Source organism: Brassica rapa, chromosome A07 (genome assembly GCF_000309985.2).
Source record: "Brassica rapa cultivar Chiifu-401-42 chromosome A07, CAAS_Brap_v3.01, whole genome shotgun sequence".
Taxonomy (NCBI): Eukaryota; Viridiplantae; Streptophyta; class Magnoliopsida; order Brassicales; family Brassicaceae; genus Brassica; species Brassica rapa.
The window spans coordinates 1,502,018-1,574,106 of NC_024801.2; the positions used below are offsets into that span (position 1 = coordinate 1,502,018).

The 72,089-nt window shown below is 31.5% G+C and overlaps 4 protein-coding genes and 1 non-coding gene across 10 annotated transcripts; 3 read left to right on the forward strand and 2 right to left on the reverse strand.

Moving 5' to 3' along the window:
- The first annotated feature begins 19,332 nt into the window (after positions 1–19,332).
- LOC103839979 (EG45-like domain containing protein 2) lies at positions 19,333–20,244 on the forward strand. 2 transcript variants are annotated; one of them, XM_009116459.3, is made up of 3 exons: positions 19,333–19,542; positions 19,643–19,913; positions 20,067–20,244. In XM_009116459.3, exons 1-3 carry the CDS (start codon positions 19,428–19,430, stop codon positions 20,071–20,073), a joined length of 393 nt encoding a protein of 130 aa, XP_009114707.1. In that variant the 5' UTR covers positions 19,333–19,427; the 3' UTR covers positions 20,074–20,244. The 2 variants fall into 2 exon arrangements, with proteins under 2 accessions (XP_009114707.1, XP_009114708.1); XM_009116460.3 differs by lacking the exon at positions 20,067–20,244 and having other exon boundaries at positions 19,643–19,917.
- A 356-nt stretch (positions 20,245–20,600) lies between these two features.
- Positions 20,601–29,771, reverse strand: LOC103839978 (tryptophan--tRNA ligase, cytoplasmic-like). 2 transcript variants are annotated; one of them, XM_009116458.3, is made up of 11 exons: positions 22,925–29,771; positions 22,721–22,840; positions 22,448–22,633; positions 22,232–22,283; positions 22,079–22,144; positions 21,914–22,003; positions 21,717–21,809; positions 21,531–21,611; positions 21,378–21,446; positions 21,014–21,082; positions 20,601–20,923 (listed from the first exon to the last, which is right to left on the reverse strand). In XM_009116458.3, the coding sequence occupies exons 1-11, from the start codon at positions 23,260–23,262 to the stop codon at positions 20,762–20,764; spliced, it is 1,326 nt and encodes a 441-aa protein (XP_009114706.1). In that variant the 5' UTR covers positions 23,263–29,771; the 3' UTR covers positions 20,601–20,761. The 2 variants fall into 2 exon arrangements, with proteins under 2 accessions (XP_009114706.1, XP_033130901.1); XM_033275010.1 differs by having other exon boundaries at positions 20,601–21,082.
- Positions 29,772–33,930: 4,159 nt separating this feature from the next.
- LOC103839976 (putative RING-H2 finger protein ATL49) lies at positions 33,931–39,806 on the forward strand. The gene is made up of 2 exons (XM_009116456.3): positions 33,931–36,808; positions 37,979–39,806. Exon 2 carries the CDS (start codon positions 38,358–38,360, stop codon positions 39,582–39,584), a length of 1,227 nt encoding a protein of 408 aa, XP_009114704.1. The 5' UTR covers positions 33,931–36,808; positions 37,979–38,357; the 3' UTR covers positions 39,585–39,806.
- Positions 39,807–56,518: 16,712 nt separating this feature from the next.
- Positions 56,519–56,591, forward strand: TRNAM-CAU. The gene has a single exon. It is a non-coding gene; the product is annotated as a tRNA-Met (tRNA).
- An 11,481-nt stretch (positions 56,592–68,072) lies between these two features.
- Positions 68,073–70,286, reverse strand: LOC103839975 (UPF0496 protein At2g18630). Of its 4 annotated transcripts, none has more exons than XM_009116455.3 (3): positions 69,979–70,286; positions 68,598–69,779; positions 68,073–68,331 (listed from the first exon to the last, which is right to left on the reverse strand). In XM_009116455.3, coding segments are annotated over exons 2-3 (1,176 nt in total). In that variant the 5' UTR covers positions 69,773–69,779; positions 69,979–70,286; the 3' UTR covers positions 68,073–68,330. The 4 variants fall into 4 exon arrangements, with proteins under 4 accessions (XP_009114703.1, XP_009114702.1, XP_018510510.1 ...); XM_009116454.3 differs by having other exon boundaries at positions 68,098–68,336; positions 68,598–69,775; positions 69,979–70,285; XM_018654994.2 differs by having other exon boundaries at positions 68,098–68,336; positions 68,598–69,788; positions 69,979–70,285.
- Between the last annotated feature and the right edge of the window lie 1,803 nt (positions 70,287–72,089).

Genomic DNA, 72,089 nt, shown 5'->3' on the forward strand with positions numbered 1-72,089 from the left:
TCATGTTCTCCCTTTATGCTTTGCATCAGTGTACGTATATGTTTCTTCATATGTTATCAATTGCCTTCTTTTCGATTAATTTGGAAAAATTCGAGCCTGTGGAAAGGCTTACACTAATTTTAAGGAGAGGTAAATCCCATATATGGATTCTCTCTCCAGGTAAACCTAAAGCATGATCTCATATCTACATAATCACAAGATGAAGTGTAATGTGTAAGAATATTTTATATTCTAAGTGACCTATGTATCTATTGGTTTAATATAAAGTTCAAGTTCATATTAATGTTTTAGATTCTAATATAAAAGGCGATACCGTGATGGATCGGTTTCTATTAAAGAGTTAGAATCCGGGTGTATTGATAACCCTCCTACTTTACCTTATATCTATAAATATCCTTAATCTCATGATCATATATGTAAAAGGTAATAATAATGGAATATATTACCATAAGGTCAAATATATATGATGATATATTATAATGCACTTGTGCGGTTAATATCAAAGTGTTGTGTGGAAGAGGTGTGTTGGTTAAGACACACCCTTTGATTAATATAAAAGTGACTCGTACATCATGTGTTGTACGTACTTATTCTTACGAGTCTCTCTAAAACACAGCACAACAATTATATTTATCAAAAGGAGAGATTAAGGAAGGTTTGGGATTTCTTGTCCATCAAGGAAATCACCAAAGGAGAAGGTTAAAGAGGAGAACATCAATTGGTGGGATTGCATCCAAGCATGGATCAAGGTTAGTGTTTCTACCTTCTTTAGAAATGTGTTAGGGTTGAATTAAATCAAATCTAGATCAGTTCTTGCTGTTGAAATAAATTAACATGTGGTATCAGAGCCATTCTAGATTTAATTAATTCACCAATTAAGCGTTTGGAAAAGTAATGAACATATATGGTTTAATCCATTTTAAAGAGTGTTCATGATCCATGTAAAAGTTAACATAAGTTCTCGTAAACTGGACGGCGTAGATTGTAAACGTACTTACCGTTAAAGTGCATTTGATCAAGTCTGAGAACAAGTGTAAATTACGGTTATGAATCGAACTGCAAGTTATGCGCGGATCTGGTAGTCGTTGACGTAACCTTATTTGCATGAATAAATAATATGTTCCGTTAAAAGACAAGAAGGATTCACATCTCTGCATAAATTTTAATTGTTTAAAAGTGTCAACGTGAAATCTGGGTTTCACGATAAAGGCACATGCATGATTAAGGGGTTTTGTGTAGTGCGCCGTTACAAAAAGATTGGTTAGAAATTAATTATTTTACTCAATTAAGTTACAGCAACATAAATTGCTGTTTTCGTTGATTCATGAATGCGTTTGAATTCATAATTATGAGTGAAATAATTAATTCATTATGGTTAAAATTCTGGACGTGTTAACGGTTACTACACACATGTATGAAAAGCCAGCAATGAGAAGTTGTGTCATGGAACAAACGTGTGCATGCATATTTTTTTTTTACGGTTAAATGCTTCCGCTGCATTTTATTAATAGGTAACTTGTGTTATGAAATATTAAAAAAAAAAAAATATATATATATATATATATAACATAATATTAGGATAAATTTACCTATTAATATTTTAATGTTTGTATAGTTTATAACATGTTAGTCACCAAAGTGATCTTGTTATTTACTTACAAATATTAAAATCTATAGAATTTATAATTGATCTTGATCAAGGATGCTAAATGACATAAAAGTTTGATTAATCAATTAAATTATTATTTATATTTTAGGAGATCACCCAAAGGTGGATCATTAAGTATAATTAATAATAAGAAAATAATTAATCATTTTTTCTACTATAGTGAATAATATGTATATCCAAAGATAACATATTTATTTGACTAATGTTGATTTGATTAATATTAAAGTATATATAATTAGCATCAGTGAAAGTACTTATATTTAAATATTGCCCAAAGGTTATTTAAAATATAAGTGTTAAAGTTTCTATTAGTCTGAATATATATTAAAGTCTCAAAGCACTAACGGGTAAACATGTATGAATGCTTGCAGCTTCATCAAATGTGTTTGCATCTGCTAACTCTGTGGTAAAGTTTAATGGCCTCAACTATGGTGAGTGGTTCGAGCAAATCCGGTTTACACTGGGTGTAATGGCTTTGGACTCCGCCATACTAACTGATGAGGAACCCTCAGCTATTACAGTAGATAGCTCTGAATCTGAAAAGTCTCGTTATGAGAGATGGGAGCGATCTAACAGGCTGAGCTTGAACCTTATGAGGTTGACGATGGCAGAAAGTATTAAGCCATCGATGCCTAAGACAGAGAAAGCAAGGGAATTCATAGAGAAAATTAAGGAGTGTTCACAATCGGAATTGGCTGACAAGTCGATTGTAGGAAGTCTCATGAATGAGCTAACTACAAAGAAGTTTGACTGGTCTCAGCCAATCCATGATCATTTGACGCACATGTCTAATCTGGCAGCAAAGTTAACGACCTTAGGAATGGAGGTACATGAGCAATTCTTGGTCCAATTCATCATGAACTCTCTACCTCTTGAATTTAGCCAGTTCCAGGTGAATTACAACACCATTAAGGATAAATGGAACTTTAAAGAATTAAAGGCTATGCTAATTCAAGAGGAGGGGAGACTAAGGAAGATGAAAGATCAAGTTGCTAACCTCGTAGGTCTTGGAAGTGTCAGTAGCAGCAAAAGAACATCAAGTAAGAAGGACAAAAGGAATGTTAAAAACTTCGTGAAAGGACCTCAAAGTCAAATCCAGAAGGAAAAGAAGTGTTTCTTTTGTAAGCAAGTAGGACACTTCAAGAAGGATTGTCCTAAAAGGAAGGACTGGTTCGACAAGAAAGGTAAACATTACAGCTTTGTTTGCTATGAAATGAATCTTGTTGAAGTTCCTAATAATACTTGGTGGTTAGATTCTGGTGCTACTACTCATGTGTCTCATATTAAACAGGGATTCAGTTCGATCCAGCCCATAAGAGGACCTGAACAGTACTTGTTCATGGGAAACAGGATGAAGGCACAAATAGAAGGAATTGGGACGTATAGATTGATCTTGGACACTGGAAGTCATGTGGATCTTGAAGGGTGTCTCTATGTACCTGAGTGTGCTAGAAATCTTGTTTCTGTTAGTAGGTTGGACAATTTAGGATTTAGTATTAAGGTTGCACATGGTGTTTTCACATTGTACCGAAATGATTACTTTTATGGTAGTGGTATTTTATTTGATTCACTTTATAAATTTAACCTTGATGCAAAGTTTTCTGAATCCCTATTTAATGTTGAAAATCGAGGCATTAAGCGTAGCGCAATTAATGAAAGTTCTGCTTTCTTGTGGCATCAACGACTAGGTCATATTTCCAAAGAAAGAATTAAGAGGTTAATAAAGAATGAAATTCTGCCTCAGTTGGATTTCAGTGACTTAGATGTATGCATAGACTGCATTAAGGGAAAGCAGACGAAACATACTTTAAAGAAACCAGCCACAAGAAGCACTCAGCTTCTTGAGTTAATACACACCGATATATGTGGCCCTTTCGATGCTCCTTCATGAAGTGCCGAAAAATATTTCATCACATTTATTGATGATTACTCACGGTATGGATATACCTATATACTGCATGAAAAGTCTAAGTCTGTGAATGTCCTAGAGGTATTCATTGACGAGGTGGAAATGCAGTTAGATAAAAAGGTTAAAATAGTGAGATCTGATAGAGGTGGTGAATTTTATGGAAAATTCGATGAAAGTGGACAATGTCCTGGTCCATTTGCAAAGTTACTTGAAAGTAGGGGCATATGTGCACAATACACAATGCCTGGTACTCCTCAGCAGAATGGTGTAGCTGAGAGGCGGAACCGTGCTTTAATAGAGATGGTTAGGAGCATGTTGAGTAATTGCTCATTACCCCTTTCTTTGTGGATATATGCATTAAGAACTGCAACGTATGTGCTGAACCGGGTTCCTAGTAAGGCAGTTCCTAAGACTCCTTATGAGCTGTGGACGGGAAGGAAACCTAGTTTAAGACATCTACGTGTGTGGGGTTGTCCAGCAGAAGTAAGGCTATATAATCCACATGAAAAGAAACTTGATTCTAGGACTGTTAGTGGATTTTTCATTGGCTATCCTGAGAAATCAAAGGGGTATACATTTTATTGTCCTAACCATAGTACGAGAATAGTTGATTCGGGTAATGCTAGGTTCATTGAAAACGGTGAAACTAGTGGGAGTGGTGAACCACGAAAAGTGGACATTAATGAAGTTCAGGTTGAAGTTCCTTCACCTGTAGTTCCACCTGAAGTAGTTGTTCCTATTGTTCCATCAGACTCTAATGACACAATAGGACAACATAATGATGAGCCAATCCCACTAGCTGAAAATACTGTTGATGAACATGTCATAATTCAAGAAGAGAATAGTGAACCACAAATACCTTTAAGGCGATCTGGAAGAGAAAGAAGATCTGCCATTTCAAACGATTACGTGGTTTACACTATTGAAAATGAATGTGACTTAAGCATGGATGACGATCCGATCTCATTCAAAATGGCCATGGAAAGTGACAATTCTGAAGAGTGGTTTGATGCCTCAAAAGAAGAAATGAAATCTATGGATGATAATCATGTATGGGACTTAGTAGAGTTGCCCGATGGTTTCAAAACCATTGGTTGTAAATGGGTCTATAAGACTAAACGTGACTCGAAAGGGAAACCTGAAAGACGCAAGTCTCGTCTTGTTGCTAAAGGTTTCACCCAGAAAGATGGCATTGACTATAAAGAGACCTTCTCTCCAGTTTCAAAGAAGGATTCTCTTAGAATTGTTTTGGCTTTGGTGGCTCATTATGATCTTGAGCTTCACCAGATGGATGTGAAAACCGCCTTTCTGAATGGAGATCTTGAGGAGGAAGTATATATGGACCAACCAGAAGGATTCGTGGTCACAGGAAAAGAAAATTTGGTGTGTAAGCTGAGAAAGTCAATATATGGACTAAAACAAGCTTCTCGACAATGGTATATAAAGTTTAATGATACCATCACATCATATGGTTTTGTAGAGATCATTGTTGATCGATGTATCTACATTAAGATCAGTGGGAGTAAGTTTGTGATTTTAGTCCTATATGTTGATGATATCTTGCTTGCTGCAAATGACATGGGTATGTTACATGATGTGAAGAAGTATCTCTCTAAGAACTTTGAAATGAAAGATATGGGTGAGGCATCTTATGTGATCGGGATAGAAATATTTCGAGATAGATCACAAGGACTGTTAAGTTTGTCTCAGGAAGGATATATCAATAAGATCTTAAAGAGATATAAAATGGAGAAATGCTCTGCAGGAATAACTCCAATTCAGAAGGGGACAAGTTCAGTAAAATGCAATGTCCTAAAAATGAATTGGAGCGTAAAGAAATGGAAAGAATTCCCTATGCATCGGTGGTTGGGAGTTTGAACTATGTTCAAACATGTACTCGACCTGATATCAACTTTGCTGTTGGAATGTTGGGTCGATATCAAAGTAATCCCGGAATGGACCACTGGAAAGCTGCAAAGAAGGTTCTCAGGTACTTGCAAGGCACCAAAGAGAACATGCTTACATATAGGAGATCTGATCAGCTGGAAGTCATTGGATATTCAGATTCAGACTATGCCGGATGCGTTGATAGCAGAAAATCGACGTTTGGCTACTTGTTCCTATTAGCTGGGGGAGCAATATCATGGAAGAGTGGAAAGCAGTCTGTCATTGCTACTTCCACTATGGAGGCTGAATTTGTGGCATGCTTTGAGGCCACAATTCATGCACTATGGCTGCGGAACTTTATCTCAGGGCTTCGGATTGTCGACACTATAGCCAAGCCGCTGAGAATTTACTGCGATAATTCTGCAGCTGTCTTCTTTTCGAAGAACGACAAGTACTCGAAGGGTGCTAAGCACATGGAGTTAAAGTACCTGTCTGTTAAAGAAGAAGTTCAGAAACAGAGAGTGTCATTCGAGCACATAAGGACGGACATGATGGTAGCGGATCCGCTAACTAAAGGTTTACCACCCAAGGCGTTCAATGGCCATGTAGAACGTATGGGTATTATAGATAAGGCTTTGCTATTTTAGTTATGGGATGCTCATTATGTATTTGACACTGAGAATTCACATAAAGTTATGTTTCTGATTTATTTATTATGTTATCATTAAAGTATGTGTATACACTTATGGTTTGTAGATAGCATATGGTTGGTTTGAGAAATAAAAGTTTTTCTCATATAAGGTTTGATATAAAATTAGAATTGATTTGTGATACATGGAAGGGACTATGTCGTTTAATGGCATACAACCGCCATGATTCGATCAATCCAAATTTTTAATAAAGATCAAGTGAACTCGATAGAAAAGTGCACATTAAAGTTATTGAACCCTTAAGTCGATACAAAGGTCAAGTGGGAGAATGTAAGAATATTTTATATTCTAAGTGACCTATGTATCTATTGGTTTAATATAAAGTTCAAGTTCATATTAATGTTTTAGATTCTAATATAAAAGGCGATACCGTGATGGATCGGTTTCTATTAAAGAGTTAGAATCCGGGTGTATTGATAACCCTCCTACTTTACCTTATATCTATAAATATCCTTAATCTCATGATCATATATGTAAAAGGTAATAATAATGGAATATATTACCATAAGGTCAAATATATATGATGATATATTATAATGCACTTGTGCGGTTAATATCAAAGTGTTGTGTGGAAGAGGTGTGTTGGTTAAGACACACCCTTTGATTAATATAAAAGTGACTCGTACATCATGTGTTGTACGTACTTATTCTTACGAGTCTCTCTAAAACACAGCACAACAATTATATTTATCAAAAGGAGAGATTAAGGAAGGTTTGGGATTTCTTGTCCATCAAGGAAATCACCAAAGGAGAAGGTTAAAGAGGAGAACATCAATTGGTGGGATTGCATCCAAGCATGGATCAAGGTTAGTGTTTCTACCTTCTTTAGAAATGTGTTAGGGTTGAATTAAATCAAATCTAGATCAGTTCTTGCTGTTGAAATAAATTAACATAATGAAGTATTTTCGAACCCGGATTACTTCGCTCCTAGAAATTCATCTACCACTAAACCATCACCTTGTTGTTGCATCTATACCAATTGTCTCTTTATTTTTTTGTCATTGTTAACGATTGGCAAATGTGTAGTTACACAATTGGATGCTGGAGAAATAGAGAGTTCGAGCAAGATAATTCTTCCTCCAAAATGTGTCCCTTACATTTGTTATGGAGTGAATTGTTGGTGCTGTAAGAGGGATCCAGTGGGCGATGGTCAATGTTTCAAAACCCTAGAAGAATGCAAGTCCAATCGCAAATGTCCTTGGCTGTAACTGGTTGTTATTAAATGGAATGTACGGGATGAAAGGAATTAAAAAATTTGGAATACTAAAAATGGAATGACAGACAAAATAGAATAAAAACTGAAACTAGTTAATTCCACTCATCCCATTCATTCATGAACAATTTTTGCAGGAAATAAAAAGAATAGATTTACAAAGGATTTGTTCTTTTGTTCCATTCCAAAATTAGAATGTATGGAATTGGTTTAAAAAGGTTTTTATGCTAACTGGTAAATATTTCATGGTATTCAATGGAATGATGCATTCCAGATAAATTTATCCCACAAATAAGCATTCCAGTTGCACCCCTTATCTAAAGTTTTAAGTTTTATTGTTTTCTGTTCAAAACCATATGAATGTAAAACCAATCTTATAAAACTATTTCCATTCAATATATTATATAATATGAATTTTTATTATATCAAATATTGTTTACACAATATTTAATAGGCGATTCTTCCTTTTATGCACCAGTATAAATATTATAAAGTAAATATATCATAATAATGGATAAGTATTTTACTTTTAATTTTAAACCAGTTTATGTTTTCTATATAATTTATATTAATAATGTTATGTTATTTCAATTAGACAAGTTATTTTGATATGTAATATCTAGTGGATTTGGTTATCACTTTAGTATATTAGATTGCATCTACTTCTCCGAATCTAACCATAATATTTTTTATTTTATATAGATTAAGGTTTTTAATAATGTAATAGACATAGGAAGATTTTTCTCTTAGATATGTAAATAAATTTTATTAAAATTGTGTGTAACATAATATATCATGTTTGACAAAATAAAAGAAAAATAAGATGAAGTATTAATCAATTCAAAATTACATAAATAAATAGAAAGATAATATTTTGAAATTTCATGTACATATATTTCATAAGATAATTAAATTTTAATAATTATTTAATATTTATTTTCTTATTAATATGTTTTTAGACATCTTGTAATTTCTTTGTATAAAACATATAAATATTACTAAAAACAATATGTCTTTATTTTAATTGAACCTTTGATTTTGAATAATATAATATTTATATATTTCACAAAAAAATATCTAGAGATATACTATTTAAAAAAAAAATGATGTTTATGTATTTGTGTTGTGATTATAAATATTTTAGTTAACTAATAATTATAAAAACATTAATACAAAATAAAGTGTTATATAAAAAGAATACAAGATCTCAATAATAATGATTACAAAATATTTCAAGGGAACTAAAGAATATCGATTTATGTTTTTTAAGTTATTTTCTGTAATTATCTAAGAAAATAGATAGATATAAAAACAAGTAACTTGAAAATATATTTATGTTGCTTAAGATAATCTAATAAATGAATTATTATTTTTTAATCTAAAGATTATTATTTTTAACTTTATTTAATTATGAAATCACATTATATATAAACATTTGTTTTTAGTTTGTCTTTATTGTAAATGATTCCTGTTATCATATATGAGATTAGTATTTTGAAAAACGTATAATGGGAACAACATTAAAATTTTGATTAAGGAATTATTTAATACAAATGAAAATAAATTTTAATAATGGTAATTACATGTAATATTTTAATTCATTAATGGTATCTGTAACTAACAGTTGTAAAACCTCACGCCACCACAACAAGCAAAAATTTGATTTAAATTTACTTTTATTTAAAAAAAAATCCTTTTTATTGTATATTTTATTAACATTTGAAAAATGAAATTAAATGAAAAATCTAATTAACAGATATTATGTAACAAAAGAAAATAAATTTCAATAATGCTAATTACTTGCAATATTTTTGATTCATCAAAGGTATCTCTTTAATTACTTATCGTAAAAATTAATGTGAAAGCGACACATATGAAACTGCTTTCTAAAATAGTATTATTAATTGTCAATAATGGTAATTACGTGTAATATTTTTACTCATTAAGGGTATTTTTGTAATTAACCATCAAAAAACTAACATGAATGCGACAGTGCAAAATTGACCTTTAAAATAATATTACGGATATTTTTTTTTGCAAAATATTATTTAGAAATATTACTTGACTTTGACCCTCCGCAGATATGTTATTTTAGCTGTAATATATAAAATATATACTTGTTTTCAGTTAATACATGTTTGTATATATATGACCTTGTCCATATTGTCTTTAGTGGCGAATGTATGTAGAGGACTATGGGTGCAATTGCACTAACTCTTTTTTTTTAAACAATAGTTTTGTAAGGAATTTTGTTTAAATTTTGCCATAATTTTAACCAAAACACAGTTGTGCATCCGTTGAAAGTTTTATTATTCCACCTTATTTCTGTACATTTATGATGTTAGTCTGGATATTTATAGATCTAAATTGGAGTTTGGCCAATGTTATACAACAAAGAAAGTCATAGAGGAAAGTCCGTTTCATTGATTTTTTTATTGCTGAAGGTAATCGCATCGAAAAATTCTATTATCGAAGAAGATGGTTCGGAAGAAAGCTTCTTTAAATTTTTATTAGTATAGATTTATATATTTATAATATTTACTTATTATTTATTTTTCTATATATTGTGTATTTCTCTTTCTTATACTTTATATTTTGTTAATATCTATATTTTATATTTTAAGATATATGTTTAAATCTTAATGTATTTTTCCATTTTTAATGTAAAACAGCAATGTTTAATAGAAGAACTTGGACAAATAGTCAAATAGTTATATTTATGTTTTTTTTGTTTTTTTTATAAAATGGTAATGTTACATTATGGAGATAAGCCGTTTTTTTTAGTGAAAAATGGTAATCTTACATATGTTTAATGTAGTTTTTCCATTTTTTTTATGTTGTATGTTTACATATTATTGTTATTTTTAAATGTAAAATAGTAATCTTACATATGTTTAATGTAGTATTTCTATTTTTTATGTTGTATGTTGACATATTATTTTTTATTTTCGAAATTATATATAATATTTTTTTTACAAAATAGTAATGTTACATTATGGAGATAAGCCGTCTTTTTTTTAGTGAAAAATGGTAATCTTACATATGTTTAATATTGTTTTTCCATTTTTTATGTTGTATGTTTACTATTATTTTTTAAAATAAAAATGTAAAATGGTAATCTTACATATGTTTAATGTAGTATTTCTATTTTTATATTGTATGTTACATGTATTTATTATTTTCGAAATTATATATAATGTTTTTTGACTTTTTCTTATAAAACGGTAATGTTACATTATGGAGATAAGCCGTCTTTTTTTAAGTGAAAAATGGTAATCTTACATTTGTTTAATGTAGTTTTTTCATTTTTTATGTTGTATGTTTACATATTATTTATAATTTTTGAAAATTAGTAATATTAAAATGTAAAACTATATTTGATGCCACGTGTCATCTTTCGGGAGAAGTTTTTTTTGCTGATGTGGATGTTCTATGGAGCCTCAAAAGGTCTCTTTTATTAGTATAGACTAGAAATTTAACCCGGGCTACGCCCGGGATTTTTATTTTTTTTCTAATTTAAGTTGTTAAATTATTTATATTTAGGTTATGATATATATTTATATAAATGTTAAGATGCATGTCATAATTTAAATTTATTTTAAATTTTAACACGTTAAAGTAACATATTTTTTACTATTTAAATATTTTTTTGTAATTTTATTGGCTATTTAGTTATCATATTTAGCAAAACTATCTGTTGAGTATTTGAATAAATGTTTTAGATATTTAATTAAACTGCAGAGTATTTTCGGTTCGAACACATGCTCAACAATCTATCGATCCGTAAAAAGATGGACGATCTCCTTGGCCAGGTAATTACAATTTTAGCAAAAATATCTTTGATTTTCAAATATTAAGTATATAACTATTCTTTTGAATATTTTTTTTTAATTGTATTTTTTTATTAAATTATTGTATTATAATGTTTATGTAAGTATTTTTTGTGATGTTTGAATTTGTGTTGTTCGTATACTTAACCTAGATGATATTGATGTTTAACAATTTATTGTTTTCTGGAAATAGAAAATAATGATATATCAAAAAGTATCTAATACTTGTTAAATGATAGCATAATGTAAATTACATCCATTATTTGAAAATAACCATTTGTTGTTTTTATTTTTTTTAAATCAGAAATCATTTTTATTTAAAAACATTATTCATATATAATATATTAGTTTAAGTTTGGAAGATTAATCTATATATATAAATTATGTATATTTAAATAAAAAAATTTAAGATATTATATATTGAGTAACTGAATAAAAGCTGAATTTATTATCTTGAAAATCAAATATTTATATTTTTGTCTTCATGTTATACTCATATTTATAACTCAGTATGTTTTTAAAAAAACTTAGTTTTAAGTAATAAACGAATTTAATAAATTAAATTCATCACCTATAATGTTCTGTAAACTATATTTGAAAACACTCTAAAATTATATTTTAAGCATAATATTACTATTATTTAATTTAAGTTATTTTAAGCATAATATATGCTAAACCAACTTAAATTATATTTACAATAGGACCATCCTAAACCGGTTAATAAACCAAAAACAATACTAAACCAACATGAACCAATACCTGATTCGGCGAGGAAGGAAGTATTTCGGGATAAACGCTTGAATGATTATTAACTGTAATGGTTTGATCATGAAAGAGTTAGTACGGATATTAACAATAAAATTATGGATTAGATCAATTTAAATTTGTAAGAATACCTTTGAGTCTATGAAAAGCAATTCAATTCCCATGAATAAGTTTGGGTTTTGAAAGTTGCGGGTTTTCCAACAGTGAATCCATCTAACAAAAAGTTCGTTGTTATAAAAAATCTCTTTCAAGGTCATTAAACGTTTTTGGGACGGCAAGAGTTGATGGTGGAACCATTTTTTTGCTCGATTGCTTTGAAGTTTTCCTTGATAGTGTGAGGTTGATGTTGATGGAATAATGAGTTTTATAGGGACTTTCTTGATATAAAACTATACATTTTTATTTTTTATTTTGTTTAATGTGGTATTTCCATTTTTATATAATTTACTGTCATTTTAAGATAGATGTACATTTTAAGATCGATGTTTAAATCTTAATGTACTTTTTCTATTTTTTTAAATGTTTATTTCCATTTCTTATATTTTTTATTTACGTAATATCTATATTTTATATTTTAAAATAGATATTTAAATCTTAATGTACTTTTTCCATTTTTTTAAATTGTGTATTTACTTTTATCATATATTTTACATTTTAAGATAGATGTTTACTGCTTAATAAACTTTTTCCATTTTTTAAAAAATTGTGTATTTACTTATTATTATATATATAATTCATATATTATATATTTATATTATTTACTTATTATTTATTTTCATGTATATGTATTTCTATTTCTTGTACTTTTTATTTACTTAATATCTCTATTTTACATTTTAAGATAGATGTTTAAATCTTAATGTACGTTTTCCTTTTTTTTTAAATTGTATATTTTCATTTGTTATACTTTCTATTTACGTAATATCAATATTTTAAATTTTAAGATATATTTTTAAATCTTAAGGTAATTTCCCATTTTTAAAATTGGGTATTTTCTTATAATATATATTTACTTATTATTTATTTTTCTTTATATTGTGTATTTTTATTTCTTATACTTTCTATTTACTAATAATTTTATAATTTAAGATAGATATACATTTTAAGATAGATGTTTAAATATTAAAGTACTTTTTCCATTTTTTAAATTGTGTATTTCCTTTTCTTATACTTTCTATTTGCGTAATATCTATATTTTATATTTTAAGATAGATGTTTAAATCTTAATATAATTTTTCCATTGTTTTTGAGTTGTGTATTTCTTTTTCTTATAATTTCTATTTACTTAATATCTATATTTTATATTTTAAGATAGATGTTTAATATTTAATGTACTCTTTCCATTTTTTAAAAATTTTGCATTTACTTATTATTGTATATATAATTCATATATTTATATATTTATAATATTTACTTATTATTTATTTTTCTATATATTGAGTATTTCTCTTTCTTATACTTTATGTTTAGTTAATATTTATATTTTATATTTTAAGATAGATGTTTAAATCTTAATTTATTTTTACATTTTTAATGTAAAACGGTAATGTTTAATAGAAGAACTTGGACAAATAGTCAAATAGTTATATTTATTTATTTTTTATTTTTTTTATAAAATGGTAATGTTACATTATGGAGATAAGCCGCTTTTTTTAGTGATAAATATAAATCTTACATATGTTTAATGTAGTTTTTTCATTTTTTTATGTTGTATGTTTACATATTATTGTTATTTTTAAATGTAAAATGGTAATCTTACATATGTTTAATGTAGTATTTCCATTTTTTATGTTGTATGTTTACATATTATATATTATTTTCAAAATTATATATAATGTTTTCTTTACAAAATAGTAATTTTACATTACGGAGATAAACCGTCTTTTTTTAGTGAAAAATGGTAATCTTACATATGTTTAATGTAGTTTTTCTATTTTTTATGTTGTATGTTTACATATTATTATTTTTTAATTAAAAATGTAAAACGGTAATCTTACATATGTTTAATGTATATTTCCATTTTTTATGTTGTATGTTTACATATATTTATTATTTTCGAAATTATATATAATGTTTTTGGTTTTTTTTTATAAAATGGTAATGTTATATTATGGAGATAAGCCGTCTTTTTTTCCAAGTGAAAATGGTAATCTTACATATGTTTAATGTAGTTTTTATATTTTTTATGCTGTATGTTTATATATTATATATAATTTGCGAAAATTAGTAATATTAAAGTGTAAAACTATATTTTATGCCACGTGTCATCTTTCGAGAGAAGTTGTTTTTGCTGATGTGGACACTCTATGGAGCCTCAAAAGGTCCCTTTTATTAGTAAGGACTAGGGATTAACCCGGGCTATGCCCGGGATTTTTATTATTTTTCTAATTTAAGTTGTTAAATTATTTATATTTAAGGTATGATATATATTTATATAAATGTTAAGATGCATGTCATAATTAAAATTTATTTTTAAATTTTAACACGTTAAAGTAACATATTTTTTACTATTTAAATATCTTTTTTGTAATTTTGTTGGCTATCTAGTTATCATATTTAGCAAAACTATCTCTTGAGTGTTGAAATAAATGTTTAAGATATTTAATTAAACTGTAGAGTATTTTCGTATCGACCACATGCTCAACAATCGATCCATCCGTAAAAAGATGGCCGATCTCCTTGGCCAGGTAAGTACAATTTTAGCAAAAATATCTTTGATTTTCAAATATTAAGTATATAACTATTCTTTTGAATATTGTTTTTTGAATTGTATTTTTTGATTAAATTATTGTATTATAATGTTTATGTAAATATTTTTTGATGTTTGAATTTGTGTTGTTCGTATACTTAACCTAGATGATATTGATGTTTAACAATTTATTGTTTTCTGGATATAGAAAATAATGATATATCAAAACATATCTAATACTTGTTAAATGATAGTATAATGTAAATTACTTCCATTATTTGAAAATAACCATTTGTTGTTTTTATTTATTTTTTTAATCAGAAATTATTTTTATTTAAAAACATCATTCATATATAATATAATAGTTTAAGTTTGGAAGATTAATCTATATATATAAATTATGTATATTTTTTTAAAAAATAATTTAAGATATTATATATTGAGTAACTGAATAAAAGCTGAATTTCTTATCTTGAAAATAAAATATTTATAGTTTTGTCTTCATGTTATACTCACCAATCCATAATTGATATTTATAACTCAGTACGTTTTTTAAAAAACTTAGTTTTAAGTAATAAATGAATTTAATAAATTAAATTCATCCCCTATAATGTTCTGTAAATTATATTTAAAAACTCTCTAAAATTATATTTTAAGCATAATATTACTATTATTTAATTTAAGTTATTTTAAGCATAATATATGCTAAACCAACTTAAATTATATTTACAATAGGATCATCCTAAACCGGTTAATAAACCAAAAACAATACTAAACCAACATGAACCAATACCTGATTCGGCGAGGAAAGAAGTGTTTCGGGATAAACGCTTGAATGGTTATTAACTGTAATGGTTTGATCATGAAAGAGTTAGTATGAATATTAACAATAAAATTATGGATTAGATTAATTTAAATTTGTAAGAATATCTTTGAGTCTAAGAAAAACAATTCAATTCCCATGAATAAGTTTGGCTTTTGGAAGTTGCGGGTTTCCCAACAATGAATCCACCTAACAAAAAGTTTGTTGTTATAAAAAATCTCATTCAAGGTCATTAAAGGTTTTTGGGACGGCAAGATTTGATGGTGGAACCATTTTTTTGCTCGAGTACTATGAAGTTTTTCTTGATAGTGTGAGGTTGATGTTGATAGAATAATGAGTTTTATAGAGACTTTCTTGATGTAAAACTATATTTTTTTTGTTTAATGTGGTATTTTCATTTTTACATAATTTACTACCATTTTAAGATAGATGTCCATTTTATTTAATGTACTCTTTCCATTTTTTTGAAAACTGTGCATTTACTTATTATTGTATATATAATTCATATATTTATATATTTATAATATTTACTTATTATTTATTTTTCTATATATTTTGTATTTCTATTTCTTATACTTTATATTTTGTTAATATCTATATTTTATATTTTAAGATATATGTTTAAATTTTAATGTATTTTTCCATTTTTAATGTAAAACGGCAATGTTTAATAGAAGAACTGGACAAATAGTCAAATAGTTATATTTATGTTTTTTTCTTTTTTTATAAAATGGTAATGTTACATTATGGAGATAAACCGTTTTTTTTTAGTGAAAAATGGTAATCTTACATATGTTTAATGTAGTTTTTCCATTTTTTATGTTGTATGTTTACATATTATTGTTATTTTTAAATGTAAAATGGTAATCTTACATATGTTTAATGTAGTATTTCCATTTTTTATGTTGTATGTTTAAATATTATTTATTATTTTCGAAATTATATATAATGTTTTTTTTACAAAATAGTAATGTTACATTATGGAGATAAGCTGTCTTTTTTTTAGTGAAAAATGGTAATCTTACATATGTTTAATGTTGTTTTTCCATTTTTTATGTTGTATGTTTACATATTATTTTTTAAAATAAAAATGTAAAATAGTAATCTTACATATGTTTAATGTAGTATTTCCATTTTTATGTAGTATTTACATATGTTGCAACACATACATGAAAAAATATATTGTAGATAGATAAGATTGCACGTTAATGCAAATTTCTCATAACCATAATTAACTTTTAAATTGCTAAATCATGATATAAAATTGAGCTGGCATAGTTTCATTGTAACCAAATAGTAGGTCTAAGATTCTTCGGCGTAAACGTTAGGTTTTTATGCGATAAGTGATTTTTTGACCTAAAATATTTTTTAAAAATGAGTTATTCTATAGGGTGAACCTACAACCAATAGTATTTGGTTATTTCAAATTTGATATCTTTTAGAAAATGAACTAAAATATTGTTAAGTTATATTATGTTTTTAAAATAAAAAGGTAGAAGAAAATAAATAGAAAATAGTAGTAACTACAAAAAAATTATTTCTTTAAAAAAATTTTAACGTCGTCAGCAAAACACGAAACCCTAAACCCTTGGGTAAACCCTAAACTCTTGGATAAATTCTAAACTCCAAATAAAAAAGTAAACACTAAAACACTAAACCCTAAACCCTTGAGTGTTTTAGTGTTTTGGATTTAAAGTTTAGGATTTATCCAAGGATTTAGGGTTTAAGATTTAGGATTTAGGGTTTATGATTTAGGAGTTAGTGTTTTGCTGACGATGTTAAAAATATTTTTTTAAAAAATATTTTTTTTGTAGTTACTACTATTTTTTTTTCTTTTACCTTTTTGTTTTAAAAACATAATATAATTTGACAATATTTTGTTTCTTTTTAAAAAAGATATTGAATATGAAATAACACAATCCTATTGGTTGGTGAATCTAGAGGTTCACCCTATTGAGTAAACCCAAGAATAAATCTTTAAAAAATAAGATCAACTCATTAGTAAACAAATTATGTTATTAACAAATTTTTAAAAAAAAATTGTTTAAGGACCAAAAATATTAATTCGATGAAGAATATAAATTTTATTTTTCTATACGATATTTCTTAAATAATTTTCATATAAATTTGCCATGCGCAAGGCGCCGGTCTTATCCGGATAATGTAAGTTTTATAACAAAAGATTTTGAGTCGGTTAGTTTTATTAATGGCTTTTCTTTTCGGAATGCTATTTTTATCAATGGTCTCTTGCATAGTTGATTAGTGAAGAATACATATCGCTAAAGAGAGAAAACGAGCGATAAGTCGACAGAAACAACTTTCTCTGTAAGACCACTTGTTATCTCAACAACATCGATCAGAAAGACTCTCTTGTTGATCCCAGAAAGTTGCATTATTTATTTGTCCGGTTAAATTTCCTCATCTGCCGATAAAACCTCTGCTATCGTAAAGAGGTTTGGGCCCGGCCAGCCCATTTAATCGTATGTTTGTTTACTAGTTGACATCATGACGAAGAGATGTTCGTCTCTTTTGTAAGAAATGTCAACAAAGCAATTTGGTTAGTCATGTCATACTCATACCTCAGTTTACGAGTTTTATAGATCTGATCTGAACAAACTGAACTGATCAAATAAAGTAATTTATTTCAAAACAACATGTAATACAAGTTGACCTAACTCCTAACTTCCTAAGTAAAGATCATTTATATATAGCTACCTGTATTCTTCACTCGCTTAAGTAAATTACATAACTAGTAGCAGAGATAGAAAATGGTTTCACTTGTACAGATGAATCTGCAAACCTAAAAGCTGGATGTTTTATTTTAAAATTTTTGAGTATCAAATGTGAAACACAATACAAGTTTCTCTAAACAGAGATCGAAGTAGACCAAAGACTTGGAAATAATGAAAACAATGTGAAAAACAAACAAAATTCAATAAAGTGAACTGGAAAGTTTCAAATCCTCTATTTCCTTGGAATTTTCCATCATAACATCATTATTTTCATTTAAGTCACCCATAATTCTAGGTGGAGTAAGAAAAATACGCCCCATCTGTTATATCACAATTAATAATGGAAGACTCGAAGTAGACCAAAGACTTGGAAAAGTATTTCAATCAAACAAAATATGATTTAAGTTATAATATAAATAAGAGACAATGTGTGGAATATCCCAATTAAAGTTCAAATTTGCTGAATGTTCATAATTATGAATAACCCAAAAATGAGTAATTTTTTGACACTGTGCGGACGAAAATGCCATTATGCTTTGTCGAAAACAAGTAACTCTACATCTATCAGCTAAATATTTACATAGCAGGTAACAGTCTACATACCAACTAACATATCCGCTAATAATTTTAGTATCATCTAACAATCTATGTATTAAACAAATGTATCGACTAACAAATCATATATCAGTTAATGAAACTATTAACAATTAATTAGTTATCTATTAAATAGCTTCAAATCTATTTGTAACAGCTAACACTTCATGTATCGATTAAGAATCCATTAAAATCTAAATAATAGCAGGTAAGTAATAAAATACATACTAACGTATATATTATCTTAAAGTTGATTGTGATTCGAAATTGGAAACATTGGAATTGGGGTGAGATAATAAGATTAGCATTATGGGTGTCAAAAGAATCAGAATAAAAAAATAAAGATTTGTGTTGAATTAGAAGATGATTTGAAGAATTTGTACGAGAAATAAAGAGATTAGAACACATAAAAGGAAGAAAAGAGAGAGAGAGATAGAGATAAGAGTATTATATTCACTAAAAATATTAAAAAGAAACAAGGTTATATGGTAAATTACATGGGTTTCTCGGTGCATCTACGCCAATTACTCTATAAATAAATACTCGATGCCCCCTCCTCCTAGCTTCATTACTTCACAAACCAGCAAGAACACATAATAAAAGAAAATGATAAAAATGGTGCTAAAGTTTGTCGTGACGGTGATAGTGTTTGCACAAATCTTAGCTCCAATTGCTGAAGCTGCTCAAGGAAGAGCCGTCTTTTACGACCCTCCCTACACTAGTGCGTATATTAAATATCAATGTTTTATATGTTATAAATCATTATTTTTAATGAAGTAACTATTATTAATCATTGGTTACAAATCAATGATGTGATTCAGAGTCTGCTTGTTATGGAAATCAATACGAAACGATGGTGACTGGAGTCAGGAACAATCTGTGGCAAGGAAGCCGAGCTTGTGGTCGGAGGTACAGGGTTCGGTGCATTGGCCCTACGTACAACTTTCCAAGAGCGTGCACGGGACGTAGCGTAATCGTCAAGGTAGTTGATTTATGCCGGGAGCCTTGCAATGGCGACCTTAATCTCTCTCGTGACGCTTTTAGGGTCATTGCTAATACTGATGCCGGCAACGTCCGCGTCGAATACACTCCGTAAGTACATTCTCAAATCTACTACTCATCATTTTGTTTGAAGAATTTATATTAGTATGTAATAGGTAAACATTATTATATATTTATACATATGTTTACCTATTCTAATGAATTTGAAAATTTTATATACTTATGTACAATTCTTTTTTGCAGGATATGAAGAATAAGCAAAAGAAGGTGAAGAGTTGATTTCATGTGTAGTATTCCAATAAATCGAGAGGAACTGATGTATTATCTTTGCTAAATGTTATATGTATGGATGGTCCTTGGTGAAATCATTGTACTTTTTTCCATTGTGCTTCAAATAAGAATTCCACTATTTCCTACTAAACTTATTTTTTTATAAACTTATAAGGAATAACACAAATAACAACTAAAAAGTATAAAATAATTTTGTTTTTAGAAAAATTTGGTGTGGAACCTTCCCGTTACCTTCTTATAGGCTTAGAGCCGACCATTTCTTGTTGGATAAGAGAAACAGACAGGAAATTTTTTATTTATGTGGTGTTATTGGACCATAACTTGATTTTGCACTAAGCAAACCATTTATTTAAGGGACCAATATTTGTTGTGTTATATTACGATGAAATCTCAAAAAATCTTTAAAAAGTTTAAGATCAATGGAGTGGTTGGAAATCAAGATCTTTTATGTGTGATACCATATTGGATTATAAGACAGCCTTATGGTTATATTAGGAACAAGAGTTGTTTCATTGATTATCACAAACTGTTTGGTTGTTCACAAAAGTTATTAATAAAGAGATGAGGAGACTAAACATTATATTAAAGCTCCAATATGAAGTTGCAGAACAGCCAGCCAAAGAGGGGTTTCTTCTGGCTTATGGGCTCTAGTCGAACATCTTTGGTAGAGGTCTCACGGCCATAAACGCGTTCACCATTTCATCAGTAACAGCAGCTCGAGCCTTGCGGTGTTTCTCAACTACTTCTGTCAAAACTTCAGTGAGTCGTTGCTTAACCGGTCCAGATAGCATTCTTCCTTCTCCATATTCCTGAAACACATTAAGACAGAGATGAACATTCTTTGTTCTGTGTAATGAGCTAAAAACAAGAGCTAGAGAGGCGAGGGTAATGTAATCTACCTTCTTTATGTGTTCAAGTTCAGCATCATCATCTAGGAAGAAACTCAAGTACTTGAACGGTATGTCTACCTGTGAAATAGTAGGAAAAAGATTACCACAAATAAAGACTTACGTTTGCTATAGCATCAAGAACAAAGACTAAAATCTTGCAAGAGTCTGCTATTGATACAGAGTGGATACTTAGTTAATTACATAACAAAAAAATTCCTTCTAAATTTCCAATGTGAGGAACCAATGCCACTTTTAGTATCTAACTAAGATTATATCATTACTAAATTTCAATCACTGTTTAACTACATGACTGACACTGGAACACAACAATGAGTTGACACTATAAAGAGTAATAAGAAGATAATTTTGGTACCTCCAGATCTGCTCCAGCATTTTCTTGTTCCGTTGAGTTGTCTTTCCCACCACTAAACGCACTGTTAACCTGTATATGGAAACGCATGAAGTTAACATAATGGAAGCGACAGTGATCTGATTTTCATTATCAAAATTATAGAGATTCATTCACCTTTTTCTTAATGTCCTTGGTGGTATCCGTTACGTATATGGCTGAGTTAGGATTACTCGCCGACATTTTTCCGTTCACTCCCTGCACAAAAGTGACCAAAGGCATTCAATAATTTGAAGGCATGAAGTTGTAAGTAACATATCTATAAAGTTGCAATATCCTAAAGACTAGTTTAAAAGTACTTGCCTTCAGAGAAGGCAAGAATTTTGACTCAATTAGAGCAGGCTTGCTATAATCTAACCGAGGTGCAACATCTCGAGTCATTCGAAAATATGGATCCTGAACAAAAACCAAAAGCAAAATTTGATTATTAGCACACAAAAACTGCATAACATAATAATGAATTAATGATACACTAATAACATGGAAAAAAAAATACAAACTTGGTCAATAGCACAAGGAATCAAGCAACGGAGATTATTGTCCTTTCCAAGGAACAAGTGTTGGAACGAGCTAGCAAAAGATGGAGCTGCCTGCAAAATGTAATTTTATGGATTATATACAACAGTCTATATGCATTATAGAATAAGACCAACAAATAGACGTACCTGCACAGGAGGGAAACCCATTTTTCCAACAGGATCTTCGCCAGCAAAGCCAAAGATTGCGTTAGCCTAGCAACAAAAGAGATGCACAAATAAAACAAGCAACTCAACGCAACTATAAAAAACACATCAAAGGAGATTGAGAGCAAGTGTCACCTTATTAACTGTTACGCACTTTCCAATCTTCAACGTATTTTCATAGAATGTACTACACACAGAGTTTAATGTAAGGATCAAAACTCAATTATATAGAGAATATACAAATATAAGAGCCATTTTATGAGATAAATCAAACATTACAAAGCGACAGAATGTTGAGCTAATATATTCACTATTTAACTCCGTATTTCCGTAGATTTGAATGTGACTTACCCAGCATGCTCGATGTTCGAGAAAATAAATGTCTTTTCTACATCAAATCCGCAAGCAATTATATCTTTGATATTTTCCCTGGCAAGTCTTTTAGTATCCTCCACTTTTAAGGTCTTACTCCACATGAACTTTTCATCATCCGTAAGCTGTATAACAACAGGAACCTTAAAAGCTTCTTGCAGGTATCTACAAGCAGATTCGAACAATAAAACATAAGTAAGTTCTTCGAAAACCATGTAAAGAGACATAAAAGACAATATGTTTTAGACTTACTTGGTAAACATGAAAGGTATCAAGTGCCCTAGATGCAAAGCTTCTGATGAAGGTCCTCTTCCTGTGTAGAGATAGAACTTGTCTCCTCTCTCGAATGAATCCAGAATCTCATTGAAATCCCTAATAATGTCACGTATCAATACATGCAACTCTATAGAAACAAAAAAAAAGTTGAATCATCAAACAGAAGTTAGATATTCGAACCTGTGTGCGAAGAAGACGCCACGGCGGAGGAAAACGTGCGGATCGCGAGAAGTTAGTCTATGAACACGATCGATCAGGGACTGGTCGACTCTCTTGCAGCCAAACTTTTCCACAATCTTGTCGTAGTCGATTTTACCGCCGTCTTTGGCTGATACTTCATATGGATTCACGACTTGCTCCATCGATTCAGACTCTTTTTTCTCATCAGACCATTGTTTGATCTCATGTATGAGGTCATGTTTCATTGGTGATGAAGGAATTGAGCTAAGTTTCTGATCTACAAGTTGTAACAGTTGTTTGATCTCCTGTATTGCCTTCTCTTCCATAGTCTCTATCATATCTCCCTCGTGTGATTCGGCTCTTAGATATGTTAAAAAAACCGATGCTAAAGGAATTATTTAAACGATTGTTAACCCTATTCTTAAAAGAAAAATTTACATCTAGGGATATATTTTGACATCAATACTATTAAAAGTGAAGGAGTCCTAAAAAATCTACTTATACAAGGTTGTTGGACCTATTCACTAGAAACTTAATTTTTGTTGGTCTTGCCTTATATTGTATTGTTACCAATTTTGGCTCAATTATATGGATACGATATATTGAACCCATGAATACTCCTTTTGCTATTAACATTAAAGTTGGTAACACTATACCCTATATTTACCAATTACTAAATTATTTTAACAAAACTATATCATTCCTATGAACCACCAACGACTTCTAAACCTGTCTCATTCCAACCTTCCATTGATCAAACTTCTGTCTATGAAAATGAAAAAGTCCTTGGTTATTTCATGTTGATGTTCCATGGCTTCTCTTCCTGAATAAAAAAATATAATATTTCAAACTCTTATTCAAATGTCACTTATTCTAAAATCAAACATGACAGTGTTAGAGACCTAGACCACCATAGTTGTGACCCGATCATACCACATACTCTGACCTCACAAACTATAAAACGTTACATCACATACATATTATTGAAACAAATACATATTATTTTAACGATAAGGTTGGTTGCTAATTACAATCATATACTATTTAAAAACTTATCATATCTATACTGTTGTAAACGTTGTTTTGCAAGATCTATAAAATTTTAAATCATAACAAACAAGGTTAGTTACAAAAAAAAAGGTTAACAAGAAAATGAATATATTGTGAGTATGCTAAATAGATATATTCTTAATTTTTTTTGTTAAGAATATATTAGAGATACTATTATCAAACAGAAAACAGAAAATTTTAAATTACTTGGTCTACAAGTTTTTTTTATTACGACACAAATACATCATTTCCTTATTTATTTCTATCAAGCAAAATATCAAAAAAATCTACTTATATTTTATACCAAGAATTTTGGTAACTTGCGAATAATACGAAATATTCTATCATAAATTGCATTAAACCTACAATTTTATTTGTGAAAATTTAAGTCCATTTTGCTAAAACCAAAAAAAAAATTAAAATCTTTTAGAAAACCCAAATTATTAAAACCCATGAAATAAATCATAATTTTTAAACTCATATTTTATTAATGAATAATATGTCTCAAATTAATTTTTAGTTTGTATTTATAATATATTGAGTAGATTTAGAAAAAAAAAATGATAGGTTTAAAATAACTACAGATTTTTATATGCTTGGTTTTATATTTGTATAGCTTGATTTTAAATATAAATTATTTCATCTTCTGATATATAAATGTGTGCAACAATCTTTCTACTAACAAGATTTACTTCATTTTATAATTTCTATACTATTAAACACAAAAATTTCATCTTCCGATATATTTCGAACAAATTATAAAAATGCAAACGCTTGATCACATCCATATAAATCAATATGACTTTTTAACTTAATAATATACATCAAACACAAAATACTAATCTACATAAACATTGTTATTAACCGGAAAAAACCCGCGCTTCTTAAGCGCGGGTCAAAATCTAGTCTATACTATTAAAAGGGAAACATTCTAAAAAAATCTACTTATACAAGGTTGTTGGACCTTTTTATTAGACTAATTTTTTCTGATCTTTTTTTATATATTTTAATCTATACTATTAAAATAAAATCATCGTAAAAATCTATTTACAAAAGGTTTGTTGCACCTACTCATTAATATTTTTTGATCCTATCTTTATTTTCTCTAACCATCTAACATTTTTATTAATAGCCATATTAATACAGGATACAATAACAACAATTAAAGCAATATCATCCTCTACATAATCATATTAATATCTCTTGCTAAATTTAATACCTTGATAAATTCATTTTTTTAAAAGATTACGAACCATATATTGATATCAATATAAACATTTTAATCCTTGATATAACTTATCTTTCAATATTCACGACGACCTTTAACCTGACTATTAATATACGACAAGTACTTATCAACAAAATATAAACTTTTGAACACTGAAAAAATTAACATTTTTAATGTAATTCAAAATTGTAACATATATCCAACTATTTACAAAATCAAATTTGACAAAAAATAAACAAATCATCTGTTAAAAAATTATATGTATTACGAAAAAATAATTTTATGAAAATATTTATAATAAAAAATTATTATTTAAGATAAATTTTTTAAAATTATTAAAATCCTACAAATTTATACTATTTAGTTAGCTAAAAATACGCCAAACAAATCTTAAGTCTTATCAAGTGAACAAATGCAACTCTTATAAAATACACACAAATATATTAAAAGAGAGTAGCCTTGAGTATTTGGGTCATTGGGTTAAGGTACATGGCGGTTCTTTTTTATTTTGGGTCCTTTGAGTCCTAAAGATTTCGAGCCAACTAGATATTTGAATTTTTTTTGGCTTGGGTTAGGGTTAGTTTTTTCGGGTCCAGGTTGGTTCGGACCCATAATTTAAATATCTCTAAAATACCTATAATTTTCAGGAATGTATCAGGTCCGGATCAGTCCGAAAAAACCCGAAGTACCCAAAAACCCGAAAACATCCAAACCCGAAAACACCCAAACCCGAACAAACACCCAAAAATTCAAACAAATACCCGAAAATATTCAAATAGTCAAAAAACTAATTTTACCTGAAATCAGATCCGATGAACCAAAAAGTTATCCAAATACTTGAAATATATTTTTAAATTTTGAAAATTTATCCAAAACTATAACCGAAAACCCAAACTTGAAGGTTAAAAGAATATCTGTAACACCAGCAACATATCCGAAATACCCAAAAATACCTAATTTAAACAAAATATTTTTCATACTTTGGGTACCCGATCGGGTCTCCGGTAAGATCCAGACCCAAACCGAGATCGCATGTCCAAAAACATACCCAATAGGTAATTTGCTATGTATCCGGAACCGAACCAGACCTATATATTTTACTCGGATCCGGATAAATTTTCATACCTAAGAGAGAGTTACAAAAGAATATATACATACAAAATCTCAAATAAACTAATAACGTACAATCAAAAAATACTAATTCATATCAAACTTTCTTTATAATAAAAAAACCCGCGCTTTCGAAGCGCGGATCAAAATCTAGTCAATAATTAAAACAAAAGACTCTTTTTTGAGGTACCCTTCCGTTTCAACAATATTTACAAGACAATGCCACTGGATTATTTTTAAACTATGATTTTAATTAAATACTATCATTTATGAAAAACGTTTTAATTAACCATCTCATTAACTTTAGAAACTTGTCCGGGTTTAGTTAATTTACCATTTCTAAGTATCTTTTTCTATCTCTTCTATCATACATAAATGTATAGATATATATGTATCAAAGTTTTTAAACCATCTTGAATTGCTATAACACTCTGGTTTTCATTGCTTAAACACTATATGTACGAAAAAAATTGTCCATTGAAATTCAAATCATCAAGTTCCATCAACACTGACCCTTTAACATTTCAATTTTTCAGGAGACTTAACTTGAATATTGGATTGTGCAAGCTTCAACGTTAAAACTATACATTCTTCCATATAATATTTCAACCATTCATAACTTACAATCAATGTACAAACGATTGCACCGTTCAACCATAGATATAAAACAACTGTTGTGATTACAATGGGTACACCCAATCATATACTTTATAAAAACAAACCCTAAACACAAAAAGACCCTATACCCTAATCTTTGAACTTGCTAAACAAACCCTAAACCCTAACTTTATTGTCTTACCGATTTGAATAAATTATTTAATATTAAACATTTTGATTTTGTATTGTGTGCAAACTCGATTAATATTCCACAGTAATGATTTAAAAATTAATTACTATTTAAAATTTATGCAATATTTCTGTAAAAAAGATGATAATATTGATCTATTAATTCGATATGCAATCATAACTGGTATCACACCTATATTCCATCCAAATATGCCTGTTGTAACCATCATTTTCCACGATTTCTGCTAACAGAAAATAGCTATTATATTAAAGATTTTTTTTTTTGCAAAAGAAAATTAGATAAAACTAATGAAAACTAGGCATATTCGGCCATCATTTTTATACTATTTAAAAGTAAATGGTCGAATATCTAAATTTCTAAACAAACACAGAATATCATAACCATTAAAAGCTTTTAGCTACTATTAAATAACTACACAGACTTGGTAACCGAATATGGTTGCGAATCTTCAGCCTAATATATAATTACCTAACAATAACGAATATTACGTTACTCTAACTTTATATTCAAACACCAAATATCAACTAGCAAATGCTAGAATCTTCGATCATTGAATATAATTAACAATAAATTTACCAAAACGTAATATTGAGTTATCAATAACTAGAATTGCCTCGATTTGCAAGATATGCGATTTAAACTAGATTTTCTACAACCATATTACATCCGACTATCTAAACAACCCTACCTATTGACTATCATAAATACCAACACATATATCAGTCAAGGCAACCACGTTCTCTTCATCATTCTTGCATACAAAATGTGGCTATGCAGAGAGTAGCATACCTTGACGAGGCGAAGCCTTGCAAAACGACATGGTTCATCAAAGTTAATGCCATTCACACATAGAAGCAATTACTGCACAATTTGGTGAGACCTTGAAAATTATTTTCTCAGGCAAAAAGGTTGAGTCTATTTTATCTTATAAATCCCGTAATATTTTAAATGAGTGTAGCGTTATCCTGATGAAAATTTAATTCATTGTTTATGGGGATCAAAATTCATGCTACAAGAAAAATATTATATCTATAAACATGTAAGTATTTAAAGTATTACATACTTTGTGTTTTAGCTTCTGTTGCATCATATGTAGTAGCCTATATGACACTACCTTATTTGAGAATCACTGCGTATTAGCTGAGCTCCTTTTAAGCAAGAGAAGACATCTGTTACTTGAAATATCTATAAGTATTTAAGTAAAACAAAATATCTATAAGGCTTTAAGTAAAGCCAAACGAATAAAAGATTCCAGAATCTAAATGATCTGACTTTCCAAAACAAAGGTTTCCGTTTGAATTATATAACGTATTCTTAAATCACTGATTTTTTAAAGAGGATAAATTATGTACATCTCATCTTTGAAATTTTCAGAAGTAATTATGTCCCATATTTCAAATACATATTGTTCATTCTCACAAGAGACTGTGTGAGAAATTTTTTTCACTTAGTTAACAAATTTTATTTAATATAGTATTTTTTAACTGTATTATCGTATGTGTGTTTATATTTTAAATTTAATAAAGATTTATAAGATTAAAGAGTCAATCCGATACCATTTACGTATGTGTGTTGTTTCATGTTTTCCTACGAATCATACGTAGGTATGTGTGTTGTGTTTTTTTCAAAAAAAAAAAAAAGTACGTGTTGTGTTTTTCTTTTGAAACTTAGGTATGTGTTGTTTCAAGTTCATATATGATTTTGAGGTTTCATGCTTCCCAACTTAAGTGTTGGGAATAGTATTTAATTTTTAATAAACAAAATAGAGTCTTGTATCTTAAATTTATTAATTATATTTTCTTTCAAAATGAGCAAATATCTTAAAATATTATTTATAAAACTTGATTACCCTATTATTTTAAATATTAACATTATCTTAATTTTGTAATAGAACCGAATACCCCAAAAAATTTTGTATCAAAATATTTAAATTTATCAAAATAATCCAAAATTTTATCCAAAATGTGATTTTACATTAATTAATCAAGAAAAAAAAAACGAAATCCATATCAAAACTGAATTGAACTCAAAATTTTATCAGGTTTCTAACATTGTTATTTGAACCGAAAAACAAGATAATCAAACCAAAACCAAAACCAAATCCAAATTTATAAATCATAAATAACTGAACAGTTTATATATCTCTTGAACCAAAAACTAAAAATCAAAATCAAACCAAAACCAAACCGAAAAGATGATGTGGTACCGAATCGAAAACCAAACACCTAGATCTATATGGATTAATAATTTTTTAACAAAATGTAATCCCGCGCTTTGAAAGCCAGATTAAAATCTAGTCAATACTATTAAAATCGAAAGTCCTTTTTTGAGGTACCCTTCTTTTTCAACAATATTTACAGATCTCTGCCACTGAAATATTTAAAACCTATGGTTCTTATTTAAATCTGTATTTAAAAAAAAAATCTGTATTTCTAGTTTTCCTTTTAATGAAACGCCTATATTTTTTAAAAATAATATTTCTCCTTTTGCTGTAACTAAACATTTATAACGGGTCAGATATGTATGCAGTCAAACTGTATGCATAATTAAAACTATCGGGACAATCATGATTAATGCAATTCTTTCAAAGTCATAGCATTGTTATAAATGTTTCGACTTTTCATATTATTGGTTTTATACATAGGGAAGTAAACCCAGTGCCGTGCGAAGGACCGTGAGGGCCCGAGGCAAATAATATAATTTTATTTAGGTTTAAATTTTCTTATAAAAATTATTAATAAAATAAAATTATACAAGCTTTTATATTTGTACCAAAAATTTAGAATTTTATAATTATAGAATATAATATATGTATATAGAAAATAAAAATAAGATATTTATAATATAGTAGATATTTATATTTATTTACAACCATGAAAAATAAAACTATATATCTATTTATAAATTTATATCTTTAATTCATAGTATAAATAGATAATATTACCGTTGCAAATTCAAGAGTCCTAATTCAATGTACAAACTACCATGTGATATAACAATTAACTAAATTATAAAATTAAATGAAATTAATATAAATAATTAAACTAAGTACTAGGGAAAAAAGGAGCCCTAAATTTAACAGTTTTGGAGGGGGCCTAAGGCAATTGCCTCATTTTGTATGCCTTAGGCACGACTCTGAGTAAACCCCAATTATTACATTGCTTATAAACTATGACGTTATTTTTATATATTTCTGAAACACCATCAAGCCTCTAATCCTTTGAAACAAAAAGTTTCCATCAACACTCACGATTCAACAATAATTTATCCATAATAGAACCTGCAGAAAGACATGTATTTAGTAACTTTATATATTATCTTCATATATACAAAACCATAAATTCTCATTTTAGTTTATATTAGCTGATTAAAATCAAAGTGTCCATGTATTATAGAGTCTATTTGCAAGCTAATTAGAGAACCATCCAAGAAATAATCTCTGCTTTTAAAATAAAAATTTAATAGCTTCTTATCTCCATTTTTCAACTTTAAAATTTTTTAAATCAAACTAACTCAACGATTTTAGTTTGAAATATATCATATTTAGTTTCAAATCCAATATTTTCCTAACTAAAATTGCCCGAATTCTCAAGGCATATTACCATAATATCAGGTGAGAATCTGATGTATAAATGAGAAAATATAGCTAACTAAAACAAGAAAACCACTAAATTTGTAAATCTTTAACAAAACATAAGAAAAAAACTCAGAAAAAGATAAAAAAAGATCTTAAATGGTATATTTTCTCCCTTTTCAAACTTAACACATTAAAATTTTAACTACCTCAGTGATTTAGAGGAGAAGATTTACCCAATAACTTATTTAATTCCAAATCTTTATTTTCCTAACTAATTTAGCTAATATTCACAGGCATATTCTTATGTTACCTACTTATCCTTTCCTATATATACTAACGTAGGCAATGAAGCGATGTCTACCACCAGATTTTTACCAGAAAAAATTAACAGAGAACATGAAGTCATCACAGAAAACACTTACCTTTCTGACGTGAAACCATTCAAAACCAGTATGTGTACTCAAGTGAAAGTAATCCCCACCTTCGCAGACAAAAAGGTAAAAACAAATTGCTTATTTATCAATCAGTATTGTTCCATTCTTTAGATTATAAATCAAATACATATCTAGAAATATAAAAGCCTTTGAATATTGCTTACTTTTTGTTTTATCTTCTGTTGCTGGCATTTGTAGTAGCCTATAGTACTTTGTATTTGACCATTAATATTGCATATAATTTTCCGTATAAGCAAGTGTAGACATTGGTTAAAATAATATTTATAAGTCTTTAACAACTATTTATCAAAGTAGAATTTAGAATAGATATGCTAAAAAGATACTTATCTGATGAACCGAGTAAGATTGTTAAAAGAACGGAGTAAAATTGTCACAAGTAGCAGTTCAAATAAGCTTGTGCTTCAAATAGAACCAATAATAGCTACCAAAATCTAAACGATCTGTTTTTCAAAATAGAGAAAGAGGTCAGTCTTAAATTAAATTATTAAAACAAAGATTAAGAGTACTTATCTTTATTTTTCCCATGTTTTAGCTCATATAAACATTTGAAATGGACATATGTCCTATATTTTATCCTAAAGAACATTGAATAGAATTCTCATTACAAATAAAAAAAAAACAATTTTACCAACAAAGAGAAAGGGGCCAGTCTTAAGGTAACTAACCTTCTGTATTCAGTTACATTATTAATTAACAATATACAACTATGTAAAATAACTAATAGACGTAGCAAAGAAGTCAAAAACTTTATAAGGAAGAGACAAATAACTTAACTACAAGTCCATTTTTTAATATTTATGCCCTGTGAATTTAAGTTTCTATATTCGTAAAAAAAGAATCCAAATATCTTATTGAATAGGCTTTGAAATTCTCCATCGAGGTTAAACATTTATAAAACAGTGATACAAGAGAAACTCAAATGAGAACACTGATAAGAAACATATACTGAACAAACAAGTTGGTCATTTCTATTTACCTGGCTCCTTAATAATTGTGAAATACAATAGGAGTAAACACATAAGTAGTCTGAAACAATTGAATACAGAAAATCTTTGAATTGAATACAAATTTATATTACTAAATTTTATTATCAAAAATAGTTATATTCTAATTTTATTTTTATTCTTCCTTACTTCTTTTATGTTCGATGACTTTTTAACAGGAAAAAAACAATATTTGATTTTCGTCGGAGATTCTTCAGACCCATCTTAGAGGTACGACCAAGATGAACCTTGCTCAGATCGATCATCGGATTTAACGAAGTTATCCGACATGCAAAAAATAAACTTGAAATGAAAACAAATAGATCTGTTGGAAAGAAATTCAAAAATAGTTGTGATGATACAACTATATATCGATCAAGAAGAACGAAGAGATAGGACATATGCCTGAAGAGATCTGAAAAATTGGTTTGACAGTAGTGGTGAACCGCAAAAGAATCGGGTCTTACTCTTGATAGAGAGAAAATGTAGACTTTTCATATAGATATTTTTGAAGAGTTAAAAAAACAATGTGTTCCATTTGTTTTTTTTTTTTAATTGTTATAGAGCCTCATTTTTAATGAGCTAACCTTAAACACGTGCAGATTAATATAATTATAGCTTACCCCATTTAGATCAATACAATATAAATTGTTAAATAAACTCCTAAATCCTTATTCATTTAATCTAATTTACATTTGGTTACTTTATTTCAAATATCTTAAATACATCCATTGTTACTATCGTTTTAGTATCGTTTATAAATTTATGATTTTGAGATCATGTACCATTTTTAGTATCGTTTAGTTAGTGATAATTTTAAAAATCAATCTCACACTCCTAACAGATTTCAATTAGATTATACATGTTTTCATTATTCTCATTGGTTAACAAAACATCACTATAATACAATATAAATTGTTAAATAAACTCCTAAATCCTTATTCATTTAATCTAATTTACATTTGGTTACTTTATTTCAAATATCTTAAATACATCCATTGTTAGTATAAATGTATAATGATGGTTTATAAATTTATGATTTTGAGATCATGTACCATTTTTAGTATCGTTTAGTTAGTGATAATTTTAAAAATCAATCTCACACTCCTAACAGATTTCAATTAGATTATACATGTTTTCATTATTCTCATTGGTTAACAAAACATCACTATAATACAAACAATATAATTGTCACATATATTTAATTTGTTAGATCACAAATTTTTTCCATACAAATTTAACGTTTTGAAAACTAAAATCTAATATACTTTTAAACGAAAATAATCCCGCGCTTTGAAAGCGCGGGTCAAAATCTAGTCTGTATTATTAAAATTGAAGTACTTTTTGAAAAGATAGTAGATTAAATGAAAGTTGCTTGGAAACAAGAATAGCATATTAACTATTTTTTTATTTACATATTTAGTCACTGTATTTCTTTTTCATTTATTGATTATGTCGTTTAGAAACTTGAATAGCAGATTAAATGAGAATTGTTTGGAAACACGGATAGCAGTTAAATATTTTTTTATTTACACATTTAGCCATTGCATTTCTTTCTTATTTATAAATCTGCCACTTCACTTAAAATCAAAAATTTAAATTAATTAATTACAATGAATTGTTATTTCTTTTTGCTGAAAATAAAAACACAAACTGTAATATATAGTATATATTAATCTGCTACAATACAATTTTCAAGAAAACTAAATATCATAAAATTAATAATAATTCATAAAAACCTACTGTAAAAAATTAAATCATTTTAAATAAATAAACAAAAAATCAAAAGATTAATATATGAATATAAAATTACATCAAATTGCATCAAGTTATAAAATTATAAATATAATGTTACGTACAGATAAAAAATTATTATCAAACATCTATATTATATTATAATATATTCTACACTAAATACATTTTACAAAACATTAAAATATAAATAAACATTTTATAAAATTAATGGTTTATAAATTTACATTGAACGCAAGTTAAATCCAACATCCGCGCGGGGGCGCAGATCAAGATCTAGTTGCAATTACATCCCAAGACACATCTTGCTTTTGACACACTTTCTTGGAATGATTTGTCTCTTTTACCCTTTTATTAAATAAAAACCTTGTACGGCAGAAAATTTCACATATTTTTTTGGGTTTCTCTCTCCTATTCGAATCTGAAATCACTCTCAAATCTGAAAATCCTAATTTTCCTTGCTTTTCCAATTTCCAAAATTCACTGGTTGCGGTTCTCTGAAATCAAGTTGTGTTGGACCAAATTATAAGAACTCATACAATTACATGGACTCAAAACCAATTCGTACTTGAAAGGTGTTTGGCTGTCGGAACTTTGTGGACTAAGAAGAAGTTTGCTTATAATTTTTCAGTCATTTTCATAATTTTTGCTCTAGTTTTTGCATATAAGTCTGTCTCATAACACAAATGACCAACAAAAAATGTTCATATGTCCACGACTATTTATCCATTTTTCCATATCCACTTCTACAAAACGTTGTCCACAGTTTTTGTTTTTTGTTCATGCATTCTCCGTACATGTCAACATTTTTTCTGTCACTAATTTACGTTAATGTCCACATATTTGTTTGTTAACAAATTTTCTGTTTTTCTTTTTTTGTTAAGATGAGTATATATCCACGTTTTTCTTCTCTTGTCCACATGAGTCATTGTCCACATTAATCTCTGTACTTATGAGTTAGTGTCTACTGAGTCGTATCTTCTTTTGTTAATATGAGTCTATATAAGTTCATGCCCAAATTTTTTTTTTTTTTTGAGGGTTTTGGTGACACGAATCCATATCCATGTTTTATGGTATCAAAACAGAGAAATTTGTCCACATCTTGACATCCATGTCCACATTTCTATGTCCAAGCATTTTTATATATTTGTTGAAATTTATAAAATAGATATATTAAAGTGGATGTGAAATTGTAGAGAAAAAAATTATACTTTATTGTAACAATTGTGTTTATTTTATATATCTGAAAAATGAAAAAAAAATCAATAAAAACAAAAGATGGAATGAGTTATAATAAAATAAAAAAATAACTAAACTAATATCTAAAAGCAAACAAGCGACAATCCCCTTTCCCATAAAGATAATTTTGTCAAAGCATTCTCTAGATTTCACCGGAAAATGTCACACAAGTAAGAAGTGTCTCTCAATGTATAAGAAAGATAAAAAGTGTTCTATCGTATAATCAATTCTAGTTAAAAAGGAAAAGTACCCAATTTTTTTTAATTTCCTTTTCTGCTAAAATGGAGCATTTGTATTTACCTAGTGGCAAAGACGGTTTACATTTCTTACCCATGGAAGTTTATTTGTGATCCCCATACAAAGAATCTAATTAAATAGGCCCATGATCGAAGCCTAATGATTATAACAAAAAAAAATGGAAATGTATCTATTAGGTAATAGTAAGCATATTATAAATTAAAATATATGCCTCCAGACATAACCAAGAAGAGAAAGTACATATAACCTTCAGTCCATGTTGGCTTCATGTTCCCTCTCTCTCGTGTTTCCCATATTAACATAGAATGTTTGTTTACTGCCTAAATTTATAAAACTATACAGAAACCTGAGCTGCTGCGAGTGTGTTTCCCTTAACATCTTAAAGTCTTTTTAAGGCTTCGAATGGTAACCAGTTTCCCGTCCCGCCCCACAGTTAACAGTAACAAAAATCTCTATATATACCCTATATTTATACATTTTTATAACTATTAGAACCGCACCGCAATTAAACCGCTTGTCCCGCACCGCTCAATACGCAGTCATCATTCGGAGCCTAAATCTTGAAACATAAATAATAAGTTTAATATTTTTCATATCTCTCACTACAAAAAACTCATGAATTCATATGATTCGTATCTAACTTGAGCATTTTCTTCAATTTCACCATTAGTATAGAAGAGGCAATGGCATGCTGGATATATATCAAAAGATCCACCGTTAATCTAGCTTAAGCTAAACATAGGTCATTCCAATCTTCCAACAAAGCATATCTGCCCAACTTTTAGGGTCCGTATGGCAAAATACAAAATTGGGACCTTGTGGTCGAATGGCAGGAAAGAGATTAGGACGCCAAATACGTTTCAAGTTTGATCCACCTACTGCGCGAAATTAAGTCATATTATTCCTAGACACTTACACGGAGATAAACTTATCTGCTTATGATCCATTTTCATACCCGGAAATATGGTTTATATGTGGATTGCACCTCCTTTTGAGAATTAGTCTAGACTTTCATAGGTCCGAAGACTTTTGCTACTATTAACTGCAATACGATGCACTACAGTTTGTAAACATTCAAAGCCTTAACATATCTTAAAGAGGCCTCAAGAACTTCTTGACTCAGTCAAAAGCCCCTTTGGGAGAAAAGATAATTAATGCATAAACATATATCGACATAAAACATGTCAATATGTCATGGTAACAATAAGCTAGTAATGTTCATCTTTCGAGTACTCCATTAATTTGAATGTTTTACGTTGGAGTTTTGGTCTAGTTATTTTTCAATCTTAACCTTATTTTGAATTCAAAACTATGAATTTTTATTTTGGACAAGTAACAAGTTAAACTGTCAGAAAACTGGTATTTTCTTATGGATTGTTCATATTAAATTGTTTGTCCGGTTGGCTTTAACATGGATGGCCTAGGTTTGGTTATACAATTCACTAGGTGATGACCCGCGTCCTGCGCGGAGTGAATGGTCTAAAAGAGATTATACATTTTAGTCTATAGTTATTGAAAAGGTAAAACAAAAAGTGGCATATTATACTTGGTATAGATTAGCAGAAGTAACGTTTGATATAATGATTAATGCAAAGAAAACCAATTTAGAATTGAAAGTTTACTCGATTTTTCAGTTAAAAAAAGTTTACTGGAGTATCCAGATAACGATAATCTTATTATGGTCAAGAAACAGTAATTGTCCTATTATCAAAGTTGTATCATTATATTTTATTACAATTATACTGGTTCCGGAGTACATAAAAATTATAAAAAATAAAAATAAATTAAAGTAAATAATATTAGGTTAGAAAAAAAGTAAATAATATGAGTTTACAAATTTTGTGGGGTGATTAGGGCTCGAATTTGTAAAAGAGGTCCATTATTGAACCTTAATATTGATTGTGACTCAAAATACATATGAGTCTCTTTTAATTGATCTTTTATTTAAAAAGGTGTTTTTACTAAAAAAATCTCGAGGGGACACAAGATAAGGGGCTACGGTTAAGCCTCTCCGCCCGATCTCTCTTTTCATCACCTGAGAAATAAACATATTCTGTTAACTAAGCTCAATCCCAATATATAAAAAGATTAAAAGCTGAATCGAGTGACTCAAGTCTCAGGGAATTTGAACTGATGGATTGTAAATCGACAAAGGCCCTATCAACAAACCTCCTGAATATTTGTTGATTTCTAGATGCATCGAGGACACAGTAAGCTTTCAATATAATCACTTATAATCCTCAATTATTTGAAGTACTGTATTTCTTATCATCTATGGTTAATATATATTGCTTGAAATTTATTAACAATCACATGGAGGATGAAGTTGATACTTGATGATAAAAAGATAATAGTAAACTTAAAATAAATAGTTGTTATCAATAAAAGGCAACAATTGCATACTGAAATAAAATATAACTCCAAGAATGATCATGAACATACCAACATTGAACTTTGGATGAGTTTATATACACATAGACAAAATGAGTTTATTTTGGACAAGTAACAAGTTAAACTGTCAGAAAACTGGTATTTTCTTATGGATTGTTCATATTAAATTGTTTGTCCGGTTGGCTTTAACATGGATGGCCTAGGTTTGGTTATACAATTCATAAGATATCATCATTCATAATTCATGAAGGAAAGTGATTTCATCTATCTCTTATTTTAAAGAAATGTATCGTTGACTTTACATTTTCTTTAGGTAATTAAATACTAAGATCCAAATCCCATTAATTTCTCAAATTTAAAAATGATTTCAAAATACACTCTTCTTGGTGTACGAAAAATATATATAAAAATGAAAACTAAATAAATTCTCATCTGTCGCCATCAATGGTCCAACCTGTAATTCTCTTCATCATCACTCTGTCTCATAAATATTCAAATAACTTTGAGCTCAAAAACTCTCTTTCTCCTCTTTCAAAACTTTGAGCTTAAACTTTGGTTAGTTTTTATCTCCTTCACACGAACATGACTCTCATTACCCCTTCATCACCACCACCATTAATACCTCTCAAACCATACACAAGCTTCGATATAACAAGCAAAGTCAGCCCAGACGTCCTCCTAGTAATCATAATCCTCTCCATCATCTTCTTCATCTCCGGTCTCATCCATATCCTCGTCAAGTTCCTCCTCACACCATCACTTCAAAGCAGAGATGATTACTTCGACAACAACAACCTCACAGCTTTTCAAGGCCAGCTTCAACAACTCTTCAACCTCCATGATTCAGGCGTCGACCAATCACTAATCGACAAGTTACCTGTCTTCCATTACAAATCCATCATTGGTCTGAAGATTGCATCTTTCGACTGTCCTGTTTGTCTCTGCGAGTTCGAAGCAGACGACAAGCTCAGGCTCTTGCCTAAATGTAGCCACGCCTTTCACGTTGACTGTATAGACACGTGGCTTCTCTCTCACTCGACATGTCCTCTTTGCAGATCCAATCTCCTCCCCTCTGATTTCTCGTCTCACCACAGTCTAAGCTCCTCGTATCTCCTTGTTCTTGAGTCGGGAACTGATCGAAGCTCGAGAGACATGGTTCCTGTTCCTGAGGCTAATGATTATGGGTCGACCCGTTTTGGGTCGGGTCGTAAACCATGCGACCCGGATGGTGATTTGGTTGTTCCTTTAGAAGTTAAGCTAGGGAAGTTTAGGAACGTAGATCATGTTGGTGACGGAAGTGACAATAACATTAGTGGTAATAGTAATGTAGATGTTAGGAGGTGTTTTTCAATGGGGTCATATGAGTATATTGTGGACCAAGAAGCTACACTTAAAGTCCACGTTCCCAACAAGAAACAATCCGACAAAGACGGTCGACGTTTCCCTGGCCAGAGAGCAGTTATGTCCGAATACGGTTTTGATCCTACGGTTAAGGGAATTGGGAAGGGTGTTGTGGAAAGAGAGAGCTTTTCTTTGTCTAAAATTTGGCTAAGGGGTAAAAAGGAGAAGCAAAAGGGTACTAGTGTTAGAGATCATGCATGTTCTTCGTTGTCTTCCTCTTCTATTCGAATTCCGAACCAAATGAATCCTGCCAAGACCAAGAATGGGATCGGTATGGATGAAGAGAATCAAAAGAGCGAAAATTCTGAATCTTTGGAGACGAAAACCCCATCTTTTGCTAGGAGGACCATGCTTTGGCTTGCAGGGAGACAAACCAAGGCTGTTCATCCTTCTACATCTAATGTGTAGTTTTCTTTCTTATTTGAGTTTTACTCTTACTTTACAAGTGTGTGTGTGTGTGTGAAAATTTGCGAGTTTTTTTAGAGAGGAAGTTGATGAATAGTGGGGTATTAATTAATATATGTAGGGTTATTACTTCTAAGGCACATTGAGAATTTGGTTTGTCTGTGCTGCCACCCGTTGTTCTAATTCTTAATATTTCTTTCTTATAACATGATTTTTCTCATAAAACTGAAGGTTTGAATAGCAATATACATAACGATTGCAGATGAACTCTGGTACAGTTCTAATAGTAAAAAAAATATAGATACATAAATAAATGTAGAGATTTTTGTTATTATTAAGTATTTATACTACAGTGTAGTAATACTTAATAGTAACAAAAACAACAACATACATAAATATTTACTACGGTTTGTAAACATTTGAAACTGAAAAGTAAGAAAATCGGTAAGAGAAAATCCAAAATAAAATTGATATCTTGATTTCCTGACTTTTTTGGGATACCAATGTTCATCATACATGTCATGTGTATATACATTTGAATAATCATGTAAGTATATGTATATAGGTGTTTAATGTCGAGTGTCGACTGTTTAAAGTTTTCTGCATCAACGGGTGAAGTTAATAAATGTCACGGGAAGAGTAGGGTTTGTATCATTGTATGTCCCCTAGTCGCTTTAATAGTTTATATTTTGTGAGATCACTTTTTGAATAATTATCAGTATTGTTCTGTTTAAATTCTAATATCAATATATCACGAGTATTCATTGTCTTTCAACTAAAAAGTTATTGGCACAAAATGTGGTCATTCATCTCATGATAGAATAGATTAACTAGGTCACTTTCCACTTTCAATTTCCATTTCCAACACTCCATACACAAGCTTGTCAAAAAGCAAAAAAAAAAGTCAACACTTTTGCACATCGAGAGCATTTTGCGGCTTTAAGCCATTTATTTTCCAGCGATTAGCTTGTGGCCACGTTTGCTTCATAACCTTGCACTGACAACCGTATACACACATATCATATTTGAATATGGGTTTGATGACGTGGATGTGAATAGAGAATACATTATGCTAAAGTTTGAGTCGTGGCTTAGCTTTTTCGATCTATTAATAAAAAAAACCCGTAAGTTATAGTACAAAACATTATTAACGTTAAGCCACTATGCATGGATTGAATCTCTCTTACAACATTAAATCCTCCACTAGAACAAATGATAGAACGATAATGATCACACATGAAACACAAAACCTTTTGAGTTTGATGAAAACCTGGGAGGGTATCTGTTTCTCTTCTTTCGTTATAGGACATGACACGTTTTTTGTATTTGCAACGATTCACTAGGACAACGACGATCTCTCCGCAGAAAGCGTGGCCATTCTCTCCGGCGGTGCACTCGTAGCTCAAGCTTTCGAGAATTTGACGGAACTGACGTGTCACATGAGAGAACGGTACGTGTCGTTAAAGAGCTAGCGGAGTCTATTGGAACGAATGGACTCGTGGCGGGACAAGCAATGGACTTGAGCGGTGAAGGGTTGGATCAAAACGACGCCGGAGTAGAGGAACTTGAGTTTATTCACGTTCATAAAACCGGTTCGCTGCTTGAAGCATCGGCGGTTACTAGAGTGGTTATTGGAGGTGGTTTGGAGAAAGAGGTTGAGAAAATAAGGAGACTTGCGACGTGTATCGGACTGTTGTTTCAGGTGGTTGAAATTGAAAACCTTTTGTGGATCTAACATTTTTATAAAGTACCACTTCTTTCATATTTATTTATCAAAACTGAAAACTTTTAAACTTGTGCTTAAAAATGACATGGCCAAAATCAACGATCAGTTGGTATAATACTGGTTAAAACCCAAAATGATATCTAATAGAAATTTCAGAAGTCATATGTTAAAATGGCACTCAAAAAGGTCCACTCTCCAATAATCCAAAGAAAACATTTACATGATATCGGTTTCGCCTAAAAATACACATCTACACATCCAAAACCCCATAATATTTAACAAACTAAGCAAGTCATATCGTTTTTTTTTGTATTTGGATGCAACATCTATATGTAGCATCTGAATACAACATCTGAATCGTGTATCCAAATATTATTCATTTTTATTTTTAATAGTTATATCAAGATATAGTCTAAGTTGTTTGTGTTTTAATTTTATAATAACATTTGAATGCTACTAGCTAGTTAAAATGCTAAAAATGCATGATTTATACTATCAACTAGTGGTTGGTCCGCGCGTAATATAGACTATTTATTATTTATTTATTTTTCTGTATTTGGTAACAAATGTTGTTTGCGGCGTGGGTTAGAGTTTGAAAGTGTTGATTCTTAAAGAACAGTTGCCAATCACAGTGAAAATAGTGTATTGAATACACTGTTAGCAATATGATGTTTTTCGTATAGTTAACAAAGAGTGTGAGGACCTTAAATACATTTCGCACATAGTATGAGTCTATGCGTACTAAGAAGAGACATTTGGTAATGTTTATTACTGAAGTCACAAACTTGAAGTTTGAACACTTGCTAATATATGTTTTAAAAATGGGTGGTTTAAGCTCTTACGAAGATTACCCTGCGAAGATTAGTGTAAAGTTCCTATTTTGATTGGATGTATTACCCTCGACCCGTAAGAAGCGTTGGGTTCAACGTGTGTTAAGACTTAAGAGGTGTTATTGATTGGGTTGGTGAATTGTGTTTGAGGGTTTTTGTACTGGAAAATAAGGTTGTATATATTTGTACTTTTTTCTTGTCAGTATGGTGTGAGTATTTGCTTGTTAGTCAAGATCTCCAAATCTTTAACTTCTAATACCATATTTGTGAGATTTTTTAAGCAGCTTAGTTGTATTCCATTTTAATAAGAGATGTTTAATCCGGATTTGATTCTATTTTGGTATCTTGGCTTATAAAAAATAGCTATCCTATTAAAATTATATTTACTTTGGTTTGGTTTATATGCTGTCGATTTTTAGTTTATTCAGTATATACCAAAACCCATAAATATATTTTTTTATATTTTTTTTTGTGAAATAGATATCAGTTTTACTAAAACATGAAGACATTTTTAAACTTTTTAAGTATGATATTTTATGTTTTATTTTACTATAAAAATCATTAATAAACATATTAAATTGATTATACCATAATTTTAAAATATTTGATAAAGCCATAATTTAACATATTAATAATAACTTTCATAAATTAAAAAAAATAAAATATTGATAATACCATAATATATGTCAACAAAAAAAGTAAAAGCTACGTTTTATTTAATTTGATAAAAATGAAAAAAATAATTTTTTACATAAAATAAAATATAAAATTACTAAAATCAACATTTTAAAAAGGAAGATCATAGCAATAAAATAAATTATGTATATATTATTAATTAAATTATATAATTTAAGATGTAGTTATACTACTATATTTTAATTAATATGTTTATTTAGTTTATTCGACTTGATCGGTTTATATACTAAACTATAGGGATTCTTATATTATTCACTATACTATATCTAAACTACTTTTTCTTTTCAGTTTGGTTTTAATTGGTTCTGTTATACCAAATTAAACACCCCTAATTTTAATAGGTATCATGTTTAAAAAGGTAGATGTCAAGAAAGTCGTAAGTTAAACTTTTAAAAGCTAAGCATGCCATGTGTGGTAGAACAAGGTATTATAGTAACGTAAAAACTTGAATGCGAGCTTGGTAAATCAAGAGTCATGAAGAAGCATGCAACACGAACATGGCGAATGAGCAAACGAAACGGCTGAATTTCTCGATCTGCTTGTAATGAAAACATTTGGTACGTATTTAAGTGTTTCAAACCTCATCATTATATTTTCACAAATGTTCTGAGACGCATTACATAAAACAGGTTTTCTAATTCATCCATGTATAAATGTAATGTGTATATGTTTATGCTGTTTCAAAGAACTTATCCAGAGAATTGATCTAGCATCGACAAAGAATCAAATAACTTCTGCTGACTGTTGTAGCATGTGTAGCATCAGGTCCTTTCTCAGACCGTCAAGAGGAAGTACCTTCTCTTGGCTCATTCTCAGTCTAGTAGCTTCTCTCCTTGCAGCTTGACGCTTTGCGCACTCCGGGCCTCCTCTTCTTATTTTTTCTATGTGCTTCCTCTCTACCTTAGCAGCCTCCCTCTTTAAACGCTTCACCTCTTCCTGTTTCTGTATCTCTCTTATTGATAGCAGTTTCGAAATCCTTGTACGCAGTATTCTCCATCTCTTTCTCCTTCAAAGTTGTATGCTTCTTCTCCTTCTGTTTTTCAAACTCCGGCTCCGGTTCTCTTTTCTTCTCTACCTCAGGCTCCTTCCCAACCATCTCACCCTCCTGAGCCTCAGCTTTATCTGAACATTGAACAAAATATGAAGATCACATCAGCCTATGGTCTTTTTTCAAACGATCAAGACGTTGCTGCTTAAGATAGATTTTGTTTTGTTGTTCAGAAATAATTATTGTGATTTTGTTAAACTAATGTAAGTGATTCAAATCTCTGCCTTATAAAACACAATTGATATAAGGTTTCTATATATTCTTTTTTTTTTGGTCTAAATGTTAAGATTTATAACCATTTTTAGTTTTTTACATTGTTGTGAAAACACAACTTATTGAACAGAGGAAAGGAGACAGAGGATAAAGGAGAGTAGCAAAAGAGGGAGCAGAAATAACAACACCAACAACACCAAGAACGCAGGGGTGATTAACTATATGGAGACACGAACCAGAAGTACAGTTCGAGAAGAGAGGGGGGGGGGGGGGTGGGGGGGGAGACTGCCGCAGAAGACAGAGACAGCAGCCTATCCCTCATACCACGATCCACCACCTTAAAAAACGCTTCTGGAGTCTTCGAAGTGTCTCTGAAGATGCGGGCATTCTGTTCGCGCCAAAGATTGTAGATAATGACTTGATTGAGAAGTTTTAGTATCGCAGCAATCCGAGGAGCGTGAGGACCTTGAAGCTGACCGGAGATATCCACCACTGCTGCAACCGAGATAGGTGGAGATGCCAAGTACCTGCCACAAAAACGATTCCAAGCAACAGCAGCATAGGAACACTCAAAGAAAAGGTGAGAATGAGATTCATCGGCCATAGAACATAAAACACAACCTGATGGAATTGTAATTCCCCAAGACCGCAATCTGTCGCGAGTTGGAACCTTCCAAGGTAAGCAGTCCAAGTAATAAAAGAGCACCGAGGGATCTCCTCCTTGAACCAAACCACTGGATGCCATTGGACCAGTGGCTTAGAAATACGTAACCTCTCCCAAGTAACTGGAGAAGAGAAAGAAGGGCCAAAGCCCCCCGTGTGAAGTCTCCACAGATAAACGTCACTGCCATTAGAATCGCAGGGAACCGTCATTGTTGACAGTATTATTTGAAGCGTCTCTGCATACTCTGACCTTGCCGGAGGCAAATTCTGACCTTGCCGGAGGCAAATTCCAGTGTCCGTTACGCACTACTTGTGAGACAGTAGCATTGAGAGGGATCCTTAGTGCGGCAGGCCCTGAGCTACTGAAGAGGAGGTGCAATGGACCAAGCTCCGTCCAATAATCATACCAAAACGAAGCTGTACGCCCATCACGAACCGTGCATCGGAGATAGGAATGAAGCTGATCTCTCAGATTTAACATACTCCGAATTGTCTTCGAGAACCTCGGCGAGTCATTGACGAGCCAAATGCTTCTACCCCCAAACCTGTTACTTCTGAGCCAAGGGACCCATAAAGATCCTGATCCCGTGAAGAAAAGCCATGCTCTCTTCAACCTGAAAACCATCTCAAAGTCCTCTAGTTTCCTAAGACCGAGCCCACCCTCAGCTTTCGGTTGACAAATATCTGCCCACGAAACTCTTGCTCCAGCCGAAGATGAGGTGCTGTTCTTCCAAAGGAACCCGGAACATAGGGAGTCAATTTTTGCATAAAACCATTTAGGCAGGACAAAGACCGAGCTCCAGAAGTTCACCATCCCATAAATAACTGACGAAATCATCTGAACCTTGCCGGCAAAAGATAAGAACTTGACTGTCCAAGAGTGAAGTTTAGATGTTATACGATCCAGGAACGGTTGCAAGGTTGTCGAAGAAATCCTTTTAGGACTTAGCGGTAAGCCTAAGCATCTTGTAGGAAATTCTCCCTGTCTGAAACCCGAGAGAGCACTCAACTCTGATGCTTGATTTGGCGAATAACCTCCATAGAAAACCTCAGATTTCGACTCATTTGTATCCAACCCTGACCAATCTTTGAATTTACTCAGTACATTCTTTATACCGGTCGTTGAATCCCTGCTTCCATCATAGAAAACTAAAAGATCATCCGCGAACAATAAATGTGTAATCTTAGGGGCAATGCATAGCGGATGTAAACTGAAAGCACCATCAGACTCAGCTTTGTTTAGCAGCAGGGATAGAACTTCCATCGACATAATGAACAAATAAGGAGAGATAGAATCTCCCTGGCGGAGGCCTTTCTTACCCTCGAAAAAACCGGCCAACTCCCCATTGACGGCTATAGAAAATCTGGGAGATGAAATACACTCTCTGATCCAAGCAACAAACATAGGAGGAAACTGCTGTGCTTCTAACACCTTAATCACAAAATCCCAACAGACTGTATCAAACGCCTTTCGAATGTCTACTTTCAGCATAGCACTTTTGAGGCAGGAGGACTTGTTATAGTCCTTGATTAGCTCAGTTGCCAAGAGGACATTTTCACCTAAGCTGCGACCTTTCAAGAACGCTGCCTGGTTTGGGCTGACACACTTGGAGAGGATAGGCTTTAGACGATTGGCAATGATTTTAGAAATGAGCTTGTACACAATGTTGCAGCAGCTGATGGGGCGGTAGTCTCCTAGTGAACACGCTTCTGGCTTCTTAGGAATCAAAGCAATGGCGGTTGTGTTCATGTCCTTTAGAAGTCGACCGTTCCTGAAGAACTCGCTGACAGCTTTAATTATATCCACACCCACTGTATCCCACGAAGCACGAATAAACTCTACTGAGTAGCCATCTGGTCCCGGACTTTTGTTGAGAGGCATGGAGAACAGAGTAGCCTTAATTTCCACTGCAGTAACCTCACGTTTCAGGTAATTTTGTTGAAGCTCAGAGCACCGAAAAGGCATCAGGTTGCTTAGTTCTTCAGTAGATGCCGCAGAGATAGGCAGGTCAGTAAAACCAATAATTCCTTGAAAGTAATCTGCTGCATGCGCTTTAATGTCTTCCACTCCATAGAGGAAGTTGTCATTAGCATCCTTGAGAAAGTGAATGTGATTCCTTGTAGCATGTTGACAGACAGTGCGATGGTAGAAAGGAGTATTCCGATCGCCAACATCTGCCCATCGAACCCTTGATCTCTGTCTATAGTATTTCTCCTCCGCCTTGAGAAGAATGTTCAGTTTATCTCGCTCTAGGTGCTCTTCACGGGCAGTAGGCTCATCAGGAATGGTAAGTAGCCGCCTCTGTAGCTCATCCACCTTCAGTTTCTTAGCCTTTACTCTTTGCGAAATACCACTAAAATGACGCTTGTTCAGTCTACGCAGCGGCCTCTTTAATAACTTCAGGGAGCGAACAAGCTTGAACTGATTTGTACCGGTAATCAGCCTGCAATTCCAAGCATCAGTAACTGTATCAGCATATTCTGGATGATCGATAACATGATGGAAGAATTTGAACGGTTTAATAATCTGGCTCCTCATGGCTGGCATTCGAAAGAGACAAGGCGCATGATCTGATTGAGAAGGATCCAAGAAATCCGAAAAGGAGTCAGGAAAAGAAGAGGACCAGGATTGGTTAATGAAAACATGATCAATCTTAGTGGAAATTGGATTATCATCCTGACAGTTTCTCCACGTATAAGGCAAGCCTTTGGCTTGAGCTTCAAACAACTGAGCATCTTGCAATCCTAAGTTTGCTTCCTCCATACCCGCATCGTCAATACGAGAAGAGAGATGTTTGGAGTGGTGAGAAGACCGTAGCATCTGATTAAAGTCTCCAAGCACACACCAAGGATGAACTGACAACGGCGTCGAACCCTGAAGATCAACCAGTTTTGCCCAGAGACTGCTCCGTTCCTCCACTAAGTTAAACCCATAGACAAAAGTAACCGTAAACGAGATTCTTTCAGACAAGATGGTGATCCCGCAAGTGACTGATTGAGCTGAAGCATCGTAGACAACAAGAGTAACCCTCGGATCCCAGACAATAACTATACGGCCAGAATCGTTGTCTCCATAATTCCCATAAAAATTCCAACCCCTCGGAATTGCTCCCAAAATTCTCTCTTTATTATTCTCCAAAATATGAGTCTCCAAAAAAGCTCCAAAAAAAGGTCTATGGATATTAATCCAATCTTTGGTCATAGTGTGGCGTCTTTCACTATTCAGTCCACGAACATTCCACGCAAAAAAACACATATCTACTGATATTAGTTGTGTTTGGTGACCTTCCGGCCACTCTTCCTGTTTTTAACCAGGCAGAAAGGGTTCTCATGATCCTCCGGTGGATCAATGTCTTGTCCTTGTTCTCTACCCGGCCCTGCGAGTAATGGTGGAGAAGATCCATCCTCGTCTTTCAGTTCTAGGTTTCTATTAATTCATTAAGACTATACCTTCCCCATCTCCAGATGAACAGCAGGACGATTGGTGATCCAAGAGATTTCTTCATCGTCAATCTCCATGACAGAGTGGTCATGACAGTGTTCGATGCGATCATGGATTTGCTTCCACCATTGAAAAAGAGGACCCAATAATTTACGTATACTTTCTGTGATTTACAGTCAAGAAAACAAACCAAGAATGAGAAGAACAGAGGAAGAAGAGAGTATTTGAAAAATTCTATCGACTCTTTTTTTCTTTTTAAACAAATATAGATTCAACTGTCTAAGACTTCAACATAGAGACCATTCATTAGCTTCTATTTATTTATTTTTTACCTAAAGCCAAACTGAAGTTGTTTCAGTACCAGTGAATAGGTATTGTCCAACAAAGATAGTATCTCCTTTCTTCACTTCCTGAAACATCAACATGAAATATAAGCAAACTCACCAAATCATTGATTAGCTATATGATATCATCTCATTCTCATAGTGAACGAACGTTGGCAAGCACATTAAATAATGGTAATGACAATAGAAGAGGCTTTTTTTTTAATATTGATTTAGTGTCGGAGAATCGAATCGGGCCACTGTTTAGAGTAATATAAATATCAGTGAGGAAAATACGAATCATGTTAGAAAAGTAAGTCACTAACCAGAGAGAGTTTCGACGGATCAGGATTTAGGATCGAGAGTCCCGACGATCTTAGTCAAGGCAGGGAAGAAACTCCGGGAAAAATACATCAAAAAAGATTAGAGATGCATTACAAACAAAATTGATCCATGCAATATAGCAGCGATGAGAAGAAGGGAAACTAAACCATCAAGAGAGAAATTGATTATAATGATTGAGGGAGAGGAACTGATGAATTTCACGTCAAGAATCTGACAAATTTATATAGATTGTCGATTCATAATGACGAAATTCACCGTTGTCGTAATCGGTAAGCTGAACAGACTACGCCTAGATTGCGATTAGGTTGATTGAACGCTTGGGAGTGGAGGATTAAGTTAGCCACATAAAAGCTGCACATATTAATGCAAGCTGAAAACGTTATGGTGAGCTAGACGGTGTGTTTAAGTTCTAGATAACTTACAGCTGCAACTCTAAGAAAATCGAAGGCGAGAAGAGGAAGTAACGTACTATTTGGCTGGGCTCGAAATTTTGCAAAAAGCCCATCTGAAATTGAAAACCAAGCATATCTACGTAAAAGCCCAGCAAATGTAAAGGACCAGCATTTTCGCAGGATTTTTTTGAAGTGACACGTGGCACAAAACACTCATTCCTAAATGCTGACGTGGCAGCAGGAGGTGAGAGAAAATTCCTCTTTATATATATAGATAATGATACAATAATTATGTCTGAAGAAATATGTTTAAACCATATTTATAACACAATAATTATTATATATGAATTAAATTTTGCGGTTTTGACGAAAAACTCGATTTTGCAATTTTGGCTATAAAACTTGATTTTCATTTTGGTGAAAATTTTCAGTTTTGTGGTTTTCGTGGAAAAATTCAGTTTTGCCATTTTGGCTGTAAAATCTAGTTTTCCATTTGGGGAGAAACCCGAGTTTGTTATTTTGCCAAGAAAAGCAGAATTGTTATTTTAGTGGAAAAATCTAATTTTGTGATTTTGACGGAAATACTCGATATTTGGTTTTAAAGGAAAAACTCGACTTTATGGTTTGGCGGAAATAAATGATTTGTGGTGTTGGCGGAGAAAATCTGATTTTCAATTTTGACAAAACAATTGGTTTTGCGGTTTTCCCTAGAAAACTAGATTTGTCGTTTTGGTAGAAAATCTGATTTTATCATTTTGGTGAAAAATTCAACTATTCTGTTTCAGTGGAATTTTTTGATTTTGTTGTTTTAGTGGAAAAAATCTGTTTTTTCGGTTTTGACAAAAAAATCAACTTAACGATTTTAACGGAAAAACATGATTTGTGGTTTTGGTAGAAAAAATATCTGATTTTACAGTTTTTACCACAAAACATTGATTTTTGGTTTGGTGTGAAAACTCAATTTGTCTTTTTTGATGGAAATTGATTTTGCCATTTTGGTGAAAAGCTCAATTTTATGGTTTGTTAGTTTTGGCAAAAAAAAACTTAATTTCTCGTTGGTAGGAAATTTTTGATTTTGTAGTTTTAATAGGTATTTGTATTGAAAGTTTTTAAACCTTTTAGATTTTGAGATGCAAATCTTGCATTCAAGCTCTATTTTTTTTTACATCTCGAGTATTAGTTATTCTAAATATTATATTTAAATCTAACATGTAGATGCTGGTACAATAGTGTTCAAATGAACAATATCAAAGCATTTGAGTGCTACTAGCTAGTTAAAATACTAAAAATTCTTATTTAATTATCAATAGTGAAATAAAAATTATCTCTGACGAAATATGTAAGCTATATTTGTAAAATAATTATTATTATATATGAATCCAATTTTGTGATTTTGACGGAAAACTCGATTTTGTGACTTTGGCGAGAAAACTTAATTTTCATTTTTGTGGAAAGTTTCAATTTTGTGGCTTTGACGAAAAACTCGATTTTCCAGATTTAGAGGAAAAACTTAACTTTAGGGTTTTGGCAGAAATACATGATTTGTGGTGTTGGAGGAAAAAAAAAAATCTGATTTTGCAATCTTATTATATAAAGGTTAGTTCTTCAAATTTGTTAATTAACATGATCGCGACACATGGTAATTATATATTTTAAGATTGTAACATGTGTTAATCTATCTCATAATTAAAAATATACATACTAAGATAATAACGAAAACAAATTTTATTAAAAAGTAATTATAAATATTATTTAACCGTAACTTTTTTTTAAATCCTAATCAAAAGATTATTTGATAATAATTTTTCTTCTAATATTGTGACATGTGTTTAATATATAATGGTTAAAAATATATATAATAAGATAATAAAAATGAATTTTGAAAAAAACTACTTTTAAAAATTATTTAATAGTAAAAACAATTTTTATAAAATATTTAATAGTAATGTTTATAGAAATTTTCCTTTTTCAAAATCCTAAAAAAACAAATTTTAAAAAAATTGTTTAATATAATTTTTTATTTTCTACATTTTTAATGAAAATATAATTATAAAAAATTATATTGAGCTTGGTTCTTCAAAAACTCTAATTAACATGATTGTGCACATGTCAGTTATATATTTAAAAATGTGATAAGTGTTAAACTATCCCATAATCAAATATATATATATACTAAATAATAAAAAAATTTCATAAAAATTAATTATAAATATTATTTAATAGTATCATTATTATTATTATTATCTTATTATATAAAACTTGGTTCTTGATGTTGATGATTAACATGATTGTGACACATGTGAGTTACATATTTAAAAATGTGATATGTGTTAAACTATCTCATAGTCAAAAAAAATATATACTAAAATAATAAAAACGAATTTTCTTAAAAATTAGTTATAAATTTTATTTAATATTTTTATTATTATTATTTTTATTATAATGTTTGTTTTAAAAGATACTAAAGATAGAGAATTATAAAAGATAAATATCATTGTTAAAACAAAAACGAATTGTAAAGTCCTACAAGTGCAATAAATTATTTAATGAAAAACATGAAGCAAAACTAACTTAAAAATAAATAGTATTACTTTTTTAAAAGCCTAATTAAAAGAAAATAGTAAAAGTACTCTCATTATTTTCTTATAAATAACTTACTTTCATTTTTAATAGATAAATGTATGTTAAACAATTATGACCAAAAATAGGAACAAATATTTCACATCTAATTAACACAATTGTGAAACGTGGCAATTATGTATTTAAGATTGTGACGTATGTTAATCTATTTTTTTATTAAAAATATGTATAATTAGATAATAACAAAAAACGATTTGTAAAAAAGTAACAATAAATTATTTAATAATAATTTTCTTTTTTTAATTATTAAGCAAATAATTATATGATAGTGATTTTCCTTTTAATATATAGACATGTGTTAAAATCTCTCATGATTAAATATATATATGCTAAGATAATAAAAACGAATCTTTAAAATTATTTAATAGTAAGAATTAATTTCAAAAGTTATTTAATAGTAGCTGTTTCTAGAAAACTTCCTTTTTAATAGATAATTAACAAAAAAAATTGTCAAAATATTAGTGATATAGAAAAAAAACGAATTTAGTAACAATCACGAGAATTGTAAAAGTACTCTTATTATTTTTTATAAGTAGTAATAATACTTTTCTTGATAAACATAATAGTAACAATTATTAATTTAACAAAACAAATTGTAAAAATATTAGTGATATTGAAAAAAATAACTTTTAAATAAATAATCTTACTTTTTTAAAGGATTAATTAAAAGAAAATTGTATAAATACTCTAATTATTTTCTTATAAGTAACTAACTTTATTTTTTTAATACATAGCTGTCCGCTAAAAAATTATGACCAAAAATAGCTACAAATATTTCACACCTATATTTAGGTTTAAGCTTCCACATATTATATTTTCAAAACGAAATCATATTTACATGAAAAGTATTACCTGAGTATTTTCTTTTAATTTCTTGATACAACTCAACTTTTTATTATTCTTATTACATCTTATGATGCCAACATAACTTTTAATTTTGATGTTGCTGTTGTACATGAGTATGTGTGAATATGATGAATATGTATTTGCATGTATAAGACAAAATATATAAATAACTAAACAAAATTTTTTCCTATTAAAAATAAAATAGTTGTATAAAAATCTAAAAGAAGCACTAGTTATAAAATTATTAATTTCCTTTTTAAAAGTATAAATAAAATAAAAATGTAAAAATAATCTTATTTTTCTTATAATTAACTAACTTTACTTTTTAATAATTTTGTGTTAAAAATCTAAACCAAAATTAACTTCAAATATTTCAACCGATTTGATTGTGACATATGTCAATTAAAAAAAATAGATTGTGAATGTGTCAATAAAAACTGCCATTATGTGAAAATAACTTCTTCTTTTCCTAAAATCCTAAATAAAAGAGATTTCTAATAAAACATTATTATCTAATCTTAATCAACTAAAATTTTTTCTTTTTAATAAAAAAAAAATCCTGACCAGAGAAAATTGTAATATTTTATTTAATAGTAATTTTTACTTAAAAAAATTAATGATAAAAATGATAGTAACAGTTATTTAATTAACAAGAAAATTGTAAAAATATTAGTGATATTGAAAAAACCGAATTTTGAAAATGGAAACTTTAAAAAAATATCTAATATAAACTAGAAATAATTATTTGATAGAAATTTTATTTTTCTAAATCCTAGACAAAATATAATTGCAAATGATTATGTAATATTAATTTCCTTTTCTAAAATCCTAAGAAACTGTAAAAGAATATTTGATATTTATTTCCTTTTTTATAAAAAAAAAATCCTAAACAAAAGAAATTTGTATCATATTTTTAAGGCCTAGCCAAAAGAGAATTGTAAAATTTTATTTGATAGTATTTTTAATAGAGTATTTGATGATGAACATGATACTAAAAATTATTTAATTAATAAAATAAGTGTAAAATTAGTATTAATATGAATTGTAAAAATAGGTTTAAATTTATTTATAATAACTAAAAATAATTATTTGATAGCAATTTATATTTTTCTGAAATTCTAAAGAGAAGATAATTGTAATAGGTTATATGACAGTAATTTTCCTTTTCTAAAATCTTAAACAAAATTTTAAAAGAGTATTTAATATATTTTTTATTTTTTAATTGTAAATACAAAGAAGATTTATAAAATAAAATGTTTTCCTTTTAAAAAAAAATCCTAACAAAATAAAAATTTAAAGACTTATTTAATAAAACATTAAATTAGTACATAAGACTTCATTTTTTTTTTACTTTTCATTCAATTTCTTCTTTCGGGTTGTGTTTAATTTTTTAGGTATAGTATTTTTTCTAATCCTAAGTACAAAGTTTATAACAATTCATCTATGTATCATGATTATAAAATACAAATAGTAACTTAAACTTATGTGTGTAAACGGATTTCAATTATAAAATAAATCTCAAACAACATATGCAAAAAACAATCATAAAACTATAATAAAATGATTTATTATTTTATGGTTTCTATTAAATTAAAAGATCAAACAAAACCCGTTGCAACACAATAGGCTTATATCTTGTTTTGAAAAAAAATTGATTTTGCGGTTTTACCTAGAAAACTAGATTTGCCGTTTTGGTGGAAAACCTGATTTCATCATTTTCGTGAAAAATTCAACTATTCCGTTTCAATGGAAATTTCTGACTTTGTTGTTTTAGTGGAAAAAAAATAATCTAATTTTGTCGTTTTGATGGAAAAACCAAACTTAACGTTTTAACGAAAAACATGATTTGAATATTTGGTAGAAAAGTCTAATTTTATAGTTTTTGCAACAAAAAATCAATTTTCAGGTTTGGCTTGAAAAATTAATTTGTCGTTTGATGGATATTGATTTTGCCATTTTGGCGAATAGCTCAATTTAGTGGTTTGGCGAAACCCTGATTTTATAGTTTTGGTAAAAAAAAAAAACTTAATTTTCTCGTTGGTAGGAAATATTTTTGCAGTTTTAATAGGTATTTGTATTGAAATGTTTTTACAGTTTTAATAGGTATTTGTATTGAAAGTTTTTACAACTTTTTTCCACTTTTAACATGTAGATTCTGGTACAATAATGTTCAAATGAACAATATCTTAGCATTTCAATGCTACAAGCTAGTTAAAATACTAAAAATGCATGATTTAATTATCAATAGTGAAATAATAATTATATCTGAAGAAATATTTAAGCTATATTTTTAACACAATAATAACTATATATGAATCCAACTTTGTGATTTTGACGGAAAACTCGATTTTGCGATTTTGGCGATAAAACTTGAATTTCGTATTGGTTGAAAATTTCAATTTTGTGTTTTGTTGGAAAAAAATAATTTTGCGATTTTGGCTTTTAAACCTATTTTCCATTTTGGGAGAAAGCCGATTTTGTTATTTGGCAAGAAAATTAGATTTATTGTTTTAGCGGGAAAAACAAATTTTTTGGCTTGGACGGAAAACTCGATTTTCGGTTTAAGAGGAAAAACTTGACTTTATGATTTTGGCGGAAATACATGAATTGTGGTGTTGGAGGAAATCAAATCTTGATTTTGCGATTTTGACAAAAACGATTTTGCGGTTTTTTCCTAGAAAACTAGATTTTTCATTTTGGTGGAAAACCTGATTTTATCCTTTTGGTGGAAAATTCAACTATTTCGTTTCATTGGAAATTTTTGATTTTGTCGTTTTAGTGGAAAAACAATGATTTTGCGATTATGACGGGAAACCCCAACTTAACGATTTTAATGGAATAACATGATCTGTGGTTTTGGTAGAAAAAAAATCTAATTTTACTGTTTTTGCAACAAAAAATTGATTTTTCGGTTTGGCATGAAAACTCAATTTTTTTTTCGTTTTGTTTGAAATTGATTTTGAATTTTGGCGAAAACTCAATTTTATGGTTTGGCGAAAAAATCTGATTTTATATTTTTGGCAGAAACATTTTCGTTGGCAGGAAAACAATGATTTTGCAATTTTAATAGGTATTTGTTTTGAAATTTTTTAAACCTTTTAGATTTTAAAATGGAAATCTTGCATTCAAACTCTATATATTTTTACATCTCGATTATTTAGTTACTCTAAACATTATAAATAAATTAAAGAAAACATTATAAATATTATATTTAAATGTACCATGTAGATGCTGGTACATTAGTGTTCAAATGAACAATGCAGGAGGCTACACCTTAAGGTTCGTAGGACGAAAAGATCATTTTTGAGTTCCTTATACTCATTCTGCCTAGCATTAAGTAGACTGGGTATTCACCCTATCAATATCTCAAATCAATGATGGGTTCTATTAATTCCCTACCGAAATGGGGTACTTTAATAGGACCTAATGTCAGGCTATTGTTCTCCTCTTTTTCCTAAAAAAAAGTCATGGAGTAAGACATCGATTTATTAATAAGATCAATCAATTGGTTTGATTGCGTGATGGACTCCTCTGAAAAACTTTGGCGCACGTGTAAACGAGGTGCTCTACCTAACTGAGCTATAGCCCTTGTGTTTATGATCCACATTTTATCTTATCATGTAGATAATTTCTTGTCAAGATTAATATTATATGATCGAACATTATATCTCTTTCATCTCGTTGTTTATTGGTATTGCTTAGAAATAATATTGGATTTATAATCCTATCGATGTGATAAGTATCCCCGTGCCTTCTCTTTACGATGATAAATAACCTACTTAACTCAGTGGTTAGAGTATTGCTTTCATACGGCAGGAGTCATTGGTTCAAATCCAATAGTAGGTATAACTTATTAGACACCATGATCAATGGTGTCTAATAAGTTTTTGTAGCCAGCTTTTTTTTTCTGAATACAAAACTGAATAGGGCCTAATAAAAACATACATTCTATATAGTGGCAGCTAAATACACTTCTAGGCCTTAATTCGTAAATTTTAAATAGGCCTTTCTAATATTTTCTATAATCTAAGAGAACTGTAAATAAATACAAAGAAAAGGTTTTAATTTTTCATGTCCTAAGGCCCAAATGCTAAAGCATAAAACTAAAAACGTCCTACCCAACTTTAGATACCATTTAGCCAATTCGAGTAACAAATGGATTGAACCATGGATGCAGAGGATGTCAAGCTGTGATTTTGCACTATACTATGTGAAACTGAAAATAAAAAGACTAAGGCCCTGACTGGTGTAATCACAGCGATTGCAGACGTTTGCGGAAACGAGTAGTTGCGGTTTTAAGCATTACTAAGAAATTTGTACGACTGGTACAACGGTTAGAAATTGATTCGTTTGCGAGATACTTATGACTCACTAACCACCAAACGCATCAGTGGGTAAATAATATATCAACCATATATACATTTTGTATCATTATAAAAATACTAAAAAATCATGTTATTATAATAAACATAATCTTTCTATTTATAAATTATACTATTAATTTTTTTAAAAGTTATACAGAATATTATATTTTAGTTTTGCTATTATTTCAATTTTAAAATTTAATTGAATGTTTATTTTTATATTTATATAGCTTTTTGTAAAAAAAAATTTACTCTCCTGCAACCGCAAACGCTATCTGGAACCAACTTTTGAATTTAAGAGGTTCAGAGCGGTTTGAAGCGATTTATAGCGTTTTTATTGATTGATTCAAAATGCGAACAACCGCAAAAGCTGCGTTTGTGGGTGCTAGTGAGAAAACCAGTCATGCTCTAAACGTCTAACTGGTAACTATCATGAGAACACCAAGAACAAATAGAAAAAAAAAACAAATATGAATCAATTGTAAAAATAATGAAGAATGATTATTTTTTTATTAAATTTAATGAGAAAGAAATTTAATCTATAATAAAAAAATGAGAAAGAATTAAGAGGAAAAAATATTTTTTTCAAATGGTAAAAGATTTTTACGAATTTAAAAAAATGTAATATTCTTTTTGATTCATTTGATCACTAGTTATAGCCTAAAAGTAAAACTTTATATGAGTATGATAGGTTGCACGGTAGATGTAAAAGTTTGGTCGTAGAATTTATTCCGTAGTTTTTATTATTATAGTTGTATTGTTATTTTTCTGTAAAAAAAAACTACAACTTTTAAATCAGTTTAATAGTTGCTTTAAGAGAAAAAATAAAACATGAAAAAGAATTGTAGATGTTGTAGCTATGCTTTAACTTTAAAATAAAACTATACCATAATTGGTTAGGATTAACAATTTAAAAATAAATAAAGTATTGAGTTAAAACCCAGCTAATCATCACAAGGGTTTGTACTTTAAATTTATCAAAGTAGTATATCATTACAAAGTACTAAACGAAAATAATGAATAAATCTTCAAGAATCAAACCAAGGTGACTTGGTCTTTTAGTTAATCAGTCGACTATTGTTGAATAAGACCAACTAGGCCTGGGCATATTTATCTGGAACTAAAAAAACCGAATCGAACGGAAAATAAGGCTTCGTTCTGGTTTGGATCCCGTCAATTATACTAGTGGATCATATATCTCTACAATTAAAAAACCAGAACCGAATTGAAACTAAACCGAAACCAAACAAAGAACTGAATGGATACGCATTTATATAATATAGTTTATATATTAATAAATATTAATTATATTTAGTTTTAAAATAATCAAATAATTTTAAAATATTATTCATATGTTAAAATACCCAAAAAAATGAATTATCAGAATGTTTTTTTTTTATCCAGAATATTCATCATTATCTTTGAATTTTAATTTGAAAATCTAAAAAATCTAATATTAATCCAAAAAAATCAATTTTTGTCTTTTTAACTCAAATTAACCAAAAAATTAGAACCGAATGAGATTCGAAATTACTTCAGATATAAGCCAGTTCTCAACTTTGTTACCCCAAATGAACCGAAAACCGAACCAAATCAAAATTTCTAAATACCCGAACGGATCATAAACTTCTAAACCTAAAAACCGAAAAAATTGAACCGAAACCGAACTGAGAACCGAATTCCTATGGCTAACCATCACATCGACCATCGGGCCAATTGACTTCTATAAAACAGTTATTTATACTATTAAAGCAAAATCTTTATTAGGATTCTGCCTTTAGATTTTTTTTTTAAATTACAGTGTCATGCTATTCTTATATTTATGTATAACAACATTAATTATCTTAAAGATATTTATGGATAATATCTAACTAACTACCCATAATCATTCCATATAAATATTGCATGCATCTCTTTGTGAGAGACCCCCATCATTTATACGTTGGAATATAAAGATTGTTTATAAAAATTATTTTTTCGAAAAAATTGAAACTTACACACCGTGGCATATAGTTAAGTTATGATTTCTAAGACAATGAATCTCAAATTAATACGTAAATTATTATATTTTAAAAACTGTACAAATTGAATAAACTAATTTCATCTAATATTTTTAATTCAGTTGATACTTTAAACCGAGTTACTTCTTGGATTCACAGTTTATTGGATTGATTGTAGTTGATTCATAAAAAAAATAATTATAAAATTTATTATATACATATAAATAAATCACAAGATATAATATAAAATGTAATATAAAATATAATATAAAATATAAATACATATTTTATTTATAAAATGCAATAAAATGTGAAATATATGTTTTCACATTCAGCTTTTAATTAAGTAACTTTTATAAAAAAAATAGTAATAATGATAAAAATAAGATAATAAATAATTAAAATGATTATTTTAAAGTTAATTTTGAAAGACATCCAACTAATTTTAGTTCTTTATTTCAAAAACATTTTTGGTTGCATATTATCAGATACTGGGTTGATAACGACTTTTTGAGATTTTAACAAAAATTTAATTATTAGTTTTTATTATATCTAATATGTTTATATACAAGCCACCGGGTTCGGTGAAACCGCAAATTTAAAATAGATATAAAAATATTGATTTCATCTAATTTAAATAATTCAGTTAAAAATAATGAATACACTAAGTGTTGGTTGAAAGATAAATAGAGATTACAATATAAGTCAAAATAAATAATTAAAATAATTAAAATACAAAAATGTAAGTTTTCTATTTATATGTTCATAGAAAATATAAATTATGAATATTGAAAGATAAAAATATATAAAAATGTATATTTTATATGTGTGTTTAGTATATTTTGACAAATAAATAGGTCCCGCGTTAAGCGCAGATCAAAATCTAGTATGCTTTATACTAAAATATTGCTTAAGACGGAATAAACAATGTTTCAGTATTAAAAATGTCCCTTATGAGTTGTCTGAGGGACTAATCTTCTTCATCAACCAGCTCTTCACGTCTTAATTTTTTATATCAACATTAATTGAATGATACTTTAAGGATCCAGCTTTTTTTTTTTTTTTGACGTCGAACATCCATTCTATTACTCATGCTTGAGGTGGTCTGGGTAACCAGACCGGAATAGAACAACCAATAAAAAGTAACTCTCTCCGAAATGTCCTAGCAGTCTTAGCTAAAAAGTCTGAAAACTGATTGCGCACTCGTGGAACATGTATGATTTTGAAGTCCGGAAAGCAAATCTGCAGCGTCTCTATCTTCTCCAATTCTGTCGCAAATCTTGGCCATTTTTGGGGTTCATTTATCATAGCAATCAGCTCCTTGCAGTCTGTTCCAAAGCTCTGACATGGCGAGTGTTGAAGCATGTTCTCCATCGCGCAGTGCAGTGCTTCTATCTCAGAATGCAATGCTGATTCACATCGACTGAAGTTTCGTGTACCCAAAAGTTGTATGTTCTCCCCGCTATCCATCCAAGCCCATCCGCATCCACTGAATCTATCGGAAGCTGTCCATGATCCATCCAGGAGGCAAATATTACCCAAGCTTAAGACTTGGTTTTCCTCATTGTTGTTGTCTTGCACTACCGGTGGTATCAACTCGTTTGCACTAAACCAGGCTTGGCATTCGCTTTCTGCATATCGGACTAGCTCCAAAGGATCTCTGTCTATTCCCCTGAAGAGCTTATCATTACGAGCCTTCCATATATACCATATTATCCAGGGATAAGGATCTCTGTCTTGGTCTAATGCTATGATATTCTTTTTCCTCTAGAATAGATAGTCCATGTTTGTGTAGACACTTGACGCTGGAAATATGCTTGGGCTTGTAGGAGTTGTCGATAAGGACCATGCTTGCAGAGCAGGAGGGCATTCAAATATGGCATGAGTTACAGATTCCTCTGCCTCCCCACACCTCGGACAGTAGTTATCACAACGCATATTTCTTCTCACTAGATTTCTCGTTACTGCCATCTGACCCGTTATCACCTGCCATATTAAATGACATATCTTCCTAGGCGCTTTCAACTTCCAAGCAAAGGCTTGAAGTTTAGTGATACTTGGTTCCAGTATCAGCTTTTCCTCATCTAACTTCAGCAGATTTTGAGCAACCCAATATCCAGACTTAACTGTGTATTGTCCATTCTTCGTGTATTCCCAGCAGAAAGAATCTCGACGATGAGTAGAGCTTATGGCCATACTGCGAATGAGCGGTATATCACCCGGATGGACATAGTTCTCTAACGTCCCTTCCTCCCATTCCTTCGAGTCCTGGTTAATGAAATCACTAACTCTCATGTTCGGGTTCATCACAGGCGCTACAGGTATAGCTGGTCTAGCAGGTCTTGTTGGGATCCATGGATCCTCCCACACCCTAACTTCATAGCCAGAATGAATCTTCTGTCTGATCCCCAGGAGAAGTAGTTTCCGTGAGCCGGAGATGCTTGTCCACACATATGATGGACTGCTTGAAGAGACTGCTCGCAATGGCGAGGTCATCCTATAATATCTACCCTTCAACACTCTGGCAACGAGTGAATCAGGGTACTGTATCAATCTCCATAATTGTTTTGCCAGTAGTGCCAAATTGAACTCATGAATCAATCTGAACCCAATTCCTCCTTCCTCTTTTGGTAAACAAACTTTTTCCCATTTCGACCAGTGTATGTCTCTTTTAGGGGGATTCGAACTCCACCAGAATTGTGTAATGGCACTAGCGAGGTTCTCACAAATCTCTAATGGAAGCAAAAATGTCGACATGACGTATGTCGGAAGAACGAGTAGAATGGACTTGATCATTACCTCCTTCCCCCCTTTTGAGAGCCATCTACCAGTCCACCCGTTTACTCTATGCATCAAGTTGTCCTTAAGAAATGCAAAAAGTTTACATTTGGATCCACTGATATCCTCTGGAATTCCTAAGTACTTCCCCATCCCACCATCATTATGAATTCCAAGTACAACTTTGATCTCTTGCCTAGTAGCTGCATTAATCTTCTTACCAAAGAGTAACGAGGATTTATCGAAATTAATACATTGTCCAGATGCTTTGCCATATGTCCTGACTGCTTTCATTACTTCTTCACATTCACGGGGCTCCGCCTTACAGAAGAAAAGGCTATCATCAGCAAAGAGAAGGTGGGATACCGAAGGACATGCGCGTGTGACGCGCATCCCCGTTATCTTCCCTTGGTTCTCTGCATGATTGAGAAGGCTAACGAGCACTTCCGTGCATATAATAAAAATGAAAGGAGACAAAGGATCTCCTTGTCGTAGACCTCTACCTGGGACAATGTTCCCTCTTGGTTGACCATTTATAAGAACCTTGTATTTTACCGACGTAATGCATCTCATAATCCAAGTGACCCATGTTTCAGAAAATCCCATCTTCCGCATCACAGCTTCGATAAACGACCATTCCATCCTATCATATGCTTTACTCATGTCTGTTTTGATGGTCATCCTCTTATTACGTCCACTCGGTTTGATTCGCAGGGCATGGAACATTTCTTGTGCAATCATGATATTATCTGATATCTGTCTCCCCGCAACAAAGGCTGACTGGGTTTCTGATATCAAACCGGGTAACACTCTCTTTAGTCTCTGGCATAAGACCTTAGAGACGATCTTATAGCTGACATTACACAAACTTATGGGTCTGAATTGAGCCATATCATTAGGCTTTATTGTCTTGGGATAAGACAAATATTTGTATCGTTCAACCCATTGGCGATATGCCCTTCAAAGAGGAATTTATTAACCATAAGAGTCAAATCCTCCTTAACTATATCCCAGAACTTCTGATAAAAAAGTGCAGTCATCCCATCTGGTCCGGGTGCCTTGTCTGGATACATGGCAAACAGAGCTAGTTTGACTTCCCATTCGGAAACGGGAGCCGTGAGGCTGTCATTCATATCACATGTGATCGTCGTGGGAACTTCTGATAGCGCCTCTTCAATATCTTCTGGAATAGACGACTCAAAGATCTGTCTAAAATAGCTAGTCGCAATGGCTACCAGACCTTCCTCATCCTCAACTATGTTACCATCTGCATCCAATAGCTGCGTGATCTTATTCCGTGCTCGCCGTTGCTTCGTCAAGGCATGAAAATATTTTGTATTCTTGTCCCCCTCTCGCAGCCAAAACACTCTACTCTTCTGTTTCCAGAACATTTCTTCTGCCTTAAGAGCATCAGAAAGTTCCTTCAACCCTGTTGCAATTTGCTCCGTTGTCGCATTATCATCTGCGTATAAGGCCTCGACCTTCTCCTTTAGTTCCTCCACTAACTTGGCAGAGTTAATGTTATGTTGTCTCCTCCAATCACTCAAGGCTTTCCGGCAGCTAGAGATATGTTCCATTATATTTGCATCCGGTGGGAGGTCAGGGGACTTCCATCCCTCTAAAATGACTTGCCTTAGCTCCTCGTTATCTAGCCATCTTCTATCGAATTTAAATTTTTTCGACCTCCTCGTTGGCTTTTTGAGTATATCAGCGAGAATCGGACGATGATCCGACCCCCATAACCTCATGTACTTAACATTAGAATGTGGGAACTTCTCATGCCAATCAGCATTTCCTACTGCTCTGTCTAGGCGACATCGAACAGTGACATGTCCTGCTCTCTTCCCTACCCATGAAAGCATGTCTCCCGTAAAAGGAAACTCTAGCATCCCACAATCCGTAAGCATTTGTTTAAAGGGTAGAAACGAGCTATCAGGTCGCTGTCTCCCTCCTTCCTTTTCATTATGACCTGTAATTTCATTGAAGTCACCTATCATGAACCAAGGTCCATTTCTAGTTGTTGAGAAACGCGTAAGACGTTCCCAAACTTGCTCTCGTCGTTCCAAAACAGGGTCTCCATAAACAAACGTCATGAAAACTTTTATTCCATCAATGACTGCCTCAATGTCAATCATTCTGTTATTCGAAAATAAAACATTAACTTGAAAATCATCCATAAAAAATAAAGCTAAACCTCCGCTGAGTCCAAGTGGATCAACGGTAAACAACTGATCAAATCCTAAATCGGCTTGAATGTTTTGCAACATCTGCCTCCTATTCTTCGTTTCAGTAAGGAACACAAGTCCTGGGCGATGCTTCTGACACATCTCCTTTAGGCGTCGAACTGTGAGGTCGTTCCCAATCCCTCGACAGTTCCAACTGAGTGTCTTCATTGATGGGTGGGGGATGGGTTCTTGAACCCCATCGAACCCTCATTTTTGGATAACCCAGATTTTTGTTCCTTCGACCTGAGATTATGATGTCTTGATCTCCCCTTTTTTCCAACAGTGCGGGTATCATGAGACGAAGATGAACGCTTGTGTGGAGATCCCCGACGGAGAATCCCAAATTTCTTATTCTGAATATCCAAAGGAGCACTCATCTTGGAGCCATGCTTGCTGCCTCTCAGAGCTCTACCAGCCGACTTGGTATGTGCTGTTTTCTCCTCCATCTCCGCCAGCTCTAACCCCATCAGATCGTCATTCTGGACGTCGCAATCCATCAGTCCACCATCTTGTTTGTCCGCAATATCCATATCAGTTAGCGCGTCGATGATCCGGTCCTCTCCATCACCCATCTCCGGCTCCTTATCACTCAGTGATTCAAAAGATAAAACCCGGGGTGATACTTTGGGGCGTTTTGTGACGTTCTCTTCTCTCTCGCGGTCAATCCGGGACGGTGTAACAATAGTACTAGCTAATCGCCGGTTACCATGAGTTTCTTCACTGATCTTGCTCTCGGAGCTCTTGCAATCAGGAAGTGTTAAAGCCTTACTGTGTGTAGATGTATGTCCATAAGAGACACTATCTTTCCCAACAGGTACAGCATCCAAGCCCTGACGCACAACAACCTCTGTTCCTTGGCGAGGCTGCACCCTCTTCTCCCTCCATGCTACACCACTGTTTCCATCACGTCTGTAGCGGTCATAAGGCCCGGTACCAACCCGCGAACCCCCATAGCGACTGCTCCGTGTGTGATCATCCCGGCGCCTAATGATCCTATCAACATGACCGCTGTTGCCTTCCCGTGAATAAGCAACAAGACTGCTATCACCCCGGCTGCTCCTGTCACTGTTGCCATATCTTGAATCATTGAACTGGCGCACCTTGTGCTCACTGTATGGGTGAGCAGTTTGTGTTCTCAACACAGGCTCCTTCTTGACAGGCTTGTACCTCGACCGTGCGTCTGGCACCTGTACCCTTGCAAAGACACCAGGGCGGTTACCTGGCAGATTAATCCTAGCCTGAGGGGTCAGAGAGGGACAGTACTCCTTCTCGTGGGAAAGCAATCCACAAGTAGAACAATGCTTAAATAACATCTCGTATTTGATCTCAATTGTAACCTCATCCCCTTCCGGAGATTCAGCCTTCCTTGCGAACTTCAGCGGCCGACGAGTATCAATATCAATGAGCATCCTCCCTTCCATTAACTCAATTTGGTCCTGATGAACATGTCCCAACCGAGCTCCTATCCCCTTCAGATTATTAACCGTCCACAGGTGTAGTGGAACACCAATCAATCGGGTCCAGAAAGGGATTATCCAAGGGTAATCATCATGGACAATAGGTTCCCATCGAACCAGCACAAACATGCAAAAGTTGAAGTGGAACGGGCCCTGTCGAAGGACAAAGTTGAGATCGTCCTCTGTGGTAAAGTTCAAAAGAAACTTTCCATTACCCAAATCGTTAGCGGTAATACGGTCCTCCATGCCCCATTGCGATGGCATTTTCTGAAGGAGCTTTTCGACATTTTGTTTCTTCGGGTTCAGAATCTTTCCAATCAGAGATAACTGGAATTCCGTAATATTTTGAGGAGTGTCTTGATCAGTTAACTTGATCGGTGCATCATCCTCATCATACAGGATCCCTTTGCCTTTAATATCAATCCAATGGCTGGATTTATTACGTTGAAACGATCCCATTCGAGAATGCTAGGATCAAGAAAGAACAAGACCTATGTCTGCGACTTTTGATCGCAGTGAGAGAGATCAGACCGTACGAGTCCAACCAGATCAGAGACGACTAGAAACAGAGCAAACACTGACTCTGTGTCGTTTTAACGAACCAGAGCAACGAAACCGTGCCAAGTCAGAGAAGACAGCCCGGTTGAACCACTCAAATGACCTCTACGACAAGGATCGTATCAATCAGAAGAATGGTGATTCGGTGACCGTCGTGTCTCGCAGAAAGCATGGGGGAGACGGCAGCAAAATGGACCCAGAAGCAGAGATCGTCGGATCACCGGTGCGCGAGTAATCGTCGAAGTGGGAATCAGTACGCCGAAGAACGTACCGATCAGGTGGAGATCGAATCCTCAATGTAAGATTTCGATCTGTGACATCGCCAACCCTATCGCCTTGGAAGCCCTAGCCGCCCAGTGGAAACGTTGATAGAGGAAACATGTTTAAAATGGATAAAAGGATCCAGCTTATGAGTCCTCCAACCTAAGACTAAACACAGAGACATTCATAAACATATATCTAAATACAAGATTGATTAATATATAAAATCCAAAACAATTCGCATAAAATATTTATAAAGTATTTTAATCAATGCATTGAGCAGAGGTTACCTCAGGGTAGGCCTGGGCATTTTAACCTGGATCCGAAGACCCGACCCGGAACCGGTCTAAAAATACCCGACCCGAACCCGGACCGAAAGTTTATAAGTATCTTTTGGGTCTAAATTTCTTTTACCCGAATAGACCCGGACCCGAAAAGAACCGACCAGAATAGATCCGGACCCGAAAAGAACCGATCCGAAAAGAACCGATCCGAATAGACCCGACCCGATAAGAACCAACTTGTACCCGACTTAAAAACATGTATATTCAAAACTATGATTTATTTTTATGTTATATTTTATATATATATTATTTTTTATCTAGTTGAAATATCTTTTGTTAACAATATTTATTATTATGTAGTAACATTTTTAAGTAATATGAAGTTTTAAAATATAAAATTTAGAGTTTAAAAATGTTTTATGTTAATTATTAATAGTTTAATTTAAGCTATTTTGTAAATAATTAAATATATATTACAAATATTGATTAAATTTAAGTGAGTTTGGATATATCATGTATTTCAGATTTTAAATATTCGGACTCAACCCGGACCCGATATGGATACGAAAATTTATGGGTATTTTACAGGTATTTGAATTATAGACCCGAACCGACCCAGACCCGACAAGATCCGACCCGGAACCGACCCAAAAAATTATAGGTACCTATATGGGTCTAAATTTTCAAGACCCGAAAGACCCGGACCCGGACCCGACCCGAACCCGACCCGAGGACCCGGATGCCCAGACCTACCTCAGGGCAACTACTAGCATTAAGTAAAGCTGTCCTCTCTTTTTTTTATATAGAACTTAACATATCTTTAGCTGTTCATCACTAATATTTGCATGGCCCCAAGGCCCAAATACTAAAAGCATAAACCCAGACACGTTCAAGCCAACTTTAGAAGAGATACCTAACCAACTTTAGCAATAACGCATGGACTGAACCATGGATGCAATGCATGGGATGTTAGTGATTTTGCACTAGACTGTGAAAACTAAAAACCAAAATGTAATATGTACTCGAAAGGAAAAACTTATAGTCTCTACTTTTACTTTATCAAAGCTGTATAAAGTAAACTGCTGTTGAGGAGACTCGGTCTTTTGATTAACTAGTCAACTGCTGTTGAACAAGACCAATCATTACATCGACCAAACCATTCAGTTGACTTCTAAACATCAGTTTTTTGCTTTATACTAAAATGTTAAGACGGAATAAACAATGTTTCATATGATGTAAAAACAATAAATGTTTCATATACAACAATGTTCCTCGTGAGTTGTGACTTGTGAGAGACTAAACTTTTTCATCAACAAACTCTTCACGTCTTAATTTTTATTAGCATTGATTGGTTGAATAATGATCCAGCTTATTAATCCTCCAAAATACCACTAAGCATCGAGACATCAATTATAAACTTATATCTAAATACAAGATTGATCTATAAAATCCAAAGTCAATCGCATAAAATCTTTAAAGTATTTAAGTAAATGCATTCAGCAAACCTCATGGCAACTACTACAATTAATACATTTTTTTTTCTTTTGATAACTTAAGTAACAAATCTTTAGCTGTCCATAATACTTGTGCTAAAGAAAACAAACCAAAAATCTCCAAAGCCAACCACGAATTCGAATCCGTCTTCTCACGACAACATTTCTGTCCTGATCATCAATCAAAACACACAAAAGAAACTCAGTCCAACCAAATTCATATATCATAAGTGTTATTAAAGATGCTAGAAGAATGCAGAAAACAGATGAATAAACCAGAAAGTAAGTAAAACTACGCAAAAATTTAACGTGGCTCACCAAATAAGCTACGTCGTCTACATCTAACTAATGCTAGCCAGTCATACTACATTCAAGGCGCATCAACAATAAATTTAATTTCCTAGTTATGGAGCTAAGCTTTAAGAATCTTACCAAGTAGCTTCTTCAGTCGTTGAACCAGTAGGGTACCGAATTATCCTCTGCAGAATCACAGTCCTCGCCTTTGTCACATCCCTACAATACTTATCCGCATGCTCCCTTAGCTCTTCAATGGTATCAGTAAACACATCAAGCTTCTTCTTGATCTCATCCATCGCAAGCCTCACACCATTCTCTTCAGCAACAGCAAACTCAGCGTTCTTCAACAGAGACTCAATCTCCACTTCCACTCTACGCACAAGCACGCTTATATTATCCATCTCCTTAACCGATATGTAAGTCCCAATCCTAACCGAAGTAACGATCTCCTTCTGCCCTTTCACCACTTTCTCATACTTGGTCCAAAGAGAGTTGCACCACTTCCCAACAGACCCTACAGGAACAGCCAACGCACCGGCTATAGCCGCCACCACAGGCGGCGCAGCCACGGCGGCCGCCACCACCGAGAAGATGAGCACTGAGACAAACGCGGTCACAAACACCATGTTGGACACTCTCCTCCATGTTTTGATGTTCTTAAGCTTCTTATCGAGTCTCCTCTTCAGCTTATGAAGCTCGTCAAGCATCATGACCTGATGTTTATGCACCGAATCGAAAAGATGGAAGAACTCTTTAGTAAAAGGATCACCAGCCAACTTAAACCTCTTAAGCTCCTCGAGAGTCTTCTCGTACTTTCTATCCTCGTTATTACCATCATCCTCCTCTTCCTCGAACAGTTTAACAGCGAACTGAATAATGACTTGGCTTCTCTTCGCGCGGTTGAGACAACCCTCGAGCTCAGAGCAGAAGTCCATAGTCTTGGCGGTGCTTTCGAAGTACAAGTTGACGAGACCGAAAAGGTCTTGGTTGTTCCATATGTCCTCTTTGTCCTGTAAAATGACTTTGACCACGTCTTGGTTCATGTCTAGAAGGCATTGCGTCACCTCTCTGAGGGAATCGAAGGATAAGGATTTGATCTCCACGCCTGAAGCGAGCTTGTTGATGACTCGGGTGGTTCGTTCGTGGAGAGACGAGTCGAAAGACTCGAGCTTTGGATCTTCGCTGCAAGCTGTTTCGTAAGAGGTCAAGTGCTCTGTGTAAGCTGAGTTGATTTTGATCTGGACTGGTGTTGAAGGTGACCCCCAAGTTTCCTCCTTCTTCTTGCCTTTGCTACACTTTCCTCCCATCATTCTCTTTCTTATTAAGGTTGTAAGAGCAAGAGACAGAGAAAGAAAGATCTTAGATTAGAAGTAAACAGAGACTAGACAAGTAACGCAATTGAAATGGGTTATTTGATTTATAGCTTAAAGCAACAAACTTTAAACCGAATCTTGCGGAGCAATCTAAAATTGTAACCGACATCAAAGAGAGAGGAGAGAGAGAGAGAGAGCTTTACCTGGAAGATGACTTTGGTAATGAAAATGCGATTGAAAGCAGAGATTGTCTGAAACAACAAAGGTGGAGTTTTTCTAGAAGGTGAAGAGAGCTTTATGTGTCTGGAAGAGAAGTAGTTAGCTTGTACGCTTGGGGAAGATAGGGAGAATCGGAAGGTAAAGAGAGAGAGAAAAGGAGAGATCAGAGGAGGAAGACTATTTCTCACGCGGTTTTAGACAGTGTGAGAAAGCCTTGCACTGCTCTCAACTCGGTCTTGACGGACTCATCGATGGCAAGTCCAATACTGAAAGAAAAAGGAAGAAAGGAGAGGAATTAAAGAAAAAACTGAAAATATGTAGTAGATTCCCTTTTTCTTTCTGTTGTGTCTGAACAAAGAGACAAAATAATTAAATCAGTGGTTGAGTCTTGAAAACTAAAATCCATGGTGGGCCCACCGATTTTCCCATCTAGAATGGATTTTTTTTTTTTTTGGGTCAATCCCATCTAGAATGGATTAACTTACGACTTTTATAGTTTAAATGGAAGGTGAAGGATGCGAAAGTGGAGCACATCATTACATGCGAAGTTTCAACAAAATAACACATACGTAGTGTGTTTTTTTCTATGATATTACAACTTTTTTGATCTACTAGTAGATCAGATTATTGAACAAATGTGAGTGGACTACTTATAAAAGTAAAAGCACTCTATACTTAGAGTGTAATAGGCAATCAGCGTTTTCCTTTTAATTTCTCTATAAATTTTATCTTTATAATGTTATGAACTTTTGTTTTTTTTACCATTTTATTGATTTAACTAAATTCATTATCTAAATTTTTTTGGTCATTTTATACTGATAAAAATGACATATTTTCTATACGTAATGGTCCATTAGAAACATTTCTTATATATTCTAAATTTATTTATATTTTTCAAAAAAAAATATTTATTAATTTTCAATATTTCTTATACTTTCTTTTTAAAACCCTGATTTTATGTTTAACAAAGACAAATATCGATGGTTGAAAGCTTCAAAACTGAAATCCATGGGTCCATCGATTTTCCCAATTAAAAAATAATTACCGATTATGTAACAAGTTAGAAGAGAGACACTAAACTTTTCTTACACTTTTGTATGGTTAAATGGTAAATTCACAGTTGGCAATCTTTCTTTTTTTTTTTGTAAATACAAGCGGAAAGTGAAGACATGAAGTGAATGCACCAAGAAGACACGAATAAGACCATGAAGACAAGCCTTGAGCCCAAACCCGTCGCTACCAGAGGAGAACAAATAGGCATTCCCACCAATAACGAAACATGAAACTGAAAACTACCAAATTCCATTGAGAATCTACGTAACGAATTTACGTATCTAAGATTCGCTAAGCAAGTGCCTTCGGGACCATAGTAACACAAGTGAAGGTTCAACACGGCAAGACAAAGTCGAGAACCCTTAAACAAACCATAACATGAGAGATATAAGCGTAATAGAGGACCTCACCATCCACAAAAGCCGCACTTGACCACCGCTTCACCAAAACCATTGAAAGATATATCACTCTATATCAGAGCTGGTATGAGCTTGCACCGCGCACCAGAAAAAAGTTTGGATTGGGCTAAGCCATTAAGCAAGAGTTATGTTACATGGAAACGAAATCGGATACGTGGAAGCGGAAGCGTATGGAAGCGCGGAAGCGAGATTTTTAAAATGGTTAGGAAGCGGGTACGTGTTGGAAGCGTATCCATATACATATATACACATACATATATAAGATTTTTAAAAATCTAGAACTAAAAATTATATGATTTAAATTTAAAATAAAGCATTTATTCATTTATAATAATTTCAAAATGATTTCATATTTAACTGTGAAAATAGACATAAATTAAATTTAAAATAAATTATTATATTAATTATTTTTAATACTTTATAATTAATTGACATAATATATTTGAATATATGATTATCTTTTTATTAAAACCCTCAATGCGTAAAGATAATTTATAGTGTTAATTTTAATATTTATATATTTGTATTATCTCTATTCAATACTATTAAAATTTTGATTTTATATAAATTAAAACTATAATTTTATGTTTTTATTGATATAAAACATTGTGTTTTTTTAAGGA

What these genes read in the sequence shown, in the direction of transcription:
- LOC103839979 (XM_009116459.3), top strand. Translation starts at nt 19,428, where the DNA reads ATGATAAAAATGGTGCTAAAGTTTGTCGTGACGGTGATAGTGTTTGCA. An exon ending in TTACGACCCTCCCTACACTA is followed by an intron (nt 19,543 to 19,642) that starts GTGCGTATATTA and finishes GATGTGATTCAG; the next exon opens with AGTCTGCTTGTTATGGAAAT.
- LOC103839978 (XM_033275010.1), bottom strand. Translation starts at nt 23,262, where the DNA reads ATGATAGAGACTATGGAAGAGAAGGCAATACAGGAGATCAAACAACTG. An exon ending in GGCGTCTTCTTCGCACACAG is followed by an intron (nt 22,841 to 22,924) that starts GTTCGAATATCT and finishes TGACATTATTAG; the next exon opens with GGATTTCAATGAGATTCTGG. An exon ending in AGTGCGTAACAGTTAATAAG is followed by an intron (nt 22,145 to 22,231) that starts GTGACACTTGCT and finishes TTTTGTTGCTAG; the next exon opens with GCTAACGCAATCTTTGGCTT.
- LOC103839976 (XM_009116456.3), top strand. Translation starts at nt 38,358, where the DNA reads ATGACTCTCATTACCCCTTCATCACCACCACCATTAATACCTCTCAAA.
- LOC103839975 (XM_009116454.3), bottom strand. Translation starts at nt 69,772, where the DNA reads ATGATGGGAGGAAAGTGTAGCAAAGGCAAGAAGAAGGAGGAAACTTGG.